The sequence below is a fragment of the Malania oleifera genome, chromosome 2 (genome assembly GCF_029873635.1).
Source record: "Malania oleifera isolate guangnan ecotype guangnan chromosome 2, ASM2987363v1, whole genome shotgun sequence".
NCBI classification, from domain to species: domain Eukaryota; kingdom Viridiplantae; phylum Streptophyta; class Magnoliopsida; order Santalales; family Ximeniaceae; genus Malania; species Malania oleifera.
In genome coordinates, this window is record NC_080418.1 from 56,938,605 (window position 1) to 57,010,693 (window position 72,089).

The window sequence follows — 72,089 nt, forward strand, 5'->3', positions numbered from 1 at the left end:
AAGGGGGAGAAAAGTTATTGAGCAAATATGAAACAAATATGAATTGTGTATGAACTTTAAGCAAATATGAATCTTGAACAAATATGGCTTGTGAATATTAATATGAATCTCAAACAAATATGGCTTGTGAATCTTAAAGCAAAATATGAATGGATGTCAAGCACACTACACGATGACATATGCTAAAATGAAATATACTTTATTGTGTGTGTTCATATGCTTAATTGTGATTGTTTTTTAACTTACTCATATTTGATATCATCATTTTTCAAAATTATTAAAAGGCATGCTTATTGTAAGGGAGAGCATTTTCAAAGGATCTCTCATCTTTACTCCTTATTTGTCATCATCGTAAAGGGGAAGATTGTTGGTCAAACATGGCTTTCAAATCTTATTTTGATGATAACAAATGAAAGATGATTTGACATGTGTTGTTAAAGTGATGTTTCAGGAATACTTCAAGGCAAAATTCAAAAGAAAGAATAGCTATGAAAGTTTAAGATCACTAAGGACTCAAAAGCCACATTCATATATAAAGTTATCCAAAGGAAGCTCAAACAACACCAAAATAAGTAAAGTACGTGGAAATCTAAAGCTGACTCAAGCTCAAGTCAATGGGGACACAAAGCAAAAATACCATGGAAGACTTCAAGCTTAGAGTTTTAGGCTTTAAGACAAATGATGTAAATACTTCGTATTGAAATATCTTATGCAAATATGTTGAAGCTCTTTAAGGGTTATTGTGGACTTAGAGACTTCATTTCAAACCCCAGAAAAAGTTTTATGAGTAATCAAAGCAAGAGAGCAAAAAGTTTTCTTTAAAACTAAACTGAAAAACCAGTTTTTTAACTGCCCAGACAACCGAAGTTGATCTTCAGAAGACTGAAGAATTTCCTCAAAAGACTGTAGATTAAGTTCAGTCTACTGAAGAATTTCCTCTTGAAATCCTGAAGAGACAGTATAGCCTCAGAAGACTGAACCATGTTAGCCCAGTCGACTGACTTTGCTTCCAGTTATATTTTTCAGTATTTTAAAGAACTTCAAAAGATTGAACCCAACTCTTCAGTCTACTGAACACTGTTAATGGCTATAATTTTTAAATGTTTTAAAATTCAAACTTAAGTTTCTTGTGGCCCAAATTTTATGAAAACGGAAATACTTCAAGTAATCTTGTGCAACACGAAAATACCTTTATGAGCCTATAAATACATGTTTTTGTAAATCAAACATAACCAAGAAATTGAAAATCTATTTTAAAGCTGAAAGCCCTCTTGCTCTCTCAAAGATCTCTCTTGCTCACTCTTACAACTCTGAATCGCTAAACAATTCTGAACCATTGAATCATCTTTCTCTGAGTTCTAATTGTTGATTCTCATCTAAAGAAGAATTTTGGTGAAATCACTCTTTAGCTTCAATCTATTTCAATTTGATATTTGATATTGAAGTATATAGTGCTTTCAATTGTACTAATCTACTCTTTTAAGAGTGTTATTGTACACGAGAATTGTTTCTTGTTTCTTATAGTTATTGACGATTCAAGGATTGTTTGGATCGTTGGACCAAGCATGGGGTATCGCTTGGAGAGGGAGTCCTACCCATAAGGAGGGATTTGTAAAGGTTTGCTCTGCCCGAAAGGGAGAGCTATAATGGAATCCTTAAGTGTTAAGAGGACATAAGCTGAGGATAAGTCGAACCTCATAAAAATTTCAGTGTCACTTTTACCCTTCTCTTTACTTTCAGCATATATATAGTGTTATGTGTATGTAAAGTGCAAGTTGCTAAAATTAAAAACTAAGATAAAGAAGACTCTTAACTCAAGAAAGTACGCTTGATTAAACTTTTACGGAAATTCAAAAGGAAGTACGTTGTTTAATTATTTGAGGAAATCTTAGTTGAGAGAAAGCAAACAAAGTTAATTCTTTACAGGGCTTGAAACAAACAAATACCTTGAGTTCTTGTAAAAGCTGAAAATTGCCAAAGAGTTGCATATCATATCTTGATTGGGTATTTTGTGGTTGATTACTTTAGTTGTTGATTGGTTATTTGGTTATTTAAGTTTTGCTTACTTATGTTGTGTTTAAGTGTTGGTTTGTGGATTAGTTAAATCACTAAGCTTTTGCTGTGTAGTTGATAAATTAACAAGTGATTGAAGATTCTTGAAAAGAATTAAAATAAAATTTTAATAACCCAATTCACTGCTCCCCTCCCCCACTTGGGGCTTCACCTTGACTTTCGAGATATATACAAGTCTTTCTCATTTTCCATAGAAGATTGGGATTTTAGATCTTCCAATTATTTCATCACCTTTTCATTCTTGTTTTCTAATCCCTTGATTTTTAAATCCTTTTCTCTTTCAGTAAGATTTTTATATTCTAATTCTTTCATTACAGTTTTATTCTTATTTTTCAATGAAGTGTATCGTTTAGTCATATTAACTAGAATCTTATGAACCTTGAATAGTTCACTTTGTAGTTCTTCATAAGATGGTTTACTCTCACCATTGGATTCATCAGATGAGTCATCACAAGAATCATTAAATGATTTGAATGAGGAGTTTTGTTTTTCATCATCGTCTCATGCCATAAAGCAAGTATTAGCAACCTCTTGGTCACTTGATTCACTATCTGAACTACTTGTACTTATATTGTCTTATGTAGTGGCTTTCATTGCCTTTTTTTTTTTCTTCTTGGAATCCTTCTTAAGTTGTGGACAATCCGATTTTATGTGTCCAACTTTCTTACATTTATAATACGTTAGATGTTCAGCCTTTGTTTTCTTCTAATTGATTTCTTCTTCTTCTTCTTCATCTGATTTTGAGTTCCGAATTTTTCTTGTAAATTTATTCTTCTTTCTAAGGATTTTTGCAAGTCTTTTAATTATGAAGGCCACATCATTTACGTTCATCACTTCTTCATTTTCATCACTAGAGCTTTCACTTGAAGCTTTGAAAGCAATGGATTCCTTGGTTTTAGGTTTTCCACTTCTTTTGTTTATTGTCATCTCATATGTGAGAAAAGAACCTATTATTTCATATAAGGAGGTAATTTTCAAATTTCTTCCTTCCGTAATTGCTGTGGTCTTAGGTTCCCAAATTTGTGGAAGTCCTCTAAGAATTTTTCGGATCATTTCATAAGTTGAGTAATTTTTTCCTAAGGCATGGAGGGAGTTTATTATATGGGTGAACCTAGTGTACATACTAGTGATGGTTTCATCTAAGTTCATCCTAAAAGCTTCATAATCGCTTGTGAGCATGTTGATTCTACTATCTCTAACATCAACTATTTCTTAATAAGTTACTTCAAGTTTATCCCAGATTTCTTTAGCTGATTTACATGTCATGACCTTATTGAATTCATTTACATCAAGAGCACAATATAGTGCATTCATTGCACTTTAATTTACTTGTAACATTTTAAAATCATTGTCGGTCATCTCTTTGTCTTCTTTAGGTATTTCTTTACCATCTACGGTTTTAGTGGGGATAAGGTCACTATATGTGACAACTTTCCATGCTTTCAAATCCATAGTTTGTAAATAGATTCTCATTCTTTATTTCCAAAAGGTGTAGTTTACACCGCAGAAAAGAGGTGATCTATATGAGGATTGACCTTCAGCAAAGGGAAATACACCTAGGTGTGCCATTGGGATCTTTATTTAGCTTCTAGTTAGGATTTACTACAACCCCGCTCTGATACCAATTAAAAAGTAAGGTGTACTCCCAAGAGGAAGATGAATTGGGATTAAATTTTTTTCTTTAGAAACTTCTTTAGTTAATTCTTTTTCAACCCTTTTTAGTTTCAACAAACATATATGTAAGATTTGAATTTAAATCACAAGTCCAGCTAAGAATTAATTTAGTTATAATTCATTATGAATGAGAATACCAAATTAAATACTTCGTAGGTTTCTTAAGACTTCTTCCAACAACTTAGATCAACACCCAATGAATTTAATTTAATCAATCAAGATAAGCTTCAATATAAAAAAATATATCAATGCTTTCAAGATTCAGCTTTTGAATGTCAATCCACTTAACAAGATGAGCTTGATTTCTCAATATGAAACACAATAAAAAATTCAACCAAGCATCCAAAACTCAAGTATTGATGTCAAATATGTAACTTGAATTATGCAATCAATCAATATATTAATGAGCTTTGGTATTGATCAATCAACATACTCCCTTGTGGTTTCCGTAATAATATTGATCAATCAACGTACTCCCTTACGGTTTCCGCAATTCCCAAAAGTAAATTAATTTTCAGCAATTAAATAATCAATCCACGCAGTTTGTATATATATGCAAAAACTTAAAGAGAGTAGGGAAGAGAGAGTGACACCAATATTTTACAAGATTCGGCTATCCCCGCCTACATCCTCGCCTTAGGCAACACACCTAAGGATTCCACTATACCCTCCTTTATGGGCGGAGCAAACCTTTACAACACTCCTTCAATAGGATAAAGCCCTCCTCTCCAAGCGATACCCCACACTCGGTCCAACCCTGAACCGTCAAGAAAACAATAAAACTGCTTACGTACAAGAATCACTCTCAAAAAGAGCAGATTAGTACAAGATATAGCACAGCTAAGAATATTTCAATTTAAATATCAATGAAGAATAGAATTGAAGCTCAAAAAAATATATCACTGGGATCTTTCTTTTGATTGATCAAACTTAGAATTTATGCTTAAACATTGGTAAAAAATAACTCAGCAAGTCTCAGAAAAACTTCAGCAAGTATGTGAGCAAGAACGCTTTTTGAAAAGTATGAGAATTATAAGTTTGATTGCTGATTTGGATTCTTGGTATGATTTGATTTCTGAAATCATGTATTTATAGAGTTAAAAAGTCATGTTTTTGTGTTGCCTAAGTTACTTGGAGTGTTTCCCAAGTTTTGACAACGTTTGGGGCACAAACAACATAATTTGAAAACTTTCAAACGCTATTTTAAAATAGTTGTTATGAAGTTCAGTTGACTAGACTAGTTGGGGTTAATCGCCTAGACTTTGAAATTTAGCATAATATCAAAGTCAGAATGGGGTCAGGCACCTGGACTCATAGGGGTCAGTCAACTGGGCATATTCTGTCTTCCCAAATTTAATTCAGTATAAATGTCAGTCGCCTGACCAGACAAGGGTCAGTCACCTAAACAGTTAAAATCCTGCTTTTTAAACTTGTTTCCAAAAAATCTTACCAATTTGTTTTTAAACTTTTTAAAAGTATTTTTCGGGATTTTCAAAGTATGGTCTCTAAGTCCATGATTAACCCTAATGAGCTTCAAAGCATTCAAATTGATTTTTAATTGAAGTACTTACACAAGACTTTCTTTAAGACTTAAAACTTTCTAACTATGAAGTCTTCATGTATTTCTTACTTTGAATCCATCTTGTCTTTGAGCTTCAATATCCTTTAAGTTTCATCAGATTTTTCTATCTTTGAATCCAAGTTTTTCTTTCTTTAATTTTCTTTTGTTTCATTATGGCCCAAGCATAATCTTCGTGTGAGCTTCTTTACAAATTCTTAAGCTTGATCCTTTAGAGACTAAATATGTTATAAAAATTTTTGAGCTTTATCTCTTTTTATGAAATCTTTTAAGCCCTGAAACATATCTTAGCAAAACATGTTAAGATCCTTTACTTTGTTATCATCAAAACAAGATTCGTAAACCTTGTTAGGTGAACAATCTACTGAACTTCAATTTATAAATCATTTGAGAGTGCATTTAGATTTTCAAAGTGTACAAATCAGCTTTTTAAGAAGCATTTTCTTTGTACAAAAACGTTTTTTCGAAACTGCCCTTCACGGTTCGGGTTGTGAACCGTGGCCAAGTGAGGGCACATCACATGTAAAGGTAGCTCCGCCTAAAAGGAGTGGGTTGCGGTGTGATCTACACTGAGCGAGGGTATATCGCTCAGAGAGGTTGGTCCGCCTAAAAGGACTGATGACCAAGCGTGGGATATCGCTTAAAAAGGGGGGCTCCACCCTATTTGAAAGAGTGTTGTATAGAGGGTCTCCACCTTGTAAGGAGTGTAAACATTTTGACTCCGCCGGGTTAAGGGAGTTGATTAGTAAAATCTTTGGGGGATTTGTCCAAGGCGAGGACATAGGCAGGTATAATCGAACCTCGTTAAAATCTTTGCGTCATTCTCTCTCTTTCTCTCTCTCTTACTCTTTATATTTTCACACGTGTATGTTTGCATTCATTATTATAATTGTTTTACATAAATGCATTTTTTTAATTGGGATATTGTTCGATGAATCGGTTTAATTAATCCACAAAGTTTTTAAAACTTAATTCACCCCTCCTCTTGGGATCACACCGTTCCCCTCAGAGAGCACTTCCCTCAACTAGATTAGGGGCTATTAAATCTTCCTTTCTACCTTATTCCAAGTTATTTTAGGCCTACCCCTGCCCCTTTTTGCATGTCAGAAACAATAAGTAACTCACTCCTTGTTGACTTTTTGAGTCCAATCCCTGATTTTGATTATGACAAACTGCATGTTACTAATGTGTGTGCCTAAGTATTTGAACAGGTTAATCATTCAGATCACACACATGAAAGTGAAGTGGAAGGCAAAGTGGACTTAAAGTACATTATCCTGGCTAATTCCACGAAAAGTCAAAAGAAAAAGAAGAAGATACTGGTTTTAATTGTATATGTGTTTTTGTTTTGTTGTTTGGTATGTAATAATTATTATGGGTTGTAATAATCTGCATATCATGCATATAGGACTATAAGCTCAAGACCAGATTGACCTTAGGGATCACCCTTCGGTCGATCGACGACAGGTTATTTTAGGCTAAGTTGAAATGTCTAGAACCTTATAATGACCCTAGTTCCTTGCAGTTACACATAAAATAATCCTCAAGATCACATATAATATTAGGGGATCAATTGGCTTAAAACGAGACTTAAAAGGCTAATTCGGGCGACCAAACCTTCATGGTCAAAAACATGTCGGGTGATCGAACTATTGAAAGGTCAAAGCGTTGATCAGACTTCGGACGAACCAAAAAGAGCACCACCGTCCTCGGTCAACCGAACGTCCATTCTCACCTTTTTCACCAATTCGGCAGCTCGAACCCTCATGTTCAATTCTGCCTTGGGCTATCAAATATTCAAGTTTGGTAAACTGAACTTGTCACCGGGCGACCGAACCGCAGTCTTTTGAAATAGCCTTTGGTTCAACAAATCAAACCAAAATTCAGGCACCCGAACGTTCAAAAATAACTTTTTTTGTTATGTTTGTTTGAGCGGCCAAACTTCAAGTCAGGCGCTTGAAACTATCGGGTTGCACAATTTTTCATCGTGGTTAAGAAGGGCTAAATGGGGTTAATTTTATTAAACACATTTAAAACAAATTATAAACAAACCCTAGTGTCCCCAACGGCTATATTTGTCCTCATGTCTATATATATGGGATCATTTGCTCAATTAGTAAGTGATTAGCATATGGATTAGGAGAAAAATCCTCTGAAATTTTCAAAACTTATTTTTTCAATACTAATCTCATATACTCATCCATTTGCTCTTCCCTTACAAAATCAAAGAATTTTTGAGTGATTTCATATTATTCCCACTTAACCAAAACTCTCATTCTTTATTATGTGTTTGATTTTGATTTGAGAGTCTACCAAAGTTTTCCCCCAATTTAACTCAATAAATCCATTGTGTGGGAAACTTTGTAGCTTGTGGGTCTTTGCACTCACATTGCAAGACACCTAAAGCTTAGATTTTTAGTGTGTGCAAAAATATTTTTTTTTAAGCTTATTTTCAAACATCTCTTGTGCTAGTATCTTAAGAAAATGTTTTTAGAGATTATTTGATTTCATTTGCTGAAAATCTTTAAAACTCTAAACTGTGATTGAGATATTCTATACTTTGTTTCAAAGATAAGGTTGTTAGTACATTCATTGCGCTTGATTAGATATAGACATTGTATTGAATGTAGATTGCACATATACATCACTAAGCTTATAAATTCTATATTATTGATGTGCATTGATTGATTATAATTGGTACATATCTACTTGATTGAAAAGCACAATCACTGTACCCGGTTTGGTTTGTACTGTATTAAAATACTATTGTATTCCAGGCGGGGCCTGAGGGGGTTTGATTTAACTTGGAAGGATCAGATTGGGGTCAGCCCTGTGAATTTGACCTCGAGCCTTCTTTGCCCTGCAATGAGAGTTTGTGAAGGTTGAGGTCAACCTTGGGAATTTGACCTGGTTGTACAGTGCCGCTCCACCGGTTGAGTGAGTCATAATGGAATCCTTATACTTGTGAGCCAAGGCGAGGACATAGGCAGTATTGGCCGAACCCCGATAACATATTTTGTATCGACTCTCTGTTTAATTTCCGCACTTTCAATTCCGCACATGTATGCTAGTACTTGAACTGCTGTGATTGTTTTAATTGTTTAAATATTTGCATACATACTTGCTTAAGGGAATTGAGTATATTTTAGAAAGACTCTAGGTTGTGTAATACCATTGCCGAACTAGTTGAACCTAGGGGAGAAATTTTTAAATCTCCAATTCACCCCCCCCCCCTCCCTCTTGGGTATACACCAAAGCTAACAATCTTCACTAGTTCTCTAATAGGCTTACATTTCAAATGCTCAAACCATCCGAGTCGTTTTTATAAAACTTTTATTTTAATTTTAAGGGTATTCTATAATCATACAACACAACTAACACACTCCTCCATTTTACCCAACTTACTTTAATTCTATGTTTTACATCTTCTTCAATTTCCATTTCCGCTTGCATAATAGATCCAAGATATCGAAATCTATTAGTGTTAATAATTTCTTGACTATTAGGTTTAGTCTTCTCTTCACTACTCCTTACGTTCCTACAATTACATTTCATATATTTTGTCTTATTCCTACTTATCCTAAAACTTTTTGGACTCTAATGCGATTCTCCAAAGCTTATGTTTTAACTTAGATTGCACTTTGTTCCTACTTTCATCAATCAATACAATAGCATATGCAAAAAACATACACCGAGGGATCTCATTTTGGATATTTCTAGTAAGTTCATCAACCACTGAAGTAAAAAGATAATTAAGGACTTAAGTAGAACTTTGATGTACACCTATTATGATTGGAAATCCCTATATTCCCTTCCTATAGAATGTTAGTCATTACTCTATCATACATATCCTCAATAGCCTTAATATATCTACTACAAACCCCTTTCTTTTGTAAGACCCACCAAAGAATTTTCATAGGTACTCTATTATATGTTTTCTCTATATCAATAAAAACCATATGCAACTCCCTCTTCTTTTCTATAAACTTTTCTATTAATCTTCTTAAAAGATAAATAGCTTTTGTTGTTGATCTCCCATGCATAAAACCAAATTGATTCTCTGAAATCCTTGTTTCTAGTCTTATTCTTTGTTCAATTATCCTTTCTCGTAATTTTATCAAATGACTCATAATCTTAATTTCATGATAATTAAAATAATTCTGAATACCACCTTTGTTTTTATATAAGGGTATTAACATGTTTTTCCTCCATTCTTCTGTCATTTTCTTGATTTTTATAATAACATTGAAAAGATTAGTTAACCAAATATTTCCTTTATCTCCTAAATATTTTCAAATTTCAATTAATATGTTATGTAGTCCTATATATTTCATATTTTTCATCTTTTTTAATGTCATCTTAACTTCAAGGACTCTAATTTTTCAAATAAATCTCCTATTTTTATCTTTTCCTCATATGTCGGTTCCAAGTTCAATCTTTCATTTTAGTTTTCATTAAACAACTTGTCAAAGTATCGTCATCACCTCTCTTTGATGTCTTCTCTAATTAAAACATTATCACTATCGTCCTTTACACATTTATCAACTAATTTTTTGCATTTCTTTTGTCTAGCTCTAGTAAATTTATAAATATCGTTTTTTCCTTCTTTTGTATCTAATCTAGTATTTTAAGTATCATAAGCTCTATGTTTAGTTTTATTAGTAGTTTTTTTTTTGCATTTTTTTGCATTTTTTCTTTCCCCTTTATACTTTTCAAGATTATCTATGTTTCTACAACGTTATCTTATTTTATGCCAATTTCTTTTTGTATTAGCGGCTTTTTGGACTTCTTCATCCCACAACTAGCTTTTTTTACTTGCATGAATTGGTTAAAAGGATTCATATAGTCAACCTCACCTAGTGAGACTTCAAATTTGGTTGTCGTTATGTTAATAAATCAACATGTTTCATAAGTTGGGACATCTCTATAAGCACATAGTTGACAGTTAACCTACACCACTATCACGTCAATTCTCTCAATATTCCTGCATGGTATGGTTCTCCACTTAATGCTTCACACAATCCTATAATCCAAAGGCAACAAAATCAGGTAGTAATATACCAATAGTTACATCATGTGAAAGACGATGCAGTACAAGTTATCGTATACAAACTTAACTAGTCAACTAAAAGCAAACTGCACTTTCACCACACTAACAAGCTCAAAATCATTGGATACAAATGAAGTGGAAACAGAAAAAATGAAAGTTAACATGAATCACATAATAAATTACGAAGAAGCGCAATCAATCTCCATAGGTAATGTGTATTTAACAAGGGAAGCAAGAAAGCTAAACTTTTTTTTTTTTTTTTTTTGTAAAAGAGGGCGGCACCTCCTATCTTTATTAGAAAACCCCTCACTTATGGCAGAGGAATACTGTAATTCTAGCTGACTTAACAAATTTATTCAAAACCAATAAACCAATGACCAACAACCAAAGAAATAAATAAGAATTTGACAACTATAAGTGGAAAACTAACAAAACTCTGGAAGGTGTCGAGAAATAAACCATCCACTACAGCCTTCACAAACACCAGCACAAAGCATTACGAGCGCAAGGAAGGAAATCCCAACAAATCCAATCGAATCATTCCCCTGACTTGCTATGGAAGACCATCTTGCCAACTATATGATCGAGATATACCACATTCACCCTACTTGGCAAAGAAATCCGAACTTTGATTTGCCTCTCTGTACGCATGTTCCACTTTGTAATGTATGTCTCTTAATGCTAACACAAGCTCTTCCCACAATTCCCATAAGTTCCAAGCCGAACACTTCCCAGAATTAATCCATTGAAACAACAAAGTAGAGTCATAGGCAATCTCCACTAGATGAAACCCGAGATCTTTGCACAAATTAATCCCTATAATAATCGCTTTCAATTTAGCCATATTATTGGTTTCATAACCCAGTAATGAGGAAAAAGCTGCTATAAATAATCATTTTTCATCTCTTATCACGCCTCCACCACCACAATTACTTGGGTTACCTCTACAGCTTCCATCCACATTCAACTTAACCCAACCTATCTCAAGTTTACACCATCTGACTACACGAGAAATACGAACCCTCACATTTTTTACTTGAATATCCAAAGCACGAAAGACTGCAATATCCGTACAAGAAGCAGGTGGACATCTAGATAATTTTTCTGAAATGGATCTCATCCAATATTTAATATCAAACTACACAGTTGACACTGAATCATGAATTGATTCCATTCTGACTCTATATCAACGAGTCCAAAGTCTCCAAATGATGAGACTAGGTATGAGACCTACCAAAATGCCTAACTGTGAGACCCATTTCGCACAACTAAACCAGAAATTAACTCTGATTTTTCATGTATTCGTTGTCATACAACTAACACCCAATGCCACTACTGCTTGTTTCCAAACCTCCTGAGCAAAAGATCCTATGCAAAACACATAGTCTAGAGATTCAATCTTGGCATTTGAATAACAATCACACCGAGAGGCCATCTGAACACCAACTTCTTGAATACGAGTATCAACCGAATGACAAGCGAACCAAGACTTCCACATACAAATTGACACCCGTTTTGGCAACATAGGATGCCTGATCTATTTTGAAACTAAAAATTCCTCTTTACGCTCCCTTATAATTTCTCAAGCACTTGCCATGGTAAATTTCTCATCTGTTGAAGGTTCCTAAATTACTGTATCAGGACCCTCCTTGCAAGAAATAGCAAAGTTCATTACTTCCTCAGCTTGTTCTTCACCCAAAAGATCCACTAATAAATCAACACTCCACTCATCTCTATCCCAAGAATCTCATGTTCATAGCTTATGGTTTCTGATTTCCTGAACCTTAGCACAAAGGAGATCGAAGGCTAACCAACGATCAAACCAGAAAGAGGCCGACCCTTTTAAAATTTAAACCCGAACATGCTCTAATACTTCAGGTATCACACGTGCAATCGATCTCCAAAATCTAGTTCCTTCATCTGGCTTTATTTCTCTTAAGTGGTGTCTATTATTCAAATACTTGGCTTTAAATAATTGGGTCCACTGATTATCCATAGTTAACAATCTCCACACAAACTTCATATGCAATGATTTTTTTACTTCCTCAAAATCCCTAATACACAAACCACCCTCACAAATAGACTTACATATATTAGGCCAGGAATACTATTTCCTTTTCCTTTTATCATCACATACAAATTGACACCCATTTTGGCAACATAGGATGCCAGATCTATTTTGAAACTAAAAATTCCTCTTTACGCTCCCTTATAATTTCCCAAGCATTTGTCGTGGTAAATTTCTCATCTCTTGAAGGTTCCCAAATTACTGTATCAAGACCCTCCTTGCAAGAAATAGCAGAGTTCATTACTTCCTTAGCCTGTTCTTCACCCAACACATCCACTAATAAATCAACATTCCACTCATCTCGATCCCAAGAATCTCGTGTTCATAACTTATGGTTTCTGATTTCTTGAACCTTAGCACAAAGGGGACCAAAGGCTAACCAACGATCAAACCAAAAAAAAGGCCGACCCTTTTTTAATTTGAACCCGAACATGCTCTAATACTTCAGGTATCATACATGTAATCGATCTTCAAAATCTAGTTCCTTCATCTGGCTTCATTTCTCTCAAGTGGTGTCTATTATTCAAATACTTGGCTTTAAAGAATTGGGTCCTCAGATTATCCATAGTTAACAATCTCCACAAAAACTTCATATGCAATGATTTTTTTACTTCCTCAAAATCCCTAATACACAAACAGACTTACATATATTAGGCTAGGCATACCATTTCTTTTTCCTTTTATCATTTACTCCACTCCAAAAAAACATTCGATAACAAAGAATTTATCTTTGTGAATACAATATTAGGAATGTCAATTACCGTCAATTGATGAACCATCATTAATGATAATACATGCTTAATTAAAGTTAAGCGGCTCCCTTGAGATAAAAGTTTAAATTTCCAACCCGCTATCTTTTTCCTCAATTTAGCAACTAGAGGCTCTAAAATACAGGTCGTAAAATGACCCGATACCAAAAGAACACCCAAGTATGTAGTAGGATCCTCCTTTCGCAAAGCCAATCATCCTTAACAAGGATCGCTTCCGAACATAAGCAATTCTATTTGACAAAAAGATACTTGACTTGTCTTTATTTATCATTTGACCAGACTAATCCTCATATTTCTTAAGACTCTTGATAAACAATCGAATGGAACTTCTCTTATCATTGGCAAAAATAAGAATGTCATCCGCATAAAGTAGGTGAGATACCAAAGGCGCTCCACGAGGATGATAGTAAGCTCCTATCTTATTCTTCATAAATTTTTTCTTTAAAAGTCGAGAAAGAACTTCCTGCAAAATAATAAACACATAAGGAGATAGAGGGTTTCCTTAGCGAAACCTTCAAGAAGGTTTAAAGAAACCTTTATAAGTGGCATTCATCATAATGGAGAACCAAGGAGAGGAAACACATTCCGCCACTAAACCATAGAATCTCTGGGAGAATCAAAAGCTTTTCAGAACCAAGTTTAAAAAATCTCAATCGACCCTATCATATGCCTTTGTCATGTCAACTTCAATCATAACATTTCCACCATTAGACTTCTTATGCAGTGAATGAACCATTTCTTGTGTCAATGTAATATTTTCAAATATACTTCTACCGAGAATGAAAGCTCCTTACTCTGGAGAAATCAAAGAAAACAATAAACCTATCATTCTTGCAACAATAATTTTTGAAAAAAATTTTGTTGATAACACTACAAAGACTAATAGGCCTGAACTTGTCAAAACTCTGAGGATTCTAAACATTTGGGATTAGAAAAATGTAAGATACAGAATAAAATCTAGGAAGAGGAGACCTAGCAAAAAACTCTCTAGCTGCATCGATCACTTCTTTTACAATATCCCAACAATCATGGAAAAAAGTAGAACCAAAACCATCCGAACCTGGGCTACTATTTCTCGAGATAGAAAGAATAGCATTGCTTACCTTCACCTCGTACGGTGCACAACAAAGAGCAAAATTCTCCTCTTCAGAAACCATAAGAGATATAATATCATCAAGGTAAGCTGTTCAACTGGGTCCTACATCTGTTAAGAAAGATTGAAAATACCTTACGGCACCCTCATGAACAACCTCCATAAAATCCAACATTTCTCCATTCAAAAGGTTCAACAAATGAATCATAGCCTTCTTCCTATTTTGGTTCACAAATGCATGAAGAACTTTGTAATATTATCCTCCGCCTCCAACCACTTCTTTTTAGCTTGCTAAGAAAATACGAATCTCCTCCCTCTTTTCCCATGCTTCCAACTCGAGTTTTAGTAAGGAAGAAATCTTCCTCAATTTCTAGTGAATACCCTTCCTGAAACTGAGCCTCTAGACCCTCCATACTTTCCTCCAGTTTTTTAATGTTCCGATGTACATGTCCAAATACCTACTTGTTCCAGTTTCGAATTGCAACTTTCGTATGCTTCAATTTAGTAGCAAGTCTAACTAAACCCGTGCCAAGGAATTCCTCGCTCCAGGCTTCCTCTACGCAAGACTTAAAAGACTAATTAGTGTTCCATATATTCTAATACCTGAAGGGAGAAGGACCATATCTATGTAAATCTCTATGAAATCGAATAATCAAAGGATTATTATCTGAAGTCCTCCTATTTCCAAACTCAAAATAAATATTTGGCAAAGATTGGAGAAGAGTCGAATTATAGAGGACCCTATCCAATTTTGCCCAACTCCGAGAATGTCCACAGTGACCATTACACCAAGACATGTTGCTGCCAGGAACAACCAAATCCATAAGACCACAGTTGTCCAAGCAAGTATTAAATTCCTCTATAGCCAATAATGGCCTCGTATGACCACTAATATGTTCCGAATCTAAACGGATGATATTAAAATATCTCGCCACTAACCAAGGGAAATCATCCCTCTTTACAAACTCCAAATCATTCCAAAGATCTCGTCGATCTGTTTGACGAAATTTAGCATAAACAAATGAAGACAAGAACTTCTAGTCCACAAAACTAAAAATACCCGAAATAACTTGATCAGACATATGTTGCAACTCAAAGTGCACTCCATTTTCCCAAAACATCCAAAGTTTAGCCCCACTGATGCATCCACACAAAAATTCAAAAAATTTAGAAAGCCAGCCCATTGCAACATCAAACTTTCATCAGAAAATGGCTCTGAAAAAACCAAAATAGAAGACGAAAATTTTCTCATTAACTTTTGTAAACGACTTTTAGACGTATCTAAACCCCGCACATTCCACACTAGAATTGTATTAATCATAAATCAAATTTCTTTGAACAGGTAATAACCCGTTGAGACTTCTTCTCGCTTTGTCCATTAATATCCTTTAACTTAACAAGCGGAACATGTAAATCATCATCCGAACAATAGCCTTTTTTCCATGGGAGTTCCTCTAAAGTATTTTTCTCCACATCCCTATCCGATTCACAATTATATAGGACATACCTGGGCATGATTGTACACTCTTGTTCCAAGATTTTTGAAATTATGTTACAAGATGTCATCAACTGATCAAGCACTACAATAGTATCTTCCACTATTAAAATATCAGCGTCTGGAGCACCCAAGACTGGTTCAACAATCTCCTCCCTCTGCTCAATCTCATATTGTTTTGTGTTCATCTGAAAAATCTCCACTTCAAGTCTTGGTTCTTCAGGTAAAAACTCCCCCTCTTCCATCTCACTTTACGGAACTATCTCAACCACTAGCAAAATTTGTGATGTCGTTGCACCCTCTTGAACATGATCCACCTCTAAAGTTTCTTCAACAATGCATGGATCTCTCAATTCTCTCTGAAGTTCTTTCCTTTTATTCACATGCTTCACACGCCAAACTTCTTGTCAATTTTCTTGTCTAACATTTTTCGTATCCTTACGTTTATCCTCAAATTTATGTTTCCTTTCACCCACTCGGCATGCCAACTTGGAATGCCCTTGTCTATGACATTTCTCACAATAAAATTCTTACTTTTCGTACCTCACTTCCTACCAATTTTTTTCATTTGCAGAAACAACAATCAAGAAAGCATCCACCTGATTTGCTAATAAATCCACTTCCACGCACATTCTCGCACTCGTAGCCCTGGTTCGATCAAGTGTAGCATTGTCAGTTCCCAAATATCGACCAAACCTTGTGGCTAGAATCTGTAAACAATTAGGCATGTACATATGCATCGAAAGACTAAGGAGAAATAACCATTGAGAGGCCAAGGATGGTTCCTGCTTCAAATTGAAATCATTTGTCCATCGAAAAAGACGAAACGGAACCTAGCCAAAATTCTTCCTTCATATGAACCAGTACGAGAAAATCTCGTTTATTATTCATTTGAACCAGTACGTGAAAATCATCCATGAAACTAACAGAATGGATCTCTGAAAGGAACCTAAGACTTTATGATATTTAAAACGAATAACGTCAATGGATGGCCTAGAGCACAAAAATTTCAAAAATAACACAAATCGAAAATCTTCCGCCGCTTTGTTCATCTTAGCCTCAGAGAAAATGAATCATATGTCTCCATCTATATCAACAGTATATCTCATGACTAATTTGAAAGAGGAAGACGACAAGTTAACAGTGTGAGAATGTGATACTACATGGGCGTACGACAAAAATCCTGAACCACCTTTAGGAAGAGGCCCCACTAGTGAAGGATCCACTAGAGGGCCGGCATGCACCGCCATTGAACCTTAGGTCCGTAGGCGCCTAACTTCAGCGAGTCTCAGTCAGATTCATACCCAGGAGGAGCTCACGCCAGCAGCAGCGGTGGCAGGCTGCACCTACTCCTGCTTGCGAAAAACACTGGCGAACAGCGTAAGATCGTCCTTGTGTCGAAGGGGTAAGAGAGCTATCAGAGAGCGGCGGCGAGGCGTGGTCGCGACAGCGATGGCAGGCGACAATGATGGCAATGATTTGGTGGTTTGCAATGGTATGCAGCACCAACCAGAGAAAGAGAAGCACGGCTGGCGATCGAAAATTCTCTGCAACTGCAAATCAAGCGTTCGCTGCCGCCACCCTTTCCACCCCACCGCCCCCCCCCCCCCCAGCCCACAGAGTCTCATTGTGTCCAAGGGGCAAGAGAGTTGTCAGAGAGATCGGTGGCAAGGCGTGGTCGCAACAGCGATGGCAGCAATTTGGTGGTCTGCTATGGCGATCTCAATGTCGTCGAGGAGAGACAACTCCATGCTAACTATGCAGCGTCGATCGGAGAACACGGTCGACGATCGGAAGTTCCCTGCCCTAGGGTTTTTCCTTGCTCAGTTTTAGAGTGGGCATGTTTACAATAACTAGTGGGTTTAGAAGATTGATGAGCACACCTTTCCTAAAGAGCTTTCGATGCAAGTTTAACTCTTTAACATAAGGAAACATTAACATTACTCATCCATTTTTACTAGTGGTGGGCCGCCCAAAATTGAATAAGGCAAAAAGAACCCGTTCTAGAAAACATCCAAGAAAATTGACAAGTTAATTAAAATAATGAATGGATATTTGAGCCAACAAATAGGCTATTAAACCTAAGAATCACAAAACCTATTGAAAAATTTCAGATTTTCTGGAATTAGAAAAGAATAGAAATGTATTTGAACTTAAGTTGTATTTAATAAGATTTTTATTGGTTCAGCACAAGACTTCAAATCTACATTTCTACTTGAGTTGCAATTTTACTTTAATGTTACACTCGTTATTGTGTCCAAGCTCACCCTCTAACAAAAAATTAAATTATATTTCAAAAATGTTTAGTAAATTATAGAATATTTAATAATTTTAGTATTATAGTTAGTTATATAACAATAATATAAAATACTCTACTATTGTGAAACACTGTAGTGTTACTGTAAATAATATCCAAGTGTTTTATCTATCATTTTTAAAATATTCAACAATAAATTACTTTATTATATAATATCATCCTATAAGGTTTGTCTATGCATATGTTTAACATCATTTTTAAACATTAAAACAAAACTCCATAAATACCCTAAGCTTCGAACTCCCAGAAAGAGTTTAGGGGGTAAGCAATCGAAACAGTACAAGATTGGAAATAAAATTGTACAATGGAGGTGGACATCCAACCGAATGTCCACCAACTAGTTGTCTAAGACCAAACATTTTTTTTTCCCCTGAATGCTTAAATACTGTAAATTCAAAGCTCTGAATTTATTGAAATATACTAACTTTATGCAAATTTTTCCAAGAAAACTTTAATAGAAAATTTGAGTAAAGTTCAATCCAAATTCACACATTTTCAAATTTACAACCCCAAATTTTGAGCTCAAATGCAATATTAGAAATTCCTTTCCATCTCTCACCCCCTCAGAGGAGGCTGCCTAAGCACAGCAAAAAGTTGAAAGACAGCAACCACAAAATGCTGGCCTTCATTTCTAATAATAGTAGTAGAGACCCCTAAAAATAAAAAAACAGGAACAGTCGCGAGAGCTCTTGTCAAAGACTAATTAATTAGAATAGCTACTAAATTCTCAGGAAATCAACCATATTGTTTTGGGGCCATGTTCCAATAAAGTCGTTGATACATGAACCTTCTAACAAGGTCAGAGCTTCTTCTCCGAAGGGCACTCAAAACTACAACAGCCTATCTCCTGCTTAAAACATAGGACTAGAGAACTGCAAAAGCCCTAAACCAAAGGTATGTAAAAATCCCTAGTTAGATTAAGAGGTACATGGAGATGTCATAATTGGCTTCAATTAGTCTCTTAATCTAGCATTACCAGACCAATTTGCTGTGGGAGACGGCGTAGCATGAAAGCTCGAGCAGTTGCCTACCTTTGAATTAAGCCTGAGAGTTTTCACCAAGGGAACCAGCGACTGCACAACATCTGCCATCAGTGGCCTGTAATCTGCCTCTGGTTGCACGCACATTGCAGCAATAGCAGCCACCTGAATAACCTCCTTCATTGAATATTGGCCCTCTAAAGCAGGATCCATAATCTGCACAACCTTCTCTCTGTCTGTGAGCCGGGGCAAAGCCTTAACAGAAACGAGAAGAAAGAGACAAGAAAGGAAGCATAAGAATGCAGAAGCACAGAAGAAATAAGGGGGGGAAAAAAAAGAATTAAAAGAAAAATGAAAGGCATATGTATATGCAAGTATGTACATACATACATATACACAACAATGTCAAATCAGAAGTGGATCATTCTCAAATTTAATAAAATGGGTTGAACAGGAACTTCACAGCAAAAAATAAAATAAGAGGGCGAACATTGTGTCTGACATTACACAAGGAATAAATTTAACACAGTAGAACCAACAGAAGGGAAGAGATGTGAAATTCACCCATGATACAAGAACTCCTTCCCCAGGTGCTTTTTTCACATCAACTGGAACTCTGCCTGTAAGCAACTCCAAAAGGACGACACCATAACTATACACATCTGATTTCGTTGTTAGATGCCCAGTTAATGCATACCTGTCCATAAGAAAAGAAATTAAGTTACATGCTACGAATGACATGGTCAAAGTTTTCACTAAGAAGTATATTTAAAAGAACGGTGACACTTCAAAGAATCTATTTAAGGAAGCAATAGGCAACAAAAATAACACCAATGTAAATGAAGAATCCACGTTTCTATATGAGATGGTCAAAAAGGCCTTACTCAGGTGCAACATAACCCTGGGTACCCAATACGCGAGTGGAAACATGTCCGCCAGCTTTGTCAGATCCTAGCTTTGCCAATCCAAAATCAGAAACTTTTGCATGGAAATTTTTGTCTAATAGGATGTTACTGCTCTTAAAATCTCTGTGGATTACTGGAGGGTATACACGTTCATGCAGATATTCCAGACCTTTTGCAGCTTCCAGAGCTATTCTCAGTCGGGTTTCCCAGTCCAACTTTGGACAAACAGTGTCAGAACCTGCACATTAGAACTTGACAATAAAATTTCAACCTAGATTGCTCACCCGACAGAGAACCTCACTTGCATGAAAGCTCTTGCACAATGAAATTAAAGGAATGGTGACCATATGAACAACTACTCAATAGGGAAAACACAAAATATGTAAATATGTTAAATAAACTGTCCAAGAAAAATTCACATGGAGACCAAAAGGGGTATAGCAAAGTGTCACGAGCTAAGCTTGTTCAGGGCATTATGCTTGCCTGTGACCGCTTATCTTGTGTGCTTAGGATGGGTTTCCATCACGTAAATACTAGTGTAGGGTTATTTTTTGTTAGTAGAGTCTTTGTAAGCCAAATAAGGCAGTATGACTCCTCGGTCACTTTGACGTTTCCTAGTGTCAGGATGATAATTACATAAAAACCTCTTTAGGGGAGGGTGAGTGTTCATCAATCATTGTAAAACTCACTAGCATTTGTCAACGTGCTTAGCCTACTTGCCTCCCTCGCTAAGTACACCATGTCAACGGAGGATTTGTTAATGAATTACGTTTGCTTCAATGTTTACTGCTTGCTTGCCACAGCTTTCATGAATTGATTATTGTTTCCGCTGCTATCTGAATGAATGTTAATGAAAATGCTTCGTGGATGAATGTTGGTAAACGATAGGCTGGCTAGTTAAGCAAGAGTGTTTTAACTAGCGTCACCCGGCCCCCTTCACAACGGTGTGAAAATAGTTGGACCGTGACATTTGGTATCAGAGCCAAGTCGGTGACACTTGGTGAGAGACCAAGGTTGAGTTTCTACGTGAATTCGATTGCCTTCGTTGTTGGATTTGGGAAGCTTTGGTAAGTGACCATGGCACCAAACACTGCTGAGAGGAACAGCGTGCTGGAAGCACAGGTTGAGACAACAACCAACACTATGGCCGCGGAGGTGGCCCAGATGAGAGAACTTGTTGATGAGGTGATGGAATCACAAAAACGTCAAGCAGGTTTGATAGGCGACATGTCAGAGGACTTTCGCCACACAGTTGAAACTTTGCAAGCCCGGATGGCAGATCTGGATGCAAAGATGAATGTGATGGTTCTTGCTATGGGGAACTCCAACACTCCGGGAGTTAGCAAGACCAAGGTACCAGAACCCAGGACATATAGGGGTGCTTGAGATGTCAAGGAGTTAGAGAACTTCTTATTTGATGTGGAGCAGTACTTTCGCGTTGTGAGGATGGCCTCAGAACAGGCAAAGGTGGATACTGCAACCATGTACTTGATTGGCGATGCCAAACTGTGGTGGCGTACCAAGTACAGAGAAATTGAAAATGGAAGTTGTGTAATTCATAGTTGGGCAGACTTGAAGAGAGAGCTCAAGGCCCAATTCTTTCCTGAAAATGTTGAGTATAATGCAAGGAGAAAACTGAGAGATCTCAAGCATACGGGGTCGATCAGCGAATATGTGAAACAATTTTCTGCTTTAATGTTAGATATTCGGGATATGTCGGAGAAGGACAAGTTGTTCTATTTTCTAAAGGGGATGAAACCGTGGGCAAGAATTGAACTTCATAGGCAAAGGGTTCAAGACTTGTCAACTGCACAAGCGGCTGCAGAACGCTTGACTGACTACACTAGTGATGATACCACTTCGTCCAAACGGTTTGACGGAGAGGAAAACAGTGGAAAGTCTTTCAAAAATGGCAAACCCAAGAGTGGGGGAGTCGACTCTAAATCATCAACCTCAAAGGAAGTTTCGTCGTCTCAAGGGTTCAACACACCCAAGGGAAAGGGTAAACTTGAGTGTTTCTTGTGTCGAGGTCCTCATAAAGTTTTTGAGTGCCCTCACAAAGTATCACTCAATGCTTTACAGGCTTCCATTGCAGAGCAGGCAGTGGAAGATGATGTGGAAGAGGATGATGCCCCGAGGGTGGGTTCAGTGCGGCTGGTGAGCGCATTGAAAAAGTAGGAAAAAACACCAAAAGTTACACGAGCAAAAGGGTTAATGTTTGTGGACTTGAGAATCAATGGGAAGAGCACCCGCGCTATGTGGATATCAGGGCTACCCATAACTTTGTTTTGCAACCAGAAGCTTGGAGACTCAACTTATCCTTAGAGAATGATACAAGACGCATGAAAGCAATTAACTCTGTAGCCCAGCCTACTCTGGGAGTAGCCAAGCAAGTTACTGTGAAGCTTGGACAGTGGGAAGGTCATGCGAATTTCATAGCGGTGCCATTGGATGACTTTCCAGTCATTCTAGGAATGGAGTTCCTAAGGGGGACGAGGGTAGTGTTGATGCCTTCGGCTGGTTCCCTATGTCTGATGGGAGATCACTCGTGCATTGTGCAAGTCGTTGCAACGAAATGAGACAACGAGAAGTCCCTTTTAGCCATACAACTCAATGAAGGATTGGGTAAGGGAGAGCAGACACGTCTAGCCACGGTGGTGGTAGACAAAGAAGTAGGCCAAGAGCTGAAACCTACGACCATCCAAGCGGTGTTAAATGAGTATAAGGAGGTGTTGCCGGATAAGCTACCTCACAATTTGCCTTCCCGATGGACTGTGGAGGATGAGATCGAGTTGTTATTAGGAGTGAAACCACCTGCTAAAGGGCCATGTCGGATTGCGCCTTGAGAGATAGTAGAGTTGGGGAAGCAACTTGATGAATTGGAAGCGGGATGTGTCCGCCCTTCCAAAACACCGTTGGGAGCATCGCTGTTGTTTCAGAGGAAACATGAAGAGCATCTACAGAAGGTATTCGACAGGCTGAGGGAAAACAGTCTGAATGTGAAGAAGGAGAATTTCTCTTTCGCTTGGCGGAGCAACAAATTCCTTGGTCAAGTGGTTGAACAAGGTCGTATCCGGAGGGGTATGGAGAAGGTAAGGATGATTCAAGAACGGAAGATCCCCACGAAAGTGAAGGAGTTGCGTTCCTTTCTTGGCCTTACTAGATACTGCAGGAAGTTCGTTGAGGGGTATTCGCGGAGAATGACTCCAATAATAAGACTACTAGGGAGGTATTATTGGCCGCACACGCGGAATGATGTGGTTGATTATGCCAAAACTTGTCTCACTTGCCAACAAGACAGGGGGGGCAAAAGAAGTATGGTACTTTCATGGCCGCACCAAAGTACTATTCGGCAGAGGAGACGACACAATTGTTCCTTGTGACTGTTGTGAAACATTGGGGTGTTCCCCAAGTTATTATTTGTGACCAAGATTTAATGTTCACTGACAACTTCTTAACAAAGTTTTTCAGGATATTCAGGTCACATCTTGACATCTCTTTGAGTTATCACCGACAGACAGACGGATAGATGAAGAGATTCAGAGAGCTACTAGATGAGTACTTATGTCATTGTATCAACGACAACCAGAAGAATGGCGTGCAACTACTTGATGTGGCTCCATTCTGTGGCAACGCCCAAAGGCGCTCAACAACCAACAAGAGCCCTTTTGAGCTTGTTACAAGCCAGCTGCCGCTGTTACCTCACACAGTGGGCAAGCCGTACAGACGAAAGAGTCACAGGGCGTACATCTTCACCAGTGAAGGGAGACAGAATGCAAAGTTTGCCCAAACCTATCTGGAGAAAGCTTCTGAGCAGATGAAGAAGTGGGCAAATCAGGAGAGAAGACCACAGTTTCATGTCAACTGCCTCAAGCCATTCAACGCCAATACCATCGACATGAGCAGAAGTCAGTCAAACAACACAGAGTTGAAGACAGTGCAACTTGACAGACATGAAGTTGAAGAGATCCTTGCATATAGAAAGTTCATATCCTCAAGGAAGAAGCAGCAGAAGTTCCTAGTGAAGTGGAAGTGCCTTGATGACAAAGAAATCAGCTGGATTTCTGTGGAAGATTTGAAGCCATTCGTGGACAAAGTAAAAGTGTACCTACCGCCAAAAGTCTACGAGGACGTCGACCGCATAAGTGGGTGCGAATGTCACGAGCTAAGCTTGTTCAGGACATTATGCTTGCCTGTGACCGCTTATCTCGTGTGCTTAGGATGGGTTTTCATCATGTAAATACTAGTGTAGGGTTATTTTCTGCTAGTAGAGTCTTTGTAAGCCAAATAAGCCAGTATGACTCCTCGGTCACTTTGATGTTTCCTAGTGTCAGGATGATAATTACATAAAAACCTCTTTAGGGGAGGGTGAGTGTTCATCAATCATTGTAAAACTCACTAACATTTGTCAACGTGCTTAGCCTACTTGCCTCCCTCGCTAAGTACACCATGTCAACGGAAGATTTGTTAATGAATTATGTTTGCTTCAATGTTTACTGATTGCTTGCCACAACTTTCATGAATTGATTATTGCTTCCGCTGCTATCTGAATGAATGTTAATGAAAGTGCTTCGTGGATGAATGTTGGTAAACGATAGGTTGACTAGTTAAGCAAGAGTGTTTTAGCTAGCGCCGCACGGCCCTTCACAACGGTGTGAAAATAGTCGGACCGTGACACAAAGCTTCCACAACCTCTCCATGCATTTAGAAATGAAACAAAATATCATTAATCAAGCACTGAAAACAGTGCTAAAATATTGGCAAAATACACTTGATGATCCTCAACAATGACACTTATTACCACATCCACGGGTCAAATGAAATACAATGACATCATTCTTAATTTTTCAAACAACCTTTTTTACCCTTATTAAAGTTCTTCCAATCCACCTCTCTCCTCTCTTTCCTCTTCTCCAACATCTTCTTCTTACCAATCTTTGCACAATCAGTGCTCAAGAGACATATTAAAGAGAGGAAAAGAGAGCTATGAACCCCTCCATTATGATACCCTAGAAGCTTCACTGGTTGTCTCAGAATGTCAGCATAAGGGATGGTAGTCTAAAACAGGGTCAATTATCATCACCAGCAGTTGCGATGAGGTCATTAGAGGCTTGAAGGAAGTCACTAGAGCTCATTGGTGTAGCGATAGAGGCACCTCAAAGGATCAAGGGGCATTGGATAAACAGAGAATGATTTGAGGTTGGGATCACCATCTTATCACTGACGTTCAAATTGCCAGGAATTCATATACTAATGTAGAATAGGATTTTGACCAGAGGAACTAGAGCAATTCTTACCCCTTTGTTCATGGTTAGTTGCATCTCTGTTGAAACCAATTTAAATTTCAAGCAAGGTGGAAGGTATGACAATTAAAAGACGCAAGCTCAGACCCACAAACGCTGAGATGACTAGGTGAGCGAAATGGACACAGAAAGAATCACATGACAGTTCATTTGACATTGGCATGAAAAGAAACATCCAAAGTCGGTCAAAGATTGCATATCTAGCCCCTTCTGCAATTTCATCAGCATCATTCTCTCTGCATCTTTGCCTCCCACGTAAGCTAAGAAGTAAGAACCTAATCCTTGTGGCTCTCTTCATTTCTCAATTCAAAGGTGGAAAGGAAGAGAGTTAATGTTAGGAATCAATGTTGTATTAGTATTATCATATTGAATTGATCCAAAGTTGGTGATGGATCACCGCGAATTCTAGATTTGGTGGTGAACTGTGGAGAGAACCTGTGAAAGATGCTACAGAAGGGTTATTTTCTGTTGATGGTGAATTGAAGAAAGATTTCTATACTTGGATCTAACCACTTCTTGTTTTACTCTCAGTTGCAAGGTCAGTTTTGTTTGTTGTTTGTTATAATTGCCATGAACATTAGGCTGAATAGCCCATAGTGTTAAAGAAAATCCGAATCTGCTTCTCTTCTTGCTTTGGGGGGAGGTCAGCATTTACAAAGCATCACAAAGAAAAAAGGTCAGTCAAATTTTTTAAATGTCAGAGAATATCCCCACTTTTTGGCAAAGTTGAGTGAGGTTGATTTATTTTCAAGATGAATAGCATAGGAAACCACCTTGAGTTTTATACAATGATTGTGAATTTGGATCGCGAAAATCCAAACACAAAAGTATGCAATCATGTTTGGTTTAGTGTCCTTGAAAGGTAGACAAAGATTTTATTGAGAAAAGTAAGGTTAAACAGGTGCTATATATAGAGAGAACAATAATCACAGGGTGGAAAGCCATTCATTACAATGCAGAGTGACATCCTCACATGCTGAGCAATTCCTTGCATTTTTGCATCAGCATATCATACCATGCCAATGATAATGCAGCAGTGCCAGAAACATGCACATCTCATGTTTCCGATCAGTAACAAGAATAGCAAACTTCAGCATACTGCCAAGCTCCCAAAAATGCAACTTGTAGAATTTCAAACTTCCACAATCTCTTTGGACATTTTTCTTTCCTCTCTCATTCTTGCTTCCCTTCTAGCACCCTAACTTCATACAACTATGGAGTTTATCATGTTCCCCCCTTTCACCCTTGTGCCTGCCTTTTAAGGTGTTTCCTCCTCTATTGGTTGCCTCACAGTTCACTGAATTACATTTAGTAACACTTCAGAGAAAAATGCAAACAGAAAATATATCAAAACACAAAAAAACTAAACACATGATATGGCATTGAATATTTACTTGACCCATAATTTCAGTGAAACACAAACTAAAATCTCTCCAAGGTATGTAATTATATGGCATCTAACTATTCTAGATCTCCTTGCTTTTTTAACCCTCCAGGTTCTTATGAAGAATAGCAGAATGTATGCCATTTATATCTCATCAAATGAATGAAGGAAAGAGAAAGGCGAACATTAAAAGACTTTAAGTCCAGTTTCCCACATTTCCTACTCAGAAATGTAGATGATAAATGTTAAAACAAAATATAATGCACTTACCACTGATTGGATACAAATGTTCCTGCAGACCACCGTTTGTCATGAACTCATAAACAAGAAGCTTATGGTTAATTTCCGAACAGTACCCAAGCAATGCCAGTAAATATGGAGACCGAAGTCGACCCAATAATTCCACCTTTAATACAACATAACTAATTAATCAAAAATACAAAGTCTCGCAAAACCCAAAAAATATGATAATCCAACACAATTTCATATAGAATATAACAAAATATTTGAAGGATCAAACCTCCACATTGAATTCCTCTTCCCCCTGCTTCCCTGCCTGATCCATAAACTTAATGGCAACTTTTCTCCCGTCTTGAAGCACTCCTTTATACACTGAACCAAACCCACCATGTCCAATCACATTAGACTTGCTGAAACCTCCAGTCGCAGAATGAAGCTGCTTGAAGGCGAATACATGCAGGCCGTTCTCAGTAGCAACTTGCAACTTCTCAAAGCCACCCTTCTCTTTGTCCTCATGCTCAATTCCTTCAAAGAGCGCCCAATCAACGCCAATTACCCAAACAATTAAACATATAACCTTTCCACTATTTGGTACATGAGAAAATAAAAAAATTTATTCAACTGCGACTTATTCAAGTTCCTTAGTTCGTTTTCATTTTCGGTAAACCAAGAAGAGGGTGTGACACACAATTCAAAATATTCTTTTCCTACTATTTTCTTACACATCATTTGCTAAATAGTTCAAAAGTACTTTTTTGCTTTTGAGAGGAAATTGCATTCACTTTAGTTATAAAGCCCAAAAAACAACTTTGTCAATGATTAAAAGTATTCCCTCAGTTTCATCGGCAGCCGAAAAAATAAAAAAGGGCAAAACTTAACGAACTTTTAGCTCTGATTGGTTGCATAAAAATGAAAAAGGAAAAAAGAAATTGAAACATCACATTTTGATTACTTAGGACACTACTCAATGCAACTTTTTAGCTGGACCACAACATCATTAAACCTGTATATTTGAAATTTATACCTTCCTTTATTTCCCTCAGCGCTCTCAGCAACCAAACAGAGAGTAAAAACTTACTCTAGGGTTTCAGCAATAAAAAGCAGTGGAAGTGTGAAATCAGAGCACTGAATCGACAATGCAAGATGAACATCGCTACAGGAAATCTAATGTGACTCACTCATTCGGTTCCTGAAGCGTTTGGAGACCTTGTTGCGGATATAGCAGTAGTAGCTGAAGGCAACCAGCAAGGAAACCACTGAGAGAGTAGCAAGAAACAAACTCACAACCACGGCTACGCGGTCCTTCCTCTGGTAGTCATCCGGAACCATGGCTTCCCAGCGCCACAGCCAAACCCTAAACTAGCCCTGAAAAGTGGTCAGAGCATCATGAAGTGACGATGCCATTGGAGAAAAGAACGAGAGAGAGAGAGAGAGAGAGGCCCTCTGCTTTTTGTTTTCGGCTCGTCTCGTTCTGTCTAAGAGAGAGGCACTGTGCTTTTTGTTTTCGTCTCTTGTCTCGTTCTGTGGCGCGCAGAACATTAACGAATATTGGGCAATGCTAGCGTGGTGGCTGTCCCACTCTCTATTCCTTTAGCCACGTGTCACAATAAGAAGGATTTTTGAAATGAACGTAGTGGGTTCAATCATAATTAATTTTTACAAGAAAATCTTGTCATATAAAATATAAGTAGACTTAAAGTGGGTATTTAATTATAGTTTGTATGAAATTGAATATCAAAAATATCAGGTTGTTGATTTCATTATGATTACTGTGAAGAGTCATTTTGGTATAATTTTTTTTTATTAAAAAATTTATATTTAAACTTCATAATAATTGAAGGCTCATTTGCAACTCAAAAAATATTATAGAAAACAATATATATATATATATATATATATATATATCCACATTTACAGTTATCAAGAAAAATAGAAAAAATAAATAAAACATGTCAAATTTATGAACAAAATTTTAATTTAATAGATTATTAACTTTTAATTTTTCTTAATTTTTAGTCATATTAAAATGAACTTTTATTTTTTGTAGTAATTAATAGATAAAGAAAATATGAGTAAAAATAAATTTCCTTTTTTTTTTTTTTTTTTCCTTTCTCCAAACAAAATCTTTGATTCAAACAAACTCTAAATTAATGCAGAATTATAAGAAAAATGAAAATGAGGAACAAATCATACAAACATAGTAAAATGTTGTTTTAAAGAGTTCTTTTTTGATTCATTAAAGAAACAAAAGAAGATGAAAAGGAGTTCAAAATCTTAGATGTATATAGAGGCTGCCCTAATAAATTTCCTTTTTCTCTAGACTTCTTAAGGAGTAATTAAATTAAAGGTAATATCTTATAATTTATTTATTTTTTGTTTCAAGTGAAAGAGCGAAAGAAGGACAGTTAAATAAATTGAACGAAAAATAATAAGAGGGCATATTGATGCTTAAGAAAATGTGTTAAAACTATTATAGATTATACAATACATGTGTTGTTGACTTTTTGAGTCTGATCCTTATTTTGATTATGATAAATTACAGTATCTCATCTGTGTGTTTTGAGTATTTGAACAGGTTTATGTTTTAGTAAGCACAGATGATGATGCAACTTGAAAGTCGTAAGAGCACCTAAATGAACATACCCCAGCGTATTCTATAGAATTACAAAGGAGCAGAAGACTGAAGATTTTATGTGTTTTTCAATTGTAATAATTGTTTAGGTTTATTTGTGCATGCATCTCATGGTTTAATTTGAAACTCATAAATGACCTTAGATTGACCATAGGACCTCCAAGAAACATGAAAAATCTTTTATTTAAATGCTAAACTTACAAAAGGCTTTTAAAATGATTCTAAAGTTAAAAGATGGCAAAAACAAATTTTTACACAAGGGTCGGTCAACCGGTCAGCCGACCGAACAGTAAAGATAAGCACTTTTCTTGATCAATTAGTTTTTATCTTAAAAGGTGCTCAACATGAAAGTTATGGAATTTTCTCTTATCTTTCTGTTGATAATAAGAGTGTCCAAATTGGAGTTATATAAAAAAAAGTTATGGTCAAAACATTGAGAGGTGTTCGTAATAGAAAAGCTCCCTTCATGTTTCTTCCGTCTCATTGATGGGCATTTTTCTCAATCCAAAACTTCTTATCCTAAAATGTGTTCAACATGAAAGTTGTTGAATTTTCTCTTATATTTCTATTTATATCAAGAACGTCCAATTTGGAGTTGTATAGAAAACGTTATGGCCAAAACACTAAACAGTGTCGGCGCTAAAAACTCGAGGCTGGTTGACTGAAGCTCGCGGATTTCAAGCCTCGGTCGACCGAACCTTGAGCTCAGTCAACCGACCTTCTCGAAAAAGCATCCCAACGGCTGGAAAATGGCTAGTTTTCAAAATAAAAATATATTTTAAGGTCCCAACAATTATATAACGGTCACAAGAGATTTTTGTCTATAAATACAATCTCAAAACACTTGAAAAATATTGGAGAATCATATTAAAATTATTTCTTATCATTCTTTGATTGTCTCCCCATTTTTACACCTCATTCATGTTTTAAATTTCTATTTCTCCTTCTCCTTCTTAAAAATTTGTTTGGATAAAAATATTTTTAGGGTTTTATTTTTTAAAGGCTCAAGCATATATTTAAATTCATATGTATATTGCTTGAAGGTCTTGTTCCCTCTATTTTTCAAAGTTCAAATTTCTCCTCTACTCTTCTTTTTGAAAAATTATTTTTGGAAAAAAACATCTTGAGGGTTTTATTTAGAAAGGCATGAACTTATATTCATGTTTATATATTGAAAACAAAGGTATAGTCCCAAGAGGGGGGTGAATTGGATTTTAAAATTTTTCTTTCAAATCTTTTTAGGAATTCTTAACTTATTGTTGATTCTTCAAACTTTCAGCAAAAACTTATTTCTTTATTTAATCCACAACCACACAAACATTCAATCATTCAAGTAATCAATCAACCAACCAATCAACCACAATTTGAAAGAAAACAATCAAACCAAGATTAAAATATACAGCACTTTAGGTAATGTAAGAACTTAAGATGGTTGTTTGTTTATATAAGTCATATGAATATAAATTTGAACCAAGCCCTGTAGTGAATGATAATTTATGCTTGCTGATATAAAACCCTGTATTAATGGATTTGCTTCTTCGATATGATGTGCAATATAAATCTAACACTCTTTCCAAAAACTTAGACTTTAAATAAACTTTTAGTTAAAGAGTCTTTGGGGTGTTGACCAAACAGCGTACTCCCTTGTGGTTTCCACAAAGTATTGATCAACCAACGTACTCCCTTTCGATTTCTACAAGCCCAAAAACAATTTATACTTCAGTTTACTTAATTTCCAAACTTCTTAGTATAAATGATTAAGAATTTAAATCATCCACACAATTAATATGTGCTGAAAATAAAGAGTAAGGGAAAAAGAGAGTGAGACCGGGATTTTTACGAGGTTCTGCTTATACCAGCCTATGTCCTCGCCTTTGGCAAACCACCAAAGGATTACTAAAATCAATTCCTTTGCTGGACGGAATAACACCGTTTACACACACTCCTTCAGTAGGCTAGAGCCTGCCTCTCCAAACGATATACCCTCGTTCGGTCACTCCTTCAATTAGGTTAGAACTCGCCTCTCTAAGCGATATCCCCATGTTTAGCCAACGATCCAAATAACATTGAACCATCTATATTTACAAGATACAAATCAAATAGACGTACAAAGAATGCTCTCAAATAGAGCTGATTAGTACAACAATTTAGCACTATAATATACTTCAAAGTAAATAACAATATGGAATATAACTTGAAGCTCAAGGGAGTATATCACCGATTAATTCTTTCAATGATTGAAAGATTTAGAATTTGTAGCACAAGATTGGTGATTGAATGTCAGCAATACTCAATTGAATTCATGCACAAGATATAAGCAAAAGAGCCTTTCATTGATGGAGCAATTGAGAGAGTTTTAAAGCTGAAATTGATTCTTGGTTCTTAATTCAATGATATTGAGGCTTATTTATAGACTTGAAAAATTATGTAACTTGATTCCCAAGTGACTTGGAATATTCCCCAAGTTTTCATAAAGTTTGAGCCCCAAGCAATCTCATTTAAAAAATTTATCCGTTATAAAAATTTAAAAACTGCCGCGTGATAGTTGACTGTCCCTTTTTGGGCAGTCACTTGTCTAGTTAATTTAAAGGGGCAATAGGGTGTCAGTCGCCTGACTGAACACGGACAGATGCCTCAAATTTCACTATCAAGCTGTCAACTTCGAGCACCCTTCAATATTTTGGTCATAACTTTTTCTTTGTAACTCCAAATTTGACTAACTTAGTGTCAAATGAAAGCTAAGAAAAACTCCCACAACTTTTATGTTGAACACATTTTAAAATAAGGACTTTTTGATAGAGAAAAATGTACCTCAATGCGGATGTAGAAAAATTAATAGCATTTGAAAAATCCTCTTTTTTCGAGGTTTTTATTCAAAAAATGATTCTAACCTTTTTGAAACAATTTTTGACCTTATAAAAATATTTTCCAAGTATGTTAAAAGGTATCTAAGTTCAAGAAATTAACTTAAGAGTTTCATGCATTCATATTGAAATTCTTTGAAGTACTTACATGAAATTTCCTATAGACTCTTTCAAATTTTTAATTCTTAAATTCCTTAAGGTATTTATGCTTGTTTCATCTTTCTTTGAGCTCTCATCAAGTTCTCTTTAATCATCATGCTCTCATGATCTTCAAGTTTTATCTTTTAATCTATTTTTGAATCCATGTTTTAAGCTTCATATTGATCATCCTTCTTTGAAATATAAACTTTCATGAATCCTTTTGAACACTTGACCTTGCATTCATCATTGAATCCTGAAATGACAACACTTAACCAAATATGTTAAGTTCTACTTGCTTGTTAATATCAAAACAAAATGTTAAGCCTTGTAAGGCAAACATATATAATGCTTGATTGCCTTTTTTATTTACATCATTGGTTTTCAAAGAACAAAATTTCTCCCACTCTTTTTATTTGAAAAATTATTTTTGGATAAATTTTTGGTTATTCAAATAAGGATTGAGCACATGTTTAATCTCATATATGTGTTGCTTGAAAGTCTTATTGAGTTTGATTTTTAATGTCAATCTTTAGGAAGAAAACCCAAGTTCACTTATTTTTATTTGAAACTATTTTTGGAGAAGAACTTCTTGGATTATTTAAGAACTTTGAGCATATATATTGGCTTGAAAAGGTTCTTGAGAAAAGCTTTGAACATGTATTTAATCATATACATATTTGCTCAGAAGGCTTGTTGATTATTTTTTAAGGTTATTTCAAAAGAGAAAATCATTTTCCATGCTCTCACGTTTTTATTTGAAAAATATTGTTGAGAAAAAAAACCATACTCTATTGAACTTCATGTTTAAATTATATGAGAGTGCATAGAGTATTTCAATTTGTACACACCTGCTTTTTAAGAAGCATTTACTTGTACGTAAATTTTATTATATATTATATTCCAAGCGTGGCCTGAAAAGGGAGACTTGCCCTGTCAAGAGTCCCAGATAGACTTAGACCCGGTTAAGAAAGTCTCGGCTTGGTTCAGACCCGGTTAGGAGAACTAGAGCACCGTCCTGTAAAGTGTATTGGTTATGGCTCAGCCCTGTAATTTGAGCTGGGGAGTGTCCGCCCCCGTAAGGATAGTGTAAGTGGCATCGCTCCGCCCAGTTAAAGTGAGCATTTAGTGAATCCTTAGGCTATTGGCTTAAGGCGGGAACGTAGGTTGGTTTGGCAAACCTCAATAACAAATTTGGTGTTTTTTCTCTTCCCTATACATTTTACATTCCAGCACATGCATGTTTATATTTAAATTTATTGTGCATGGTTTAATATTTGCATATTCTTAATACTTGTGAAATTGGTGAAAGCTTAGAAAGACCCTAAGTTGTGTTATACTGATTGTGATTTGAAGTCAACCTAGGAAGAAATTTTTAAATACTCAATTCACCCCCTCCCCTCTTGGGAATACATCATTCCTATCAATTGGTATCAGAGTCAGGTTACAGTAAGTTTAATTGTTATTTGCATAAAAATTGCAACGACTCATATTTTGGTGTATTCCTGTTTTGAGGGTCAAGTCTTTGAAAATCCTCCCCTGGTTTTATTGTATAGATTTTACAGTTTGAAATTTAAAAATAATTTTTGTAAAATCAATTGATTGGAGGATTTTGAAAGTATTTGTCAAAGTAATCATATCACATCCAAAATGCTTTTAAAATGCAAAGTTTCCCAAACCTGAAAATAATTTTGAATTTGCATGACATTATTTTAATGCATATCATTTGAGTGTCAAACATATCTTTATCTTATGTCTTAACTACTGATATTCTTGCAAAGTTTACGTTGTTTCTTAGTGTTAAGGATTTTGAGAACCATTAGTGGTATTGAAAATTTGAGACAGAAAAAAACACCACTCATAGCTTACACATCTAAGGAGTATAACGTAAAGATATATCTATCCTCCTTCTAACTTATTGAATGATTCATGTTTTGATTTACATGATATATTTCGTGCTAGATTTTTGTTGTGACTCATGATAATTTTTGTGATAATTGCATACCATCTTATGAGGTGTATTTTAAAAGAATTTTATTTAATACTCATAAGATTTTTATTAGAATATAATATATAAAGGGAATATAATGCTTTGAATTCTTAAATAGTGTGCGTGATTAAAATTCTAAATTTTTGTATACACTATTATCATCCTGAGAACCACAGGAAAGACAAGCTAATATGAAAATTAATGTGTTATGTTCAATCTATGCTATGTATATGCTTAAAGTTTGAAATTATTAAATAACAGCATATTTTGTCCATCTCACAAATTGAGATTTAGGGAAGTTATCATAGTATTATATATATATATCATATAACCCTAAACTTATCATGGAGCTTCAAATGCTTTTGTAAAATATCCCCTGCTAGATTTTATAGATTAAAGCTAAGCATAGAATGATGAAAATTAAAGGCATAAGATAAAAATGCTTAGGTTGTTTAATTGAGGGGAAGTTCTTTAAAATTCATGGAATGAACGTTTTTAACCTTTGCTTATAAAAAATATATTCAACATAAATTTATTAAAGAACAAATCTGGTGTCATGCATGTAATTAAATTCTTATAATCTATTAATATTTCAATACACAAATGCAATCACGCACATGCATAATAAAAAGCATATGCAATGTAGGTATTCACACACTAATTTAAATGTCATTATTAATATTTTTTTTGACTATGAGTAAAATATAATAATTTAATCTTTAATTAGCTTTAACATTTAAATTTTAATTATTGTTTCTCTAGTAGAAACCCTACACATTATATTTCATTTTCATAAAAAACTAGCATGGAAGCAGGCTCAAAGGTTGAGATGGAATTAATGAGAAGCCGTTATTCACAATGAAATACTTGAGTTCGTAAAATGTAAATCTAAGTATTTGTAATATAAAAATTCATAAAACATGAATTTAACTAATTGTGATGTAAAAAATTCTCACGGCACGCCCTGTTTAAACATTTCCGAATGACACATTCATGACTAATAAATCTGAAAAATATTAGGGGCAATTATATTTATCATCATGCACCTTAAAACAAAAAAGAGGCATAATTCCTGTTCGAGTTTTTGAGAATGCCGGGGAAATCATCTTTGTATGTGTGGGGAAAGCTTTATGTTTTAACGCCCTCGTCTCAGTAAAATCTATATATATTCGTCTCATATCCTTCATTTTACTTCACATTCCTCCTCCAATCCTTTATATTATAAGAATTTCTCATCTGCTTCGAGCTCCTCATCAAAGCTCATTGTCTTTACTCAATTCACTGGGAAGATGGGATTAAAAGAGATGCCATCAAACAAGATGAATGTCCCTGGCAGATCCTAAGGGCATTGCAGGCATTGAATTGCATACTCCTGCACACACTACTTCAAAATTAAGTAGCAAGGGAAATTTCATGGATTGTCCATTCCACATGTATCAAAAAACAAGACTACGGGAAATGTGTCGCATGAAGAATCAATATGCGTTACAAAGCTTCCTGCAAAGGATCCACCAAGGGATAAATCTCAATGTGTTGATGTTCAACTCAAAACGAGCATCAAACACAAGCTTGTTCCAAGCCTAGTTGTGGACACAAACTACCACCTCATTTCTGACAGAAACCAAGGATACATAAATCAATACAACCACATTCTAATCCCAATTACATACCTACTGCTGTATGCCCCAGAGAGAGCATCTGCATATATGGGTGGAGGGCGGTTCTTCAACCACAAGGGATTTTTATGTCAAAATATGATCTAAGTTGTGAATGAAATCATCTCCTGACCACTTTCACTGCGGATTCAATTTGTTGTAGTGATCCGCAGCCATGGATATTGACTGTATTGAAACAGGGAAACTCGGACCCATCTGCATTTCAATGATACGAAATGAAATCAAATACAAGAAGGTTCACATCTAAAGATTATTTTAAATTAATGGGTATACAAATACATGGCAGCAGCTATCCATCATTGAAGCATTTATTCTACAGGACATTTATTCTACAGGCTGCAAAAAAATTATAAACATCAAAGGATTGGCTTACATCAAACTCCGACTATAAACTAAATCCCATGGTTTATTTGATTATTTGAAGAGAAAAAATTTAAAAAGAAAAAAAAAAAAAAGAGGCATTGCTCCTGCATCATACGTAGAAGCAGTTCAGGGATTGGCAGACAGGATAGCAGCACCAGATCTAAGCACACAGAACAAGACTTACACTAATGGCCAAATCTAAATCGCAGTTGCCATTGCCAAAAGCAAAACAAAAGTAAACAACCATGTGCTGCTTACGAAACACAACAATCTTGTGCATTCACATCACATCCCATCCCAAACATAAGATTTCCATTTCAACTTACCATTGCGCTTGAGAACATGGATTTAGGGACTTGGATTTGGACAAAACATAATATAAAATTGTATTTTCTAATCCACACAAATCAAAATCTCCATGCTCCCAAACACTACAACAATTTTTGTATGATGTTTGTCCTACGTTTAGGAGTTCAAGCCTTGGAAATACAATTTTGTATTGTGCCTCGCCCGAACACCCACAATTTAAAATCCAAACCACTCCATGCTTCCCAAATACAGCATTAGGTTTAACATTTAATGATCCCTTTAAAAAAGAAAAAATACCTTGAATTTGGGCCCTTTTTGTTTTATATCCTAAACTTCTATTTTTCCCAATCAAATATAAACTCAATAAATCATACTAATTTTATCCCAATGTTAACAATTGCTCTAGAAATGTCAAGCGTGTGATTAATTAAATCTCTATGCAATATTAAATGGAATGTAGGATGTGGCTAATACACCTAAGATCAGTCTAGCCACATCATTTGGTTATTAGCTCTTTAATATTTTCATGGACTACATTCATGGCAGGGCAACATAGGGAATGCAGGGGAGGTGTAATGGAGAAATGTGTCGTTTTCAATGATATGGTGTATTTGGATGGATCATAACAATGTTTTAAAAGGCTCAATTGAGGCTCACCTCAAGACGAAGCATGCCTAAAATTCCTTGGTTTAGTCTAAAATACCAGATCCAAAAAGCCAATGCATTATACACAAAGGCTAACGAATTTGTATAAATGGTATGCCTTTTGTGCCTTTTTAGGGGAGGCTTCTGCAATCTGGGTGTATGAATCTCAAGTTAGATTTGGTTAGAAATTTTAACTACTTGTTTATATAAAGGAATGTAATAAAACTCTTGACAACCTTCTCAAAATAATTAAGAGTTGCATCTTATATCTTGAAAATAATTTGAACTTTGTAATGTTGTGGGCGTGATTTAATTCAAGTTAGTATTTTTTGAATGGCCCAATGAGTATTTCACAAATTATATTTGATTATTTTTTACATATTATTTGTAATTTTCTGAATTTTTTATTCTTTAAAAAATACTTGTAATTTATTTACATATTTTTATCTAAAAATAAAATTCTCAAAAGGCTTATGCCTCAACGCCTCAAGGTTTACACCTCACCTCTGAAGCATTAAAATGTCTAACATTATGCCGCCTTTTAAAACATTGGAATGTAATGCCAGAATGTTCACATGTTATTTCCTTTTTCTCTCAAGGATGCCTTAGGGCCCATGTAGTTGTGGAAAAATATATTTCATTTTCTATTTCAAGTTTCCAACTAATCAGAAAAATACCACCTTACTTTTCTACATTTATAGAATTTTTATAAGAAAATTTGAAAACATCTCTTTATTGTTTCCAAGTTCTCCATGCAAATGTTGGGAGACTGGAAAACAATATGGCAATTTTTGTAGTTCTTCAGAAAACTGGAAATGGTAAATGAAAACTATTTTCCAGAACCAAACACTCTTTTTTCCAATATAATTCTTTGTTTACAAATTAAAAAACAAAAATAAAAATTTACACAAAATAAAAAAAAATTATAGATTCAGGTTTTAGAACCATAAATCCTTATCTTCGCAAAATGTAAATTGTATAAGAAAAATACAAACAAATAATGAAAATCAACATTATAATGTGATCAGATGGGATTGGACTTCCAACAATAATATATTTACAAAGGGGAAACAAGACTGGGGAGAAAATCAAGCCTCTTCAGGACGCATAAGAGCTTCCTGAACCACAGCCACCCACCCAACTTCTCCTCCCCTCCCCCCCCAAAAAAAACCTCCCCAAAAAATGGGAAGCTAGGAAACTCAGTGGTTTGCTTAGACATGAATTTGTATGCACACTGAAGAAATATAATAACAGATTTGATCCTAAGAATTCCAGCTTCATTCTGTAGGGGAATAAATAAATCAAGAAAATAACAGATGCCAAGAGTGGTGTTCATACCGTGCTGCACAAATAGAAGGAGTTCACATAACCAGCATATTTGGAAGCTGCAAAATGGGAGGGAAGAAACATTTATCAGGTCACAGAAATAGTAGGTTGATTGGTCACATTTCCAATCAATAGCTACACAAACATTTTCTTTTTTCACCATTGATGGAATAATATTTTCACACCAAAATTAAGGCCTTCCCCAGCTCAAGAACGTGGTCAAAACATAACTAAGCATGTTTTGCAATTATAAAAATCTAATTATGAAAAGGAAAAACAGAAAAGTGGATACTGAGCATGAAAATATATATATATATATAGAGAGAGAGAAAGAGAGATACGGACACACTAAATCCATGAGTGAGAACTTCCAGTACTAAAACAGTAGACGGGTTCTGCAAGTGATGATCAACTGCAGATCTGGAAAAATCTGACCTGAACCTAGATTAGCTATTCTAAAGAAATTTGAGTGGGTATCCATACAACTCTAAACAAACCCATTTACAGGTTTGAGGAAGTTTATAACACTTATAGAATATTCTAATTTACGTTTAAAATTTCTGATAATTTTTATATAAATTTGTGTAATTCTGTACCCATTCCACCAAAACCTGATTCTGATTCAAACTTCAAAGTCAGTTCTGACCAAATGGATGCTTATATGCAAGGATCCATAAAATTAAACAAGCACGGTTCATTGAAATTTATTAATTTTCTTTCCATGTAATTCCTCATGCAAAGTAAACAGACAAAAGTTACCCATGTCAGATACATGGGGCATGCAACTGATTGCATAGAAATGTAAACCATATTTAGAGCCTGTAAGGTGCAGCTTTCAACCCAAAGGAGCTGTTTGGTTTGTAGGATCTTTCAAGATTCTCCAAATGTAATGCCTTTGGCATTCCTCCCGTGTTTGCTGCACGGTTAAAAGGTGATGTGACAGAAATCTCGCATTCCCTAGGAACAAAGAATTCCATAAAACACTGGATATCTCATTCCCATGATCGCCATGGGTATCTTACATTCCCATCAACATTTTCTTATATTTAAATTGGCCCCATTATCTCAGTAAAACAAACATAAATGCACCCTACATTACAATATAATCACACACTATCATGATGTTTAAAATAATAAACTATTATAAATTGAAACTAGAGAGTAATAAAAATTAGAAACAATAATATTATTGTATGTTATGATAATTTTATTATAAATTATACATTTTTGCTATCATATTCATAAAATGTTATAGTATTGTACTCATCTTATAATGTATTATTATCACACAAATAAATTAATTATTATAGTATTAAAGATATAAAATAATATATTATGTTATAATATTATAATATCATAAAATATGATAAAATAATTTATTACATATAATATTACAATACTATGATATAACATTGCATTATAATATAAAAATGAATATATCATGAAAATATGACTACTCTTCAAGTATCTTGGAAATTCTTAATTCCCAGGAATTGTGCATGAACTAAACAAATTATTCCCATGAGCCAGGCATCCCATTCCTTGAAACCCTACTCCCAGGAATGTCATTCTAGGAGGGCAACTTAAATCCCGCAAACCAAATGGTACCAAAGGGAATTCACAATGCAAGATGTATTTTAAACTAGCTTCTAACAATTTTGTTGGCAAATCAATTCTTGGAGTTGGAACTTGATTTTGAACCAAAAATAACTGGAGGAGCATATAGTTACTCAAAGATCACTTAGCAACTAAGTTGTTGCAAGTTGGTTTAAAGTAACTTTGCAGTGTGAAATCACTTCAACTCCAAACAACAAGCCCTTATTCTTTGGGCAGCATCACTATTACAAAGCTTAGAGCAGTACTCCGATGTGCTTCTACAAACATGTTCTGACATTTTATTGATATTTGAGAACAAATGTTCTAGTATTAAGAGACTAGCGAAGATATGGGGTTTTCATTGCTCAGTGGGCTGGATAACCAACTGCCAAGGATCGTTGGAGAATTATGATCTCTAATTAGCATATTGGGCTGGTTGGGAGGGATATTTATGAATCCTTGATTTCCTAGACACCCTACAGTGGGGATTGTTTCTTGTATTTTTGTTTTCTTTGTAATTGGTGGCATCCCCTTGATGCCCTTTAATAAATATATTTCTTTGCTGATATATATATATATATTTTTTAAAAGAAAAAGAAAAAAGGTTTTCATTGCTCAGAAATGGCCATCTTCCACTAAGACAAAGTAAAACCAACCCAAAAAATTAAAAAACCAGGTCAGGAAGCCATTAAAAGGTAGTATAAGATACTCCATCGCATGGAAGAACCAGGAAAGAAACTGTGTTTAAAACTATGCAGGCGCCATATTTGCAATCAACCATATCTCAGCCCTAGAAAAATAAACTAGGTAAGCATGTAACCACTTACTCTTCTTCAAGCCAGCAGGCTTTGCAAGCAAGAGGGCATTCACAAATGCTCCAATATTCTCATGCAGGAACTCTTCTGAAAAATTTACCTGTAAATTACTATATTTCCAAGTGAGAAGGGAAAAGCTCCTATAAGATCATTCTGCTCAAGCACATTCTCAGAATAAATTAACATGTGATACAACCACCATACCTTTCCAAGTCCTGCATGCACTATAGCAGTGTTGTCCATTCTAAATTCAACAAATCCCCGTTTTGCCTCTTTCACTGCCCTAGCAACATCATTGGTCACAGAACCTTTCTGGATGACACACCAATACAGATTATGAGGCATTATGAATATTACAGATGCTCTACAATAAGGGAAAATATAAAATTATGAGTTAGTATGAACAGTGCCAAATGTAAAAGATCCAACATTACATGCTTGGCAACCTATGGTTCGCAAATTCACCACCAAGTTCATTGTTGGATTACAAGTTCTACCCTTGCCCCTTGAGCCAGCCAGATTTTAGCTCATAGGAAATCAAGAGCAGCCAGTGATATGGCACTTCAGGCAAGGGTTTTATTTTAATTCTCCAAAACAAAAATGTGGGCCAGCTGATCAGTTTGATTTTTAGCACTAATGATGGATATAGGAGACTTATTCATAGAACTCCACAGCAGACAAGGAGAAATTTGTGGGCCCAAGAAGAGAGGTCACTAGGGGATACATATTTACACCATGCACAATTTGATAATGTCTTGAGGATTGTAATAGACTCACTCTAGGGTTTGGCATCAAACTGCGAAGAATATTTGATATCTGCAAAATGAAAAACAGAAATTCATATGAAGAAGCCACTGATTTTACTAATGCAGCAGTTTATAAAACCACTCAAAATGAAAACCTTTTTCACTCGGTCCATGAACAATTCACTTGAGATGCACAAGTCAACCTTGGGTACAGCACCACCTGCAAAGGGTAAAATTAAGGAATACCAGATCATAAGTTGATGACTTGATGTAAGTTGAGATAAGAGATCAACTTCTAAAACACGGAAAAATATCAAACGATGCTAAAGCCTAAATATATAGATTTTTTTTTTAAATATGCACAAAGGACTGCTTATATTTTTTTGATAGAATATTATGCTAATATTTTTTTGATAGAATACCATTGTGCTTATGTAAGTGTTAAGGAACCACATGAAGTGACTTAACAAAACATATGCACACACACAGAAATTGCAGTTTGACACAAGAATAAGCAACAACCGAAGGCCTATACATTATTTAATATTTATTCTAAGGAAAAGCAGTACCAGAACACTTTAGCTTAATCTGTTGTGAAGTGCCCCTTTCTTTTGTGTGTGTGTGTGTATATACATAATCTATATATACATATGTATATATATATATATATATATATACAATTTTCAATATACATAATCTAATGAATCCGCATGATGATGTAATCAGTTCATTACTATTCTTTATTTCCTCAATAAGTTCAGCACCACCAACAATATCAGCTCCTGCAGCTCTGGCTTCACTAGCTGCTTCCCCATCGGCAAAGACAGCCACCCTGACAACCTGAGAAATACCAATATATAATCACATAAACAAACTACAATATGCTATGGTAAAATTGTGACTCCATCCTAAGCAAAAAGCTAGTTGATACCTTCCCAGTACCATGCGGCAAAGTCAGAGCACCGCGAACTGCCTGCACTTTGATTCAGAGAGAAGTTTATATTGAATCTCTTGATAAATAATGTCAAAACACAGGATATAAAATGGCTCAGAACTCGGAAGCATGTAAGCACCAAATATCAATAAGACTTCATTACAACTGCTTATATCAGCTATTTAAGGAAATGGCAGTGGCATTTTTCAGCCAAAAGATGCGACTACAGCTCAACTACAGCTCCATGCAACTCTGCTTATTATTGTGCGCTCATAATTTATTCCCTCAATCCTTCCCTCATCATATAACTCCTTTGCAAAATGTTGGGACTTTTTTCACGACCACCCCACCCAAAGGCCCACCTTGCGGAGCTTAAGTAATGACCTTTTATTGTTAATGGAAACAAAAAGAAATTCTAGATGGTATACCATACGGTATATGGAGGAACTATCACCCCTCAACAAAAAGAAATAAATTAACATTTCAGTTTAATGAAGAAGCACGTTAACTGAATAAGATGCATGCCATATCCAACTTTAATGTATGGTACACCGATATGGCAGAGAATCAATAGTCTCAGAGACATCTGTGCATAATTATGCAGTTAACATGACCAATAATTCAACTAAATACAACCCAAGTAGTTGTGTCAACTCTCCTACATGATCAATTGTACAGAGAAAATAAACCCAATAAATAAACTGAAAAAAGAAAATTTGTGAATGTACCCTTTTTTTTTTTTTTGGGGGGGGGGGGGGGGGGTGTTCCAAGAAAAGACACCCAGTGCTCCCTTAAAACACCAAAAAAACATTTGGTCGTTTATATTATTGGTATCCATCCCATTAAGGACGTAGGCTAAAGAAAAGAGATGAGAAATAGGCAAGAAGAGAATCCCATATCCAATGATTCTCTGAAAAGCAACTATCAACCTATTGCCAACGCCAAACTTCACCCAAGGAAGAAAAACAAAAATGTGAAACCTAAGAAATAAATTTCCAAGGACTAGCATAAGCAAATCTATCTTCACATCATTAAAATCTATCATCACATTACAATCATTTTGATGGACCCCTAATTTATTTCTTAGGTTTCTTTGGCACTAGATTATCCAAATTCAAACAACCATCACAATTTGGCCAACAACCTTGTACCAACTAACCAAATGATCCCTCTTGTCCTCCCACATCCTAGAGCGCAAAAAATATCCCAACAACTTCTCCAACCTATGAGCAATACACACAAAAAGACAAAAATACAGAGGTATAGAGGATAAATAAGCTTGAATCAAAGTGACATGACAACCCTGAGTGAAAAAAGCACCCCTCCAATCACCTAGATACGTAACAACTAAGCTCCAAAAAGACAAGACTAGACTCTATGATGAAATCCTAGTAGAGCTCCTAAATAGGAAACAGGTCAATGACGGACAAGACACCCTGCCTAACACCAGCTATCCCACTTGAAAGACTAATCTGCAAAATCAAAAGATCTCTCAAAAACCTGCAAAAGGGTAAGCATATTAGCAAACATCCACAAATCATCAGCTAAAAAGGAAATTAGTATCATCAAGACCATGAAAGGCACACAAGAACATCATCAGCCCCACCCTAATACTGTTCACCACACTCTTCACTGCACCATGACAAATCATCCTACTCAAAACATCAACCAATCTAGAGAAATGAAAGGGTGTAGCAATCACCTTGTCAAACACCTCTCTATGCACTAACCCAAGAATAAGTGATGCAGGGGCAGCATCAAGGATCTGCAGCCAAGGGAGAATGTAGGAGAGAAGAAGGGAAGAAGAAGAGGGAAGAGAGGGGAAAAGGAGATACAAGGCAGAAACCCATGTTCACATCAATTCAAATTCAACAACTGCATACAACATGGCTTTCAAACACTATTTATAAGAAATCCTAGCTACATGAAATTACACATGTACTCCTAAAACTACCTTACATTGCAAACATAACCCTAGATTACACAAATATTACAAACAGCCCCCAAATACACATAATACTATACTAGTTAATAATAAACACACAATTACTACTAACTAACCCCAACAATCTTTTGATCCAATTCTTCTTAATTATTCTCTAGCAAGGATCTTCCCAAGATCTCGCTGCTTGTCCTTGTATGAATAAGGCTATCAACTAAAAATGATGGGAAATTTTCCTTTAAAAAGACACCACCTAATCCACTTCCTCCACCTACAACTGACCTTTTCATCTCTAAAACCCTGTCAAGAAACCTTCAAGGGAATCAATCATATAATTTCTCAAAATCAAGCTTAAATACAAACCATTTCCAATGGATTCTCTTCACATCCTCCACAACCTCATTGGCCACTTCAACGACATCAAGAATCCGCTGTCCCTTTAAAGAGCTTTCGAGAATCCATAATCACATCCCCTAGAATGATAAAGATTTGTCAAAAAGTCTCTCACCTTAATAAACTTATCATTCATAGGCACCAAAATGATAAAGGTTAAATTCACTCTTGCCCACAACCCTATTCATTAAAATTATTGAAATGCCCTCACTAGATCATCCTTAGTAATATCCAGCAAACCTCAAACCTGGAAAAACAATAAACAAAAACAAAACAAAATTAAAAAAAAAAAAACCAAAACAAAACAAGACATTAAATATATTAAGGCCTAGAGCTTTCTCCTACCTCAACACAATCCTCCTCACCTCATCCTTCTCAAATTGTCTTTCTAACTTCTCAGCCTTAAGTAATAGGAGCCCAATCAGGACCTGCTAATCATAACTTAACTATTTTTTTCAGATATAAATCTTCAATTAAATACAAAGAGATAAAATACAATTATGTGGAGGACAAGACATCTTCCTAGACAACTAAATAACTACAATAGTGCTGCCCTCCAATACCTTTTAAGATCAAACAGCAAGATCCCCTTCCTCCAAACACTCAAAAAAATAATAAAATAATTAAAAAAAAAACAAAAACAAAAAACACAAAAATCAAAACAAAACAATGTACCCAAAGTGAAGCCAACAAATAATAATAACTATGACCCAAAACAAATGGGAAAAGTTGTTTGAGCCTCTTGAAAATTCTCACATTGTTCTTGATCCAAAGGGTCCACACTACAGCAACGATGAACATGTCCATAAAGCCCTCCATTTTCTACTCCTTCCGAAGCCCCATAATCTTACCAACCCACATTTTTAGACACCACCCACACTTCATCAAAGCAAGAAAAACAAAGCGCTCCAAAGTTGCCTTGCCACCCAACAATGGAGAAAAGGCACACATCATGCAAATATTTAGACCAACGCTGTTATAGCGTCTTCAAGCACGTAACAAGTCATGCATCATCTTGTTGAGAGTTACAGTCCACATGAAAGCCCAGATCTTAAAAGTAACCCCAGCCTTCCAAATGATATAGCTCAAAGGAAAATTATTGGGCATTATAAATGAAGGAAAAAGGACTTGCAAGAAAAAGAACCCAAAGAATCGCCCAGGCCAAGTCCATCAACAAAGCAGTAAGCTCATCGACCTCTTTCACTGAGATTCTTAAAGAAATGAAAGTCTCAAGAGAAAGAGACCCCTCAGAAGAAAAAAAAAATTTTGATTGGTACACTGAACTAAAAGCCTAAAAAGGCGAGGCACCAACATCTCCAACAAAAACTCCCCCTCCAAACCCCATCCCCCACAAAAAAACATCCTCACAAAAACAAATCATGTTATCATTACCTACTTTGAACCAAGTAAGAGGAAAGAAAAAATAAGCAACCTAGGAACAAACATCCATGGACTCAATTATTACACTTGTCAAGATACAAATCCATATAAAACTAAACCAGTCCCATTAGCAATCAACTTAAGAGTTCCTAATTAGCTCACCCAAATCATTCTCCAAAACCACAATGCATGATAAACCTCATCTACCTCTAACCACTAGCCACTCTATGGAACAACCTAGCGTGACATTCCCTTACATCACCATTCCAATATAGATTTTTGTCTCCAACTAATTTCTTCAATTCTTCCTTTAAAGGAACAACATCAAATTCATTCAATAGCTGCAACCTCCTTTTAGCCTAATCCTCCATCAAAGACTCCCCTTCCTCCAATCTTATTAAGAATTTGTATCTTATTTAAGTGTTGGTTTTCTTAAGACTGACATTACCAAGAACCTCATTATTCCACATCTTTAGCTTTTCCTAAACACGGCTTAACTTCTTCATAAAACAAAAACACTACCAACCTTCTATAAGACAATCTCTCCACGAGTCCCTAACCACATGAACAAAACCAAGATGACGTAAACAACATATTTTCATAACCAAAGTTCACAAAACTACACGCAAGAACTATGGGGCAATGGTCCAAGGCCTCCTTAGGAAACCATTACAAATTTAATCAAGGAAAAGTGTCTTGTCCTGTGTAATATAATGACAATGAACCTCGCATCCCTTTGGGTGCACTCTCTCAATTTCTTTTAGTGGACTACCGTTGTTTGACCTCACAGAGATTGGAAATTAGCACTCTTGTAATTAATACTTGTATCGTTGTTCTTGGTTCTTTTGGTAGCTCATAGTTTTTTGTATCTTTTGTTATCCAGGGAGGACTCCTTATCCTCTAGTTTGTACTTTTCCTATTGTTTAAAATTGTCTTTAATCCAAAAAAAACAACATATATAATAACAATGAAATCACCACTAAAAACCCAAAAATAGAGAGCATAACCCATGAATAGCATCAAATCTTAAAAAACTCCTAAGCCATTGATGAATAAACCAAAATATATGTGAACCATTGCCAGCCAAGCATTGCCAGCCTCTACCCTTACCTTCAACTAATAAAGTACAGGAAAAGACCCCACAATCCCATCAGTTTCACTTCCAACTCTAGCATAACAATTTGGGTACACCAAGATCAATGACTAGTTGGGGGCAAAAATTCAATCTTTGAATATAATCCCAAATACTCCTAATCAAACATCCACTGCCATCTCTAACTTATACTCTTGAATCATAAGCATATCAAGTTTGCCTTAATAACCTACCTTATTATGTTTCCTAGATCCCCAAGACCCTTAACATTCCAACTCAAAATCTTCATTCTAACACCTTATTACCTGCTCTCTGACTCCAATCTCCCCCAATCATTGCCAACTAGACAACTTCTACAATTTCTTTACCACCTTCTTGTTAGCAAGATGCCCACACTCACTTCCCCAATAGGACTCACCAAACTTAAGCCCAAACTATCTAACAAAACCTATTATGGCGTGAATCAATAGTGTACCTCACCAAACCCAATAGGTCAACATTCATGGCACACTCTTTTGAGCCTAAAACCCAAAAACATCAAGACTTCAACATTGGACCCACACAAATAGGTTGAATGCTGCTCTCACATAACACCCTTTAAAGGAACATCTACAATTCAAGTAAACCTGCCCTCTAAGGACCCACAACTTGACATGTAACTTCAGGAACATAACTTTGTTGTATAGAGAAAACAACCCTTCAAAACCTCATCAACCAAACTTACTGTCCTCTCCAGCCTTTGCCCATCCTTTGACCCTTTTCAGTCCTCCAACCGCTGAAAATCCTCAAAAGTTCTCAAGTCAAAACGAAAATTGATGGAGACATCAAATTGCATTTATGATCCCACAACATCTCAAAAGAATAACTTGGCATCATCCTCAAAAAAACAATTTAAAAATGAAAATGCCCCTTAATATCTTCCCTCAAATAAAGAAATCCAATCATCTACTCAAATTCTAAAACCATTCCCAAAGCTTTCTTCAATTCAGAAATTGATTCTTCACCAAAACATCAATGCTAACCCCTTGATGTCTTCACTTTAGTGAGTTCCGACGCAATAAGACAAGCTTCCTTGTTCATTTCATCATGATTAGAACTAGAAAAAAGAGCAATGTTACCTAGAACAGGGAATGTTCTGGTTCATGTAACGAGAACAAGATCGCTATACGACATATGCTCTAAAATGTGGAAAGTATGGGATATACTTAATTAGATATATTTTTGAAAAAAGTGTAGTGACATTAGTATATTTTGGAGAGGATGTTGAGTTGTTTCTAAATCTAGAAAACAGTTTCTATCATGGAATAGATTAATAATGAAATGAAATGATTGCTTGCTTTTACCTAATAAAAAATTATGTTGGTGGGATGGCTCTCACAAACTAGGATATGGTTTCAATAGAAGTAGACGATGAAAAATTGTTTGATTCAAATCGAAGGAAAGACCTTGGATCTAAGAATCGATAAAGTTGGTTTACAAGGGCAAATCAACCACAACATCCCTCCCCACAGCAAACCCTAAATAAAGCCCCTATCAACAACCCTCCCTACCATCCTATTCAAAGCATTCGCAGCCAAAATAAGGAGAAAAGGAGACAACAGATCATCTTCTCATGCTTAGAAGTCGAAAACTGAGTCTTAAGTTCTCCATTAATAATTACAAAATGGAAATGATAGAAAAGAAACCCCAATCTAATTCAAGCTCTCAATCATAGGACAATGCACGTTTTCCTTAGTTGGAATAGAGATTCTAACTTCCAATTCTTTAATCATGTTCTTTCTCAGTCCACTATCAGCATTACAATCCCCTTCCTCAGCCACTTCAAACCTATCTCAAACTCACATCCTCTTTTAAAAAAAAAACCTTCCAAATCATTCTTAAGAGCCTCACTCCTAGAGGCAAAATACTCTGAAAGCGTACCAAATAGCCTCTTAACTCCTTTTAGATAGTAGACTTCATAAACTTCAAATCACCAAATACCTCAACATTCCTTTCTTCAAGGCTATCTAAAAGGTTCCACATATTTTCAAATGGAACAAAGTTGGACTCCACCAAAATTTTGAAGAATCGAAAATGAGAGGAAAATGATCCGAGTTTGACCAAACAAGAAAACAAAGGAAACCACTACCCAAATCTACCTAATATAACTATTACAAGCCCGAATACTAGAAGTGACTTTAGACCCTCTCAACTTCTACGTCAAAAATCTCCACCTAAAACCCAACTAGGGGTAAAAAAATATAATATGAAAAAGCTCCTCCCACAACAAGGATCTAAAACCATAATGGGATGGTCCATAAGCTGCAGGAATCCACCACTGGTCCTTCACTTAAAAAGCCAAAAACACTGAAGGAGTGAAAGACCCAAGATGACCATCCACTAGATGCACCCTAGCATCCCACACTATGATTCAACCACATAGGCATCCAAGGAGTGAAGACACTACACTCCTGATCCTTAAGGCTCAAATACTTATAGTCAAACTCTCATCAACTGATTGAAGTTCAATTTCTTGCAACAAAATGATGCCAAGAGACACTCTCAAAACAACCTCTTTATCCTGCCTAAGATTATGTGGTATCTCCCACTGCCATTTGTGTCCTGCCTAAGATTATGTGGTATCTCCCACTGCCATTTGTGTCTAACTTCTAACCTGTCACGGCAACCAGCAACTGAAAAACCTCAATTGCTGTTAAACACTTCCTTATTCTGAACTGTGCTACCTCCATTTGGATCATTCTAAGGTTGAAAAATGCTGAAAGATGTTCCATCTTCCTTCGTTTTCCCACTCCACCCCATTACATTGTTCAAATATTTCTAATATTTTTGTAAACTAAACCGTAGACATAATAGGTCATCAGTCACGGAAGCAAACTTTGCCTTAAAAACCTGCTCTGCCTCTTCAGCAGCGTCCTTAAACACTGAGTCACCTCAACCAGGGAATCCAGAGCTTGGTAAAAGGAGCACCATTCTGATGCCAACACACCATGAATAAAGTTGCAGCTCCTATTATCGAAAAAAATATTGAACGGACAGAGCTTATCCAAATTATTCACAAAAATCATTAAGAACAAAATATTGGGATGCCCTTCAAGACTTCGTCCAGGGATTGCTTAGAGAATGATGTAGTCACATCATAATCTCCAATTAACAAAAAGAATTGACTCAAATACACAGTGTGCATTTGTGCGTATGTGCAAAAAGATGTTTTCTTAAATTCACCAACACAGCAAATAATAAGGTCAAAGTAAATTTGCATTCACAAGCAACAATAAGTACATGAAAAAGTAAGGAATTTTGTTCAGATGAATGAGCAAGTACCAGGTCAGTTCGACGTGTATTAATACCCAATTTCACATGTGCTTCAACAGTTTCATCAAAACTCCTCTTGGCATTAGTCTGAAAAATAACTAGAAATGACACAAAAAGATTAGCAAAGACGGTTTAAAAAAAAATCAAATTATTTATCAACAATGAAGTTAATTTATCTCCAAAACAAAAGGAACAACTTGTGAGTAAATTGAGTAATCACTAGCAAAAACAAAGAAATGTATTAAAAGAAGAAAGAGAAAAATACAATGGCGAGGATAATGCATCTTTTGCTAAAAAAAACAAAGATCAAGAGAGGAAAAACACGACAAAACGAGATAACTAATGAAGCAAGGCGCTCCAATCTTCCTGCATGTTACTCAAAGGATTGATCCTTCCTGTTATATTGGAAAGGTCATGGTTTGAGAGGCAGAGCAAAGGAGGTTTGGATAAAAGCTCCTCACGTGTTTTGTGGAATGTTTGGCACGAGAGAAACAGAAGAGTATTAAAAGAACAAGCCTCATCGGTACAGAAAATAATCGCTCCAAGATTGGTGCTTTCTCCTCTAACCTTGTTGTCTTTTTGTATATGGATTAAGCACCCCGTGGTGATCCATGGTTCAATTTTCCATGCATGTTAAAAATAAAAAGATAACAATATTAAACCAAGCGAGAAGATTACACTGACCTTCACCTGCCGAATTGCCTCCTGCAAATCATATATAACCTTCTGTTTCTCCTTTTTCTCCACCTTGATTAGCGTTGGGAATGGAACTGTCTCTTCTTCGACCGTAAACACTCGCTTTCTTATCCGTTCAGCAGCATCAATCCTCCTCCTCTCTCTCACCAACCGTTCATCCTCCTCTTTCGGAGCTTCTTCTTCAGCGGACACTGCAACTCTGTCATCAGGCAATGGTGCTACCCTCGCCGGATATGACACCGGAGATATCGAAGGCCCGTCCTTCACATACCGAAAGTCTTCCCGAGTCCAAGTACGCGTCTCCGTAGTCCCTCTTGTCGGCAATCTGGAGTCTCTTTGCCTCTGAGGAGGTGGAGGCCCTGATGATGATTGCGGCGTTGGCTGAGGAAGCTCTTCTTCGGACTTAGTTGCATCTTTCGGTTTTACAGAGTACGAAACGGTTTCTATATGAACGGATTCAACGCGTTTTCTTGCAGATTCGACAGGTTGAACCTCTGGAGTCTCTGGCTTTGATTCAGATGATGATGAACAGAGGAATCTAAAATGCCCTATAAATTTAGAACTTGAAAACGAAGAAGATAAAGAGGAAGAGGTGGAGGAGCAGAGGAGTGAGAGTCGACAGGGAGGCCTGGTGATGCAATGGCGGCGAGCTTGGGAGAGGAGGCGCTCGAAGGCCGCCATGAATGGGGAGAGACGAGGACAGTGAGAGACAGCCGGAGGGTTTAAGGGCTACGGAAGTTCTGAAACATGCGACCCACAAGCACCAAAAATGGCCCCAAATTGTTTTTATTTTTTTTTTATTTTGTAAAATGCTTAAAGATGCCGCCTTGTGGCAAAATGGATAAAAATTCGTTAATCTAAACTGAATCTGACTCGTTTAAATTGACTTATAATCGATTCGCATATTAAATTAATCGAATATATTTTAAATTTTTTTTATCTCCTATTTAGGATTTTATCTAATGAATATTCGTCTAACCCACTCAACCCACGTTGCAACAGCAACCCTTCCACCCCACTCTACAACAATCTCTCTACCCAACATCCTCTAGCCACTGTCACCGCTTAGCACCACCCAATACTGCCATAACCGTTCCCACCACCCAACACCACCATAACCACCATCCCCACCATAACCACTATTGCCACCATTACCGTCGTCACCACCCAGCACCGCCATAACCACCATACACACCGTTGCCACCATTATTGTATTAAAAACAAAGGATGCTCGTAAAACAGAGCACAACCACCTATGTAGAGACTTGAAGAATTATAATAATTAAATAATAAAAGAAGTGAGAGAAAAAAGAATTTTTATAAAAGGGTGCAACAAGGCCTCGTCGACAAGTGTAGAAGTGCTCATCGACGAGCAGACTCTTGGACTCGTTGACGGGGACGTGCATCTCGTCGATAAGAACTTTCCGAGAGGATTGTTCTAGAGTCTGAAACTTGTCGATAAGGAGATGGTGTTCGTCGACGAGATCCCTTCATTGACTCATCGACGAGGCGATGTGTCTCATCAACAAGTCCACATGGACAGCACTCTATATATATAGTCAAAACAGATTTTCAGTGAAAAAATTTCTCTTTCTCATTTTCTCTCTCTAGAAACGGGTTTCTCTCCCTTCTCTCTAGTTTTTCGGCTCCGTCTCTCCTCTGTTCGACAATCGGAAGCTACCACGGTGATCTTGGGGAGATTCTCTACAACATAACCGCAGCAAAATGTTGACTTGAGAAGTTTGGGAACCATCCCAAAATTAGGGTAAGTAGAATATTTGGATATTATTAGTATTACCAAGTTCAATTGAGCCCAGATTTTGTATTATATAAGAATATATTAGAATTTTGTGAAGTAAAATCAGGGTATTATATTTTCAGGAATAGAGTGTTTTGGGACCCTGCAGGAATGGGTTGAGGACTCGAGTGGATTTCTTTTCAGAAGCTCAGGTAATAAATGAATAGTTTATAATTCCGAAGATGGAAAAATGAAGAATATTTTGGGTATTTAGTTGATTGACAGGATATATATAATAATATTTTCAGGGTTATGGAATTATAAATGCCAGAGGTGTAATTTAGAACGTTAGTAGGCGAGCTTAATTATGAGGTAAGGGAAATATGTTATGTCAGATAAATTAGAATTTTATCAGTAAATATAGTATAAGTTTATGGGTGTTTTTCAGAACAAATATTATATAGTTTTACAAATTATATTTGATGAGTTATCAATTATTGTGTGGCATGAGTAATATGAGTACAGTACTTATTTTATACAATTTTTATAGAATTATGATATACAATCATTTACAAAGCAGATTATACAATATTTATTTCAGAGATACGGTTACGGTTATCCAATTTTTTACAGAATTATGTATTTACACAGTTTAACATGGTTCAATAGAAAGCATAATATACAATTTTTCAATGAGCATGTTATATACAGATCTCAGGGCCATAACAGTTAGTTATACAGTTTTACAGATCAGTTATTACAGTTTATGTTCAAAATAGACAGTACAGTTTATACAGAATAATTATTATAGTGTTATGGCTATTACAGCAGAAACAGAATCATGGTAAACAGTAAAATACATGTATATATATCAGAGTATTATATATATAGTATCAGACCCTGATGGACCATTACATATCAGATAGCATAGCACAATACCGTAGCTATACAGTGGAGAGAGTGCAACCACACATCTCAGTTAGAGTGTGGCATTTTATGGTCGATTGTGTCGTTGGAGAGATTGTAGACTCCTTGATAATCTGATCCAGGTAGAGGGGAGTGATTGCAGTGCTCCCTAAACAGACCCAGGTCGAGGGGCCAATTGTACCTTAGTGGAGCCATCTTGGAGGGCCGACCAGGATTAAGTCTCGCCTTCAGGCCGCACAACCCTGTCATGAGGGGATTTGAATCATGACATCCAGTTATCCATCCAAGGAAGTTTTCACAGCTATTATATATGTACATAAAATAGTAGAATTATTTATGGTTATTAAAAGTATAATCAAATAGAAGGTTTAGCAACAGATATATTTTAAGAAACACATGCATGAGTTACACGATATATTACTAGTACATGTTAATTTAGATTCAGTTAATTACAGTATATGTATATGGTTTAAATAAACTCATATGCCACACATTAGTAATAGCATATTTCGTCTTACTGAGCATTGTCTCATCCCAGTTATTTAATATTTTTCAGGTGATCCAGCTAGACGAGCAGACCAAGCTCGCAAATAGAGGATATATCAGTTCTGCCCTATTTATAGGGTAAGTAGTTTTTGGGTGAGATGTAACGACCTAGAGAATAATGATATTTAAATAATAAAGAGGAAGGAAAATGAAAACAGGAATAGAAGGAGGCAATCGACGACATTGCATTTTAGAGGTGATAATTCCAAGAAAATTTCCCAGGCCTCGTTGACGAACACAGGGGTTTCGTCGACGAGGGTACTTCAGGATCTTGTTGACGAGGTCCCGTCTCGTTGATGAGAAGATACCGAGAAGGATTTATTGAAGTCTAAAATTCGTCGATGAGGGTTGTCGATGAACTTTCTACAGGACTCGTGAATGAGGTGACATGACTCGTCGACGAATTTTGCAATATAAATAGTGTTTAACTCGGTTTTCTCGTAGAAAAATCCACCGAATTCACTCTCTCTCTCTCTCTCTCTCTCTCTCTCTCTCTCTCTCCCACGGTTCCACCTCCTTCTCTCTTCGATTTCGGCCCCGTCAGTCGCCGGATCGACGATCTGGGGCCACCATGATGCTCCTAGCAGAGTTCTCTTTAAGTTTGTTGGAGCGGATCGTCGGTGGGATCGAGTCGAATTTCTTCCCAGAATCAGGGTAAGGCCTTTTAGTCAATTTTTGGCATTCTGTCAGTTGTAGGAAATGATGTAGGTAAAGAAATATTGATATTCTATTCTGGTGAATGTTGTTTTCAAGGTGTTGAGTGGAAAACCCTGCGGGTGTAGGACCCGTTACAGTAGGAGGATTTTAGCAGAAATCAGGTAAGGGGAATATGCTATGCTAGGTTATTTGAGTATGATTTCAGTATAAAATTATATATATATATATATATATATATTCTACCAGAGTATTATTCACAGCAGAGATTTATACAGTTTATCAAGTATGATTAATATGTTTTAAAATTACTATGTGGCTTGAGAATATAGATATAGTACAGAAATATGTTCTATAGTATTTTCCTGAGTTATGCTTTATAGAATATACAGACAGTGGATATATTTTATAATAATTACAGAATACCATGATTATATAATTGATACAGATACAATTTACAGTACCATGACATATAGTTTTACGGTTTATTTCAGAAAATACAGTTGATACAAATACAGTTAATCACAACGTCATGGTTTATACAGTTATTACAAAATCATGGTAAAACAGATAGTTGTATATAGAGATATATTGTATAGTATCAGACCCTATTGGATCATACAGTTTACAGAGCACGGTACCGTAGCTATATACAGTTTATAGAGTGCAACTACCTATTCAGATAATACGTGGTATAAAGGTCGATTGCATAGAGCCCACAAGTGGACAGGCTCCCCATCAGATATGGGTTGAGGAGGGATGATCATACTAATGAAGTATAGTGATTTATTCCTAGTTGGCTAGCCAGGGTAGATCCCACCTATGGGCCGCACAATCCTGTCATGAGGGGTTAAATCATGACACACAGTTATCCACAGGGAAGTTTTTGATTATTACTATGTTTATACAGATTTACAGAGACATAAAACATATATATTTATTAGAAGTATTTTGAGTAGAAGCCTAAAGTATAGAAATGTTAAGCAACAGATAAAAGATGATGGTTTATATTACTGGTATTGTATTTTCCGATTCATTGATACATTATTATATAGTAATAGATTTTCATAGTATTATAACTCATCTGCCACACACTAGCAATAACATATTTCGTCTTACTGAGCATTGACTCATCCCAATTAATTTAACATTTTTTTAGGTGATCTAGGTAGGCGAGTAGATCAGGCTCGCAGGCAAAGCGGCTTCAATATTGCCCTGTCAATAGAGAGTGAGTATTTGTTTTGGAGTATTTCTGTATAGCCCTAGCCAGTCGAGGGTGTTTTGGGGAACAATCGTGCTTGTATATCTTGAGAAACATTTTAGCACTCTGGTATTGTATATAATTATATATGGTTATGTTATTTGATTTTTGCTTCTCGCTGCCTAGGTTATTGGTTGGGTTTAATCCAGGTTGGTATCAGAGCATTATAAATGTTACAGTATAAAAAAAAAAACCCAAGTTAAATAGCAGGTCATTTCATGAGATGTATTTTTGTATAGATCCTAGGGGATTTAGACTTTTAAACTAAAGTGATGTACATAAGTGGTGACAATTCTGGTATTGTGTTTCTGGTTGCACACTTTATGTTTTCCGCTGCCTAGGTATTATATTTTTGGGTATTAGAGAACGGGATATATTTACTAGTCAGTATTATGTTTATTATTATTATGAAAAAAAATGGCATGTTTATTAGCACTCTGGTATTGTATATAATTATATATGGTTATGTTATTTGATTTCTACTTCTCGCTGCCTTGGTTATTGGTTGGGTTTAATCCAGGTTGGTATCAGAACATTATAAATGTTACAGTATTTAAAAAAAAAAAACCCCAAGTTAAATAGCAGGTCATTTCAATTTGGTATCAGAGCCTAGGTTGCTAGGTTCTGTAGACTTTAGAGTGCAGTAGAAGCAATACCAGAGTATAGGAAAAGGATTTGAGGTTTGTTCTGCGTCTGGGTACAGGATTACCGTGGTGGTTTCTGTGTTTTTCCTAGGGTAACGATTTCAGGAAAACCATAGTAAACTATCGTCACGTCGTGTGTCTAGGTGACAGAACTTGATATTGAGTAAGGTCAGGGAAGGTAATTAATTTTGAATTGATATAGGATAGGTTTGTATAGGAGATAAGGTGCTTAAATGTGTTCTTGTTTTAGGATGGAACCAAGAAGCAGTGGTACAAATGCTGGGGAGGATAGGCCAGGACCTTCTAGCATAGGTGGAGGAGATACAGATGCAGTGTTGTGCAGTGTTACTCAGCAGGTAATGGTTGAGATGGCCAAGAGCTCTGGGGAGTGTGGCTGTTCGATCGAGCAGTTTACGCAGATGAAGCCCCCATCCTTTGTTGAAGGAGAAAACCCGATTGTAGCTGAAAATTGGGTCTAGGATATCAAAGAGACACTGGCTGTGTTTCCTTGTACAGATGAGCAGAAGGTAGTATTTGCAGCATTTAAGTTGACAGGGGAGGCAAAGCACTAGTGGAGATCAGCGCGACTGATAGAGGAGCAGAGGTCGGTTCTAGTATCAGTGACGTGGGACTGATTCAAGGAGCTGTTCTTTAAGCGGTATTTCCCTACTATCGTTCGGAGCATGAAGGCAATAGAGTTTATGCATCTGGTATAAGGACAGATGACTGTATCCCAGTATGTGGCTCAGTTTATCGAGTTGTTGCGTTTTGCTTTGCATCTAGCACCTGATGAAGAGAAAAAGGCAAGGAAGTTTGAGGAGGGATTGAGACAGAATTTGTTGGAGCAGGTGATTGGCTTCAGAGCTTAAACATTTACAGAGATTGTAGACAGAGCTGCGATCATTGAGAGTGGTATTTAGAGGGGTATAGTAGCTCAGAGTCAGAGGAAGAGGCGTGCGCCTCAGGGCTTTTAGGCTAGCTCCAGTAAGGGTCCATGGAGAGGAGGTCGCGATAGGGAAGAATAGAGATAGATGGCTGGACCTCGGGGGAATCAGGGTGCGCCGATCATCCCGGTATGTCAGGTGTGCGAGAGACATCATCCGGGGGAGTGCCGGGTAAGGAGCGATGTATGCTATCATTGTGGGAGACCCGGCCACATGACACGTGCATGCCCAGGTCCGACAGACCAGGTCCCAGCTCCTAGGCCCTATCGAGGAGGATATCAGGCGCCTCGTGGAGGACAGTAGAGGAATGTGGCCCCGACAAGGGTTTATGCTTTGACACCGGGTGATGCTAAGGCTGCCGCGGATGTGGTGACAGGTACTTTTACTATTTTATCACATTCCGTTATTGTTTTATTTGATTCAGGTGCTACTCATTTCTTTGTCTCTGTAATGTATGTTAAATTATCTAGAAGTGAGACTTAGATATTAGATAGAGAACTGTCGGTAACTACACTGTCAGGGTCATTGTTGAGGTGTAAAAGGGTGCTTAGAGGTTATCCTATAGAAATTCAGGGGAGAGTACTACCAGCGGACCTGATTATGTTTGAGATGTGCAGGTTTGATATAATACTGAGAATGGATTGGTTGGCTTCTAATCACACCAGCATTGATTGTCATCAAAAAGAGGTAATTTTCAAACCCCCAAGTACGCAAGAATTCAGATTCGTTGGTTCATGGGTACATGCTCCAACACAGTTGGTGTCAGCTGTGCAGGCGGGTAGATTACTCCTGGACGGAGGTCAGGGGTTTATAGCGGTTGTGAAAAAGGTATCTGAAAATGAGTGAAGCTTGACAGTACCCCGGTTGTACGAGAATTTTTAGATGTTTTTCAAAAGGAGCTACCAGGGTTGCCTCTAAACCCGAGGTGGATTTTCCAATAAATTTACCTCCAGGGACGGCACCGATTTCTAAGGTTCCTTATCATATGGCTCCATCTGAGTTGGGAGAATTGAAGAATCAGTTGCAAGACTTGATGAATAGTGGATTTATACGACCTAATGTATCGCCATCGGGAGCTCTAGTGTTGTTCGTAAAGAAGAAAGACGGGTCCTTGAGGATGTGTATTGATTATAGAGAAATCAACAAGGTTACTATTAAGAATAAATATCCTCTACCCCGTATAGATGATTTGTTTGATCAGCTCCAGAGTACACAGGTATATTCCAAGATCGACCTCAGATCAGGTTATCATTAGGTGAGGGTAAAAGTAGAGGATGTTGCAAAGACAGCTTTCAAAACCAGGTATGGGCACTACGAATTCCTCGTTATGCCGTTTGGTTTGATGAATGCCCCATCTATGTTTATGGATTTGATGAATAGAGTCTTTCACCAGTATTTGGACCAGTTTGTGGTGGTTTTCATTGATGATATACTAGTGTACTCGAGGAGTTTTGAGGATCATGAGGTGCATTTGAGGCAAGTGCTGCAAACACTCGGGGAGGAGAAGTTTTACGCCAAGTTTAGTAAGTAAGAGTTCTGGCTTGAGAATGTTGCATTTTTAGGCCATGTGATCTCAGGAGATGGTATAGCAATGGATCCCAGCAAGATTGACGCAGTGGTAAATTGGGCCAAGCTGAGGAATGTGCAGGAAGTCAGGAGTTTCTTGGGACTAGCAAGTTATTACCAACGGTTCATTGAGGGGTTTTCAGCTTTATCAGGACCTCTCACGCATTTGACTAGGAAGAATTCCAGATTTGTGTGGGATAAAGAGTGAGAGCAGAGCTTCCAGGAATTAAAACAGCGACTCGTCACTGCACTAGTTTTGACGATTCCATCAGGAGGTGAAGGGTATGCGATTTATAGTGACGTGTCTTTGAAAGGGCTCGGTTGTGTACTGATGCAGCATGGTAGGGTGGTAGCATATGCGTCTAGATAGTTGAAAGAATATGAAAAGAACTATCCTACTCACGATTTGGAATTGGCTGTGGTTGTACACGCACTAAAGATCTAGAGACATTACTTATATGGTAAGAGGTGTGAGATATTCTGTGACCATAAGAGCCTAAAGTATTTCTTCACACAAAAAGAGTTGAACATACGGCAGAGGAGGTGGTTGGAACTTATCAAGAATTACGACTGTACCATCGATTACCACCCAGGTAAAGCAAATATGGTTACTGATGCTTTCAGTTGAAAATCAGGAGACACTGCACAACTAGCAGCGGTAGTTCAGCATCCAATTCAGATGGACTTGGAAAGACTCGATGTGGAGTTAGTGGAAGATGAACCTCAGGCGCTTATTGCCAATTTGGTTGTACAACCTACACTTTATGAGAGAATTAAAGATGCTCAAAGGGATGATTCGGAATTGGCAGAAGTGATAGCCAGAATACAAGATGGTCAGGGGGAAGAATTCAACATTTCTGACGGTAGGGCTTTGAGATTTCGCACCAGATTATGTGTGCCTGCAGATGACAGTATCAGGAGGATGATTATAAAAGAGGCACACAGATCTTTATACACTGTCCATCTTGGTAGCACGAAAATATATAGGGATCTGCGGGAGTATTTCTGGTGGAGTGGTATGAAGAGGTAGATAATAGAGTGAAATTAGGAATAGCTTCCTAAGAGGGGGGTGAATTGGCTTTTAAAATTTTATTTTAATTCCTTTTGAGATACGTTAAACTTCCTTTGTTTCTTTTAACCAATTCTTGACTTGTTTGTTTAATTATTTAATCAATCGAGAACTTCGTTCTTTTATCCGATCAATAACACAATTAAACAACCAATCAATTAAACAATATCTTTAAGCCAAACAATCAATTTATTTGCCAAGTACAAGTTAAACAACAAACAACCAAACCAAGATATAAAGTATTCAGCACTTTGGTAATATAACAACTTAAGATGGTTGTTTGTTTATATTTTCCAAATTTGAACCAAGCCATGTATAGATGAATCAAATCATTCTTTCCAAATATTTAGAAGTCAAATAAACTCTTGGTAAATTTTTCTTTGGGATGTTAACCAAGTAACGTACTCCCGTAAGGTTTCCGCAAGATATGGTGTAACCAACGTACTCCCTTTCGATTTTCGCAACCCAAATCAAAATTAAACCTTAAGTTTGTTTGGTTTCCAAATATTACGTAGTATATATGATTATCAAATAAACCATCCACGCAATTTAAATATGCTGAAAATAAAGAGTAAGGAAAAGAGAGAATGAGATGGAGATTTTTACGAGGTTCGGCTTATACCCAGCCTACGTCCTCACCTTTGGAAAACCACCAAAGGATTCACTAGTTCAGTTCCGTTGATGAGTGGAACAATACCGATTACAACACTCATTGGTTAAGGCTAGAGCCCGCCTTCTCCAAACGATATCCCCTCGTTCGGTCACTCCCTATATAGGCTAGAGCTCGCCTCTCTAAGCAATATTTCCTTGCTTAGCCAACGATCCAAACAATCCTTGGAATCGTCAAAGAACTACAAGAAACAAGATATAATCTGCGTACAAGTATACTCTCACAAGGAGCAAGTTAGTACAATTTCAGCACTATATACTTTGAATGTAAAATATCAATATGAAATACAATGAAGCTCAAGTGTAGAATTCACCAATATCCTTCTTATATGAGGATTAGTAGTAGGAACTCAGAGAAAGAAGGATCAACACTTCAGAATTCTCAGCAAAAGAATTTTTCAATGAGTGAACAAGAGAGCTTTGGAAGAACAAGAGTGCTTTCAGCTTTGCAAGCACATTTCTCAATTCTTGGATGAGTTTTGATTTGCAAAACCATGTATTTATAGGCTTTCAAACTTGTTTCCATGTTACAAAAGTTTCCTTAGAGAGTTTCCCAAGTTTTTAAAAAATTTGAAGCTCAAACAGCTATATTTTAAAACATGAGAATTTAAAAATTTTCCCGTTGAACAGTGTTCAGATGACTGAAGGTTCGAGTTTAGTCATCCGAAGTTCCTTAAGTCCCTTTAAAATAGAGCTAGATACAGGGTCAGACGTTTGAAGTTAGAGTTCAGATGTCTGATGTCGTAGGTTCAGTCATTTGAAGTCGCAAGTTCAATCGTCTGAACTTGCTGCTGCAACTCTTTGCCTGTTCTGTCTTGTTCTTTGTCAACAGTGACCCCGCTTCAATGTTTTGGCCATAAATTTTTATTTATAACTCCAAATTAGGTTTTCTTGGTGTCAAATGAAAGATAAGAGAAAATAATACAACTTTTATGTTGACCACTTTTTAAAATAATGAGTTTTTGATAAAGAAAAATTCACCTCAATTCGGCTGTATAAAAACTAACAGCAAATGGAAAAACTCTTTTTGATGCTTTTCATTCCAAAAATGACTCTAGCCTTTTTAAAATAATTTTTGACCTTATAAAAATATTTTCTAGGTATTTTAAAAAGTATCTAGGTCTAAGTTAACCTAAGAGCTTCGAAATATTTCAAATGACATTTTAAACATTAAAGTACTTATATGAAAACTTCTAAAACTTTTCTCATTATAGGTTCTTGAGTCTTCATGTTTTGTCCTTGGATTGAGTCCATCTTTTCTTCAAGCTTCCATATTCTTTGAACTTTCTCACTTTGCCTTTCTTTGGATCTTTTGACTTTAATATGCCTTGGCTTTCAACAACTCATTCATGTCCTCATATTTTTCAAGATTTCATATATCATCTTTAAATCCATGTTTTGACTCTTTTAAGCTTCATTTGATCCTTGTAAGCACTTTGATCTTGCTTTCTCATAAATGAGCCCTAAAATATCATTACTCATACAAATACATTAAATTCCACTTGTTTGTTAGCATCAAAACACGATAACAAGATTTTAAGCCTTGTAAGGCCAACACAGAGTTTGTGCAACAGTGTTTGACGTGCTAGCAGGTTAAAGCTAAGCACCAGAGGCCGGTAGGACAACTTCAGCCACTTTTTATTCTTGAATGGAAGTGGGACCACATAACCATGAATTTTGTTACGGGGCTACAGCCGACGCCGCATGGTCAAAATGCCATCTAGGTAATAGTTGATAGGTTGACGAAGACAGCGCACTTTCTGCCTATTAAGGTTAGCTACCCTATGAACAGGTTAGCGGAGATTTACATACAGGAGATTGTTCGACCCATGGAGTGCTAGTATCCATAGTCTCGGACTGTGATCCACATTTTACATCTCGGTTCTGGAGGAGCTTACAGGAAGCATTAGGGACTCAGCTAGCATTCATCACCGCTTTCCATCCTCAAACTAACGGTCAGATAGAGAGGATCATTCAGGTACTCGAGGATATGTTGTGAGTGTGTGTTTTGGATTTTAGGGGTTGCTGGACTTAGTATATGTCATTGGTGGAATTTGCTTACAACAATAGTTATCAGGCAAGCATAGGTATGGATCCTTATGAGGCACTTTATGGTTGGAAGTGTCGTTTCCCTTTATATTTGAGTGAGCTAAGTGAGAGGTGAGTTGTGGGTCCAGAAATAGTACAGAAGGCATACGATAAAGTTCGACTCATTCGAGATAGGATCAGTGCAGCACAGAGTCGACAGAAAAGCTACGTAGATACTCACCACCGAGAACTGGAATTTGGAGTAGGTGAACATGTATTTCTGAAAATAAAAATAACACTGCTGAAGGGAATCATGAGGTTTGAGAGGAAGGGGAAGTTGAGCCCTAGGTTCATTGGCCCATTTGAGATACTCGAGAAGATTGGGTCAGTTGCCTATCAGCTGGCTTTACCACCATCTCTATTCATAATTCATGATGTGTTTCACGTTTCTATGTTAAAGAAATACATCTCAGATCCTTCCCATACCATCAGCTATGCAGAATTGGAACTCGGTGGTGATTTAGCATATGAGGAAGCTTCAGTACATATCTTAGATAGAAAAGAATAGGAATTGCGTAGTTAAAAGATACCACTAGTAAAAGTCTTATGGAGGAATCATGCGATAGAAGAAGCCTCGTGGGAGCTCGAAGATGCGATCAAACAGAAATATCCCCACTTGTTCAATGAATACAACAGTGATGTACGGTTAAAGTAATAGTAATTTTATTTTGTTTAACATAGTGGAATTGTAATGTAGGGCATAGGATAGGTAGTATTTTGGTTTTGGGGAAAATTTTCTTTTATACTTGTAATCTCCTGGAACTACCCATGTAACCATGATATTCCTCCGCCATAAGTGAGGGCAAGTAATAAAATAAGTAGACCATTTTGCTTTTAAGGGATGATGAGTTGTATGAATAGTAAATTTCGAGGACGAAATTTTATAAGGAGGGGAGAGTGTAACGACCCCAAAGAATAACGATATTTAAATAATAAAAAGGAAGGAAAATAAAAATAGTAACAAATGGAGGGAGTCGATGACATTGCATTTTGGAGGTGATAATTCCAAGAAAATTTCCTAGGCCTTGTCGATGAACACAGGGGTTTCGTCGATGAGGGTACTTCAGGATCTTGTTGACGAGGTCCCGTCTCATCGATGAGAAGATACCGAGAACGATTTTTGAAGACTGAAATTCGTCAACGAGGGTGCAGGTTCATTGACAAACTTTCTACAAGACTTGTCGACGAGGTGACGTGACTCGTCGACGAATCCCGCAGTATAAATAGTGTTTAACTCAGTTTTCTGGCAGAAAAATCCACCGAATTCACTCTTTCTCTCTCTCCCACGGTTCCACCTCCTTCTCTCTTCGATTTCGGCCCTGTCAGTCGCCAGATCGACGATTTGAGGCCACCACGACGCTCTTGATAAAGTTCTCTTTAAGTCTGTTGGGGCAGATTGTCGGTGGGATCAAGTCGAATTTCTTCCCGAAATCAAGGTAAGGCCTTTTAGTCAATTTTTGGCCTTCTGTCAGTTGTAGGAAATGATGTAGGTAAAGAAATATTGATAATCTGTTCTAGTGAATGTTGTTTTCAGGGTGTTGAGTGGAGAACCCTGCGGGTGTAGGACCCGTTACAATAGGAGGATTTTAGCAGAAATCAGTTAAGGAGAATATGTTATGCTAGGTTATTTGAGTATGATTTCAATATAAAATTATATATATATATATATATATATATATATTCTACCAGAGTATTATTCACAGCAGAGATTTATACAGTTTATCAAGTATGATTAATTTGTTTTAAAATTATAGTGTGGCTTGAGAATATAGATAGTACAGAAATATGTTCTATAGTATTTTCTTGAGTTATGCTTTATAGAATATACAGACAGTGGATATATTTTATAATAATTACAGAATACCATGATTATATAGTTGATACAAATACAATTTACAGTACCATGACATATAGTTTTACTGTTTATTTCAGAAAATACAGTTGATACAAATACAATTCATCACAATGTCATGGTTTATACAGCTATTACAAAATCATGGTAAAACAGATAATTGTTTATAGAGATGTATTGTATAGTATTAGACCCTATTGGACCATACAGTTTACAGAACATGGTACCGTAGCTATATACAGTTTATAGAGTGTAACCACCTATTCAGATAATATGTTGTATAAAGGTCGATCGCATAGAGCTCACAAGTGGACAGGCTCCCCATCAGATATGGGTTGAGGAGGGCTGATCATACTGATGAAGTATAGTGATTTATTCTTGGTTGGCCAGCCAGGGTAGATCTCACCTACGAGCCACACAACCCTGTTATGAGGGGTTAAATCATGACACACAGTTATCCACAGGGAAGTTTTCGGTTATTACTATGTTTATACAGATTTACAGAGACAGAAAACATATATATTTATTAGAAGTATTTTGAGTAGAAGCCTAAAGTATAGAAATGTTAAGCAAGAGATAAAAGATGATGATCTATATTACTGGTATTGTATTTACCGATTCATTGATACATGATTTTATAGTAATAGATTTTCATAGTATTATAACTCATCTGCCACACACTAGTAATAACATATTTCGTCTTACTGAGCGTTGGCGCATCCCAATTAATTTAACATTTTTTCAGGTGATTTAGGTAGGCGAGCAGATTAGGCTCACAGGCAGAGCGGCTTCAATACTGCCCTGTCAGTAGAGAGTGAGTATTTGTTTTGGAGTATTTCTGTATAGCCCTAGCCAATCGAGGGTATTTTGGGGAACTGTCGTGCTTTTATATGTTGAGAAACATTTTAGCACTCTGGTATTGTATATAATTATATATGGTTATGTTATTTGATTTCTGCTTCTCGTTGCCTAGGTTATTGGTTGGGTTTAATCCAGGTTGGTATCAGAGCATTATAAATGTTACAATATAAAAAAAAAAAACCCCAAGTTAAATAGCAGGTTGTTTCATGAGATGTATTTTTGTATAGATCCTAGGGGATCTAGAGTTTTATACTAAAGTGATGTACATAAGTGGTGACAATTCTGGTATTGTGTTTCTGGTTGCACACTTTATGTTTTCCGCTGCCTAGGTATTATTTTTTTGGGTATCAAAGAACGGGATATATTTACTAGTCAGTAATATGTTTATTAATATTATGAAAAAAAAATGGCATGGAAAATTGGGTCGTTACAATTTGGTATTAGAGCCTAGGTTACTAGGTTCTGTAGACTCCAGAGTACAACAAAAAATAATACCAGAATTTAGGAATGGAATTTTGAGAATAATAGAACATATAAGTGAGTTAATGTTGAGGAATCAGGATGGAATCTAGGGTTCTGTTCTGCAGTCTAGAAGTAGGAACTTCGGGGGCGTTTCTATGTTTTTCGTAAGGTGACGATTCCAGGAAAACCGCAGTAAACTATCATCGATTTTTATTTCTATGTGGTAGAACTAGACCTTAAATTAGAAATAGGAGGTATAGAGATATTTAATTAGAATAGTATTATGCAGTTTGGGTTCTCAGGATAATCTGGTGTATTTCAGGATGGATCCAGGAGGCAGTAGCGCCCACGCTAGTGGAGATGATGGAATAGGACGTTCTAGCGCGGGAGGTGGGGATTTAGATGCGGTATTACGTAGTGTAGCTCAGCAGGTCATGGCTGAGATAGCACGGAGCTCTAGGGAGTAGGGAGGTCCGTCTACAGCACAGGGCTACACGATAATGAAGTTTACAAAGATGAACCCTCCGGCATTTTCAGGAGTAGCTGATCCTGCAGTTACTGAGAACTGGATATAGGAGATAAAGAAGGTATTGACTGTGCTTCACTGCACTGATGAGCAGAGGGTCCTCTATGCCACGTATAAGTTGGCAGGAGAGGTCGAGATATGGTGGACTGTCACGAAGTTACTAGAGGGGCAGAGATCCATTTTAGTGTCGATGACTTGGGTCCGATTCAGGGACATATTTTTTGATAGATACTATCTTGCCTCGGTTAAAGAGGCTAGAGTACAAGAGTTTCTGAACTTGTTCTAGGGATCGATGACAGTTTAGCAGTACGCGGTGAAATTCATTGAGTTGTCACATTTCTGCCCTTATATTGTTCTAGATGAAACTAAGAAGGCCAGGATGTTCGCGAGAAATTTGAAGCGGGATTTTTATAGAAAAGCGGCAGTACTAAAGATACAAGATTTTTCAGAATTGGTTGATAGGACCATAATAGCAGAGGAGGGTTTGCCAAGGGAGACTGAGACACAGAGCAAGAAGAAGAGGCCTGCACCTGCGAGTTTTCCAATGGGTTCCAGTCGAGGCTCTTGGAGAGGAGGTAGATTTGATGGGGGTAAGAGGCAGACGATGGGGCATAGCGGATTTTCGGGTGGGCAGTCTTATCCCACTTGCCCTAGACGTGGATGGAGACATCTAGGTGTGTGCCGGCTGGGGGAGAATGCCTGCTACCGTTGTGGGAGACCCAATCATATGGCTTGATTATGTCAGGGACCATCGATTTATTCACCAGCTCCCAAACCGAATCGGAGTGGTCATCAGGCACCCCGTGGAGGCCAACAAAGGAATATGGCGCCAGCGAGGGTCTATGCATTGACGCCGGAAGATGCCGAGACTACTGGAGACGTTATCATAGGTACACTTACTATATTATCATATAAAGTTATTGTTTTGTTTGACACAAGTGCCACCCATTCCTTTGTATCGATGGGGTATGTTAAAGTGGCTGGGGTAGAGGCACAATTGTTAGATGTTGAGTTGTCTATTGTCACGTTGACTGGATCTACTATGAGGTGTAGGAAGATACTTAGAAAATTTCCATTGTGCATTTAGGGGGAAATTACTACCAGCTGATCTTGCGATACTAGATATGTAGGGATTTGATGTAATATTGGGTATGGACTGGCTGGTAGCTAATCACGTCAGCATAGACTGTTATAAAAAAGAAGTAATTTTCAGATCCCCAGGTGAGCAATAATGTAGATTTGTAGGTACACGTGTGCATGCCTTGCCTCATCTAGTGTCAGCTGTTCAGGCGAAGAGATTTCTTCTAGGTGGTTGCCAGGGATACTTTGCCTACATAAAGGAGCTACCAAAGGAAGAACTGAAACAGGCTGACATTCGAATGGTTAGAGAATTCCCAAATGTTTCTCCATAGGAGTTACCTAGCTACCACTAGATCGAGAGATAGAATTAGCAATTGATCAGCTTCCAGGGACAACACCTATATCTAAAGTGTCTTACCGAATAACTCCAGCAGAATTGAAAAAGTTAAAAGATCAGTTGCAGGAGCTGTTAGATAGAGGTTTTATTAGACCCAATGTGTCGCCTTGGGGAGCACCTTTTTTACTTGTGAAGAATAAATATGAGACCATGAGGATGTGTATTTATTACAGAGAAATAAAAAAAGTGACGATAAAGAATAAGTATCCTCTTCCTAGAATTGATGATCTATTTGATCAACTCCAGGGGACTCAGGTCTATTCCAAGATTGATCTCCAGTCCGGTTATCACTAGATGAAAGTTAAAATAGAGGACGTTTTGAAGATGGCTTTCAGGACCAGGTATGGGCACTACGAATTTCTCGTCATGTCATTCAGTCTGATGAATGCATCGACAACATTTATGAACCTGATGAATCGTGTGTTTCATCAGTATATAAACCAGTTTTTTGTGGTCTTTATAGCTGATATACTGGTCTATTCAAAGAGCTTTGAGGAGCATGAGCATCATCTGAGGTTGGTATTGCAGATATTGAGGGAAAGAGAACTGTATGCGAAATTTAAGAAATGTGAATTCTGGCTGAGGCAAGTCACTTTTTTAGGGCATGTGATTTCCGGGGATGGTATATCAGTGGACCCAGACAAAATAGAAGCAGTAGTTGATTGGTCGAGGCTTAGAAACTTTCTAGGTCTGGCAGGGTATTATCGGCGCTTTGTGGATGGTTTTTCCAAACTATCAGGTCCCTTGACACGACTCACGAGAAAGAATGCAAGTTTTGAATGGTCCATTGAATGTGAGCAGCACTTTTAGGAGTTGAAGTAACGATTGGTTACTGCCCCAGTGTTAGCTATTCCATCGGGAGAGGATGAATTCATTATATACAATGATGCATCCCAAAAGGGACTCAAGTGCGTATTGATGCAGCACGATAGAGTCATCGCCTATGCCTCTAGATAGCTTAAAGAATATGAGAAGAACTATCTTGTGCATGATTTAGAATTAGATGCAGTGGTTTATGTTTTAAAAATCTGGAAGCATTATCTATATGGTGGGAAATGCAAAATCTTCACGGACCACAAAAGTTTGAAGTATTTCTTTACCCAGAAAGAGCTGAATATGAGGCAAAGAAGGTGGTTGGAACTTATTAAAGATTATGACTACATTATTAGTTACCACCTAAGGAAAGCGAACGTGGTAGTAGATGCTTTGAGCAGGAAATCAGTGGGACCAGCACTGGCAGCTATGGAGGTTCAGCATCCGATCCTGATGGATTTGGAGAGACTTGGTGTAGAGTTGGTAGAGAGTAATCCTCAGGCATTTATTGTCAGTTTGGTTGTGTAGCCTACGCTATATGAAAAGATTAAAGCCGCTCAAGGAGATGACACATAATTAGCAGAGGTAGTAGCCAGAGTACATGATGGTCAGGGAGAGGAGTTCGGTATTTCTGATGACGGAGTTTTGAGGTTTCGCACCAGATTATGTGTGTCTGCAGATGATGATATTAGGAGAACGATTCTAGAGGAGGCTTACAGATCTCTATACACGGTTCATCTTGGCAGTACTAAAATGTACAGAGATCTGCGAGAGTATTTCTAGTGGAGTGGTGTGAAGAGGGAGATTACTGAATTTGTGCAACAGTGCTTGACGTGCCAGCAAATTAAGGCTAAGCACTAGAGGCCGGCAGGGTAGTTACAACCACTTTTCATCCCTGAGTGGAAGTGGGACCACATATCCATGGACTTCGTCACTGGGCTACCGCCAGCACCACATGGTTAGAATGTCATCTGGGTAGTTGTTGATCAGATAATGAAGACAACTCACTTTCTACCTATTAAAGTTAGCTACCCTATGAATAGATTAGCAGAGATTTACATTCAAGAGATTGCTCGACCCCATGGAGTGCCAGTATCTATACTCTCGGACCGTGATCCACGCTTTATATCATGATTTTGGAAGAGCTTGTAGGAGGCTTTGGGGTCTCAATTAGCATTCAAAACTGCTTTTCATCCTCATACAGATGGTCAGATAGAGAGAACGATTTAAGTACTTGAGGATATGCTGCAAGCGTGTGTATTGGATTTTGGGGGTAGCTGGTCCCAATATTTGCTATTGGTTCAATTTGCCTACAGTAACAGCTATCAGACCAGCATCGACATGGCACCTTACGAGGCATTTTATGGTAGGAGGTGTCGTTCTCCTTTATACTGGGATGAGTTAGGTGAAAGGCGAGTTTTGGGGTCAGAAATAGTGCAGCAGGCGTACAATAAAGTTTGACTTATTTGAGATAAAATTAGTGCAGCTCAGAGTCGGTAAAAAAGCTACGCAGATAATCATCGCCGAGAATTGGAATTTGAAGTAGGAGATCACGTATTTTTGAAAATTGCACCACTGAAGGGAGTAATGAGGTTTGGGAGGAAGGGTAAGTTGAGCCCTAGGTTTATTGGCCCATTCGAGATACTTAAAAAGGTTGGTTTAGTTGCCTATCGGCTAGCTTTACCATCAGTTCTGTTTAGAATTCATGACATATTTCATGTTTCTATGTTAATGAAATATGTCTCAGATCCTTCTCATATCATCAGTTGTGCAGAATTATAATTCAGTGATGCTCTAACTTATAAGGAAACTCCAGTACAGATCTTAAACAGGAAGGAATAGAAATTGCGCAGTAAGAAAATACCACTATTAAAAGTCCTGTGGAGAAATCACATGGTGGAAGAAACTTCTTGGGAGCTTAGAAGGAAATCAGACGGAAATACCCACACCTGTATAGTAGGGTACAATAGTGATTTGTATAGTTCAAATAATGACAGTTTTATTTTGTTTAGTATAAAGTGATGAATGTATAATTGTAATTTAGAATATAGGATAGATAGAGTTTTGGTTTTAGGAGAATTTTATTTTATGAGTATATTTGTAATCTTCTAGAGTTGCTTATGTAACCACGGTATTCCTCCACCATAAGTGAGGGTTAGTAATAAAATAAGTAACTATTTTTCTTTTAGGATGGTGTACAATACAGATAGT

At 36.8% G+C, this 72,089-nt stretch overlaps 2 protein-coding genes across 3 annotated transcripts; both read right to left on the reverse strand.

Annotated features, from left to right (window-relative positions):
• Window positions 1-18,808: 18,808 nt before the first annotated feature.
• Window positions 18,809-28,449, reverse strand: LOC131148713 (probable serine/threonine-protein kinase PBL7). Its single transcript, XM_058098603.1, has 7 exons — window positions 28,110-28,449; window positions 27,212-27,456; window positions 26,962-27,097; window positions 19,984-20,242; window positions 19,664-19,796; window positions 19,096-19,354; window positions 18,809-19,002 (listed from the first exon to the last, which is right to left on the reverse strand). Exons 1-7 carry the CDS (start codon window positions 28,258-28,260, stop codon window positions 18,971-18,973), a joined length of 1,215 nt encoding a protein of 404 aa, XP_057954586.1. The 5' UTR covers window positions 28,261-28,449; the 3' UTR covers window positions 18,809-18,970.
• Window positions 28,450-35,947: 7,498 nt separating this feature from the next.
• LOC131148744 (large ribosomal subunit protein uL1c) lies at window positions 35,948-52,551 on the reverse strand. 2 transcript variants are annotated; one of them, XM_058098650.1, is made up of 10 exons: window positions 51,770-52,551; window positions 51,095-51,172; window positions 42,963-43,004; window positions 42,766-42,871; window positions 42,187-42,251; window positions 42,063-42,101; window positions 41,490-41,597; window positions 41,298-41,385; window positions 38,887-38,933; window positions 35,948-36,426 (listed from the first exon to the last, which is right to left on the reverse strand). In XM_058098650.1, the coding sequence occupies exons 1-10, from the start codon at window positions 52,460-52,462 to the stop codon at window positions 36,349-36,351; spliced, it is 1,344 nt and encodes a 447-aa protein (XP_057954633.1). In that variant the 5' UTR covers window positions 52,463-52,551; the 3' UTR covers window positions 35,948-36,348. The 2 variants fall into 2 exon arrangements, with proteins under 2 accessions (XP_057954633.1, XP_057954634.1); XM_058098651.1 differs by lacking the exons at window positions 35,948-36,426; window positions 38,887-38,933 and having other exon boundaries at window positions 41,298-41,395; window positions 51,770-52,533.
• Window positions 52,552-72,089: the final 19,538 nt, after the last annotated feature.

Coding starts and splice junctions, on each gene's coding strand:
- LOC131148713 (XM_058098603.1), bottom strand. CDS start 28,260: ATGGTTCCGGATGACTACCAGAGGAAGGACCGCGTAGCCGTGGTTGTG. Junction 27,098..27,211: donor AAGAGGAATTCAATGTGGAG/GTTTGATCCTTC, acceptor GTTGTATTAAAG/GTGGAATTATTGGGTCGACT. Junction 19,355..19,663: donor AAGGAGTTCTTGTATCATGG/GTGAATTTCACA, acceptor GTTTCTGTTAAG/GCTTTGCCCCGGCTCACAGA.
- LOC131148744 (XM_058098650.1), bottom strand. CDS start 52,462: ATGGCGGCCTTCGAGCGCCTCCTCTCCCAAGCTCGCCGCCATTGCATC. Junction 42,252..42,765: donor TATTGAGGAAATAAAGAATA/GTAATGAACTGA, acceptor TACCCTTTGCAG/GTGGTGCTGTACCCAAGGTT. Junction 41,598..42,062: donor GTTTGATGCCAAACCCTAGA/GTGAGTCTATTA, acceptor TGTGTCATCCAG/AAAGGTTCTGTGACCAATGA.